At 34.4% G+C, this 72,089-nt stretch overlaps 2 protein-coding genes and 5 non-coding genes across 7 annotated transcripts; all 7 read left to right on the forward strand.

Annotated features, from left to right (window-relative positions):
• The first annotated feature begins 1,170 nt into the window (after positions 1 to 1,170).
• On the forward strand, positions 1,171 to 12,867 carry LOC131072985 (uncharacterized). Its single transcript, XM_058009308.2, has 6 exons — positions 1,171 to 1,424; positions 1,505 to 1,786; positions 10,080 to 11,102; positions 11,328 to 11,407; positions 11,881 to 11,952; positions 12,039 to 12,867. The coding sequence occupies exons 1-6, from the start codon at positions 1,383 to 1,385 to the stop codon at positions 12,355 to 12,357; spliced, it is 1,818 nt and encodes a 605-aa protein (XP_057865291.2). The 5' UTR covers positions 1,171 to 1,382; the 3' UTR covers positions 12,358 to 12,867.
• Positions 12,868 to 24,422: 11,555 nt separating this feature from the next.
• LOC131072969 (transcription initiation factor IIB-1) lies at positions 24,423 to 25,349 on the forward strand. Its single transcript, XM_058009288.2, has one exon. The coding sequence runs from the start codon at positions 24,423 to 24,425 to the stop codon at positions 25,347 to 25,349; it is 927 nt and encodes a 308-aa protein (XP_057865271.1).
• A 3,045-nt stretch (positions 25,350 to 28,394) lies between these two features.
• Positions 28,395 to 28,468, forward strand: TRNAN-GUU (transfer RNA asparagine (anticodon GUU)). The gene has a single exon. It is a non-coding gene; the product is annotated as a tRNA-Asn (tRNA).
• Positions 28,469 to 39,073: 10,605 nt separating this feature from the next.
• On the forward strand, positions 39,074 to 39,145 carry TRNAQ-CUG (transfer RNA glutamine (anticodon CUG)). The gene has a single exon. It is a non-coding gene; the product is annotated as a tRNA-Gln (tRNA).
• A 5,421-nt stretch (positions 39,146 to 44,566) lies between these two features.
• On the forward strand, positions 44,567 to 44,638 carry TRNAQ-CUG (transfer RNA glutamine (anticodon CUG)). The gene has a single exon. It is a non-coding gene; the product is annotated as a tRNA-Gln (tRNA).
• Positions 44,639 to 44,830: 192 nt separating this feature from the next.
• On the forward strand, positions 44,831 to 44,904 carry TRNAN-GUU (transfer RNA asparagine (anticodon GUU)). Its single transcript has one exon. It is a non-coding gene; the product is annotated as a tRNA-Asn (tRNA).
• A 20,968-nt stretch (positions 44,905 to 65,872) lies between these two features.
• TRNAN-GUU (transfer RNA asparagine (anticodon GUU)) lies at positions 65,873 to 65,946 on the forward strand. Its single transcript has one exon. It is a non-coding gene; the product is annotated as a tRNA-Asn (tRNA).
• The last annotated feature ends 6,143 nt before the right edge of the window (positions 65,947 to 72,089 follow it).

Consider the following 72,089-nt stretch of genomic DNA (forward strand, 5'->3'; position numbering starts at 1 on the left):
AAGCATGGATAGGGTGACTAAAATATAACAGAAAATAACTTAAGTTCCCTAATTTTAATCTAGAAAAATGTAATAAGCATACACATAAGCATAAATTAACTTAGAGAGATAAATAATAGTTGTGGGAACTTGATGATTAAATAATTAATGCTAAGCTAAAAAAAATTACATGTTGATGAATGTACTTAGCTCTACGTGCAATAATCATGAATAAATTTGTTGTCATTTTAGAATGTGTTTCAAGGTTTAAACATTTCTTATGTTTGTTCTCTACCTCAAAACCACAATAGTTTATGACCAATTTGGAGGGTTGCATTTATTGTTTTGGGTGATCTCCATGAGCTCAAATTTGAATTGGTACAATGCATATTCTTGTTTTCTAATTCAAAATTAAAGATTTGTGTTGTTTATAAACACCTAAAAGGAGATTACTAGATTACAAGGGTCATGTTCTTGTATGTCAAACTCTTTGATAGGATGAATTTTATGATTATAGAAATGAGTAAGGATAAAGATCTTCAAACATGTAGATCCTTTAGAATGTTGTGATGCAAAATTAGAATCTTTTTAGATGCTCCAATTGAAGTGCTCCTAACATGTTTTTCCTTACAAAAAATTTCAATGATTTTTAGAAATGAGAGGATGATAATGATTGCAATTCAATGCCTTTAAATACAAATATATGTAGTACTAAATCATGCCAAATATGTACTACCAAAAAATTAAATTTTAATTTTAAAATTTTGAGTGTTAGATTAGCAAGTGCAAGAGTGATCTCATGTCTATGGGATTGACTTGGGACTAGAAGCAATAACATTTAAGTGGAGGATGAATGTTTGAACATCAATAGTAATAATAGGCATAATAAATATCAAACATTGGAGAATATGTACAAAAATAGATCAAATAAGATCAAATATACAAAAAGGTGTAAATATAATTAAAAAAAGTCCAAATAAAAATGAAGATAAATCCAACTTTACACAAGAATACCCCACTTATCAATATTAATTATATAAAATCATTGCATTAAAATAGAAACAAAATTAAATGAACAATTGACATTGTAGATTTTACCATTATAGACAGATAAATAATAAATACGATAATTAAGGCATGCTGGCCAGTAAAGCTGGGCTGCCCACTCCCAACGGGTACTTTTTCCACTTTTAGCCGTTAGGAGTATAAAATTTTGAATTTGCCACGTCCTAAAAGGAGCTATGCTCTTTTGCAGACTGAGTGATGTCATGTGCCTTTCGGATCTTCTACATCCAACCTTATTATTTCTCTTTTCTAACAAAGCTACTGTTTGCCTCTTCTCTTCTTAGTCTCTCTGCTATACTCTTGAAAGATTTCAGGGCTACAAGGGTGCTTTGAAAATCATGGCTTTCAGCAGCTTTCCCCTTTCGTACAAATCTCTGCAGGTGACTTTCTTGCGCATTGAACTATCCTGATTCTTAGTAATAACTTAATTTAGTGATTAATGTGGTGATTCCATTTTCAGGAGAACATTTCATCTATGTACAAAAACATGCATACCTTCTCCTTTAGGAAAATTGAAGACGAGACTCCAGAACAGAGACTTGCACATCAGCAGTCTGAGAATCTGAAATGGCAGCAGGACATGTTTCATAGGATCTTAAACAAGATTGGACTTCATAAGGAGGGGATTGTATCAGAAGAGGAAGTGGATGCCACCAGATCTGATTTGTTGTATGCCCTTATTGCCTCCCCTGCAGAAGGAGAGTGGCCTGCAATAACCAGAGACAAGTTACTGTTTCTTCAGGTTAGATACCTAACTCTTATCTTGTGCGCATTTCCTGATTATAAGCAGATCAAAAGATTCATTCTAAGGTTTAGAAGACTTTCTTTTGGAGGGTTTTTAGTTTGCTTATTTACCTGAATAGAATTTCTTGAAAACTCTTCTATTAGGTTTATAGCAAAAAGACTTGACAAATTTTCCTAGTCCATGAACATTTTTAGTTTACGTGATTAGACTAAAGACCCGTTTATTTCATACCTAAAAGTACGTAGGGTTTTGAATCTTAAGTGGATTGGCAAGGGGATGTTCCCTCCTGTCAAAATGAAATGGATGGAAATTAAAAAATACAGAAGGTAAAGTGAGAAAAGGTTCTTCTTCCTACAAAGGGAATCTAGTATACTCTGGTGGACTATTGGGTGGCTGATACCTTAAATATCACCTCGCTTTTACATGGGTGTTTAGCAGAGAGACCAAAGCTCAAAAAATGGTAGCGCTTGTTTGAATTGATAAGTTTGGATACTTTATGATAGGGAGGTCAAATTTCAATACCCACAGGCTGTGCCCCTGTTTTTGAGAATAAAGAGGTCTTGAGTTATAAGAGTTTTACCAGGTGACGCGGGGCATCCACGTGGAGGGAACCCCCAATTTGAAATTCCAACTTTCCCTTCACGTAGGCGTTGAAAGTGTTGAATGTTTATGCAGGAGGGGTGGAGTCCCGTAAAGACCTTAATATTAGCAAATGTGTAAATCGTTTGAAAGTAACGTATGAGAGATGGGTTGGAGTAAATTTAGTAGATACAACTGCACAAAGAAGAGGGGGGGCAATCCGTAGGAAATTGGGGCTGCATAGTAGAGAGACATCAGCCGATAGTAGAGAGAGAGGTGAATGGGTTTGAGGCTGCGTAAGGGAGATAGAAGACAGGGCTGTGTGGGTGGTTTTAAAAAAAAAACAGAGGAGATATGAATACGTAGAAGGAGAGGAACAGGTGAGTGCGTGGAGTAGAGGGGATAAGAAAGCTGCAGAAGCATAAAAAAGGAAGAAAGAATAAGAGTTGTCCAAGAGGGAGACATCGACTGAAAGTTGAAACTTTGTGGGTAGTAATTTGTGTGAGGACTGCGAAAAGAACAAAGAAAATAAAAAGAAAACAGAGTGCATCATGTGTGGGTCGCGGCCTAGCAAATGAGGGTTTTGGTAGAAGACAGAGAGGTGAGATGCAAAGAATTAAGATTAATTTTTAAGATAGATTTGAGGCCAATTTCCAGTTTTGAAATGAAATTCAGAGTTATTTTGTTTTGAGATCTGTGAATGCATTATTCATTAAATTGAAATCCAAGTGTTGAATTGGAGCAGAGTGTCTGCACTTTTGTGGTGTTTTTGTAAGTTCAATTTCAGACCAGAGTGAGTTTGTATTACATCACCGGGTCTTGAGTTTAAGAGTTCTACCGTTAGATTTCTCATAGTGATCTTACCCGTGGAAAAGATGACTTGTGTAGTGTTGGTATCCTATGGTTATTGTGGTGAGGTAGCTAAGGAATGCCAGCTCAGAAGAGCCCTACAGCCTTGAAATACTTATATCCATGTTATCCAGAGAAAGGAGCAGGAGCCCCTAATGCAGACCTGTTTCTGAACCTGCAGATAGCCTACAAAGGAAATAATGCTCTGTTCTGATAACTGAATGCAAATCTATTTCTTGAACCTGCAGATTAGCCTTCAAAGGAAATACCCTGTTCTGATCTAAATCATGAAAGATTAAACTGAAAAAACGATAGAGAATTAAAGCAGGATAACAATCATTCTGTCAATTTATGAAATAGACAATTAGATAGTATATTATATTAATTCAATCCAGTTCTGTTCCCTGTTCTTTGCTTTCCTTCCCTTAATTCCAAATTCTAACTCTTTTCCCCAAGAACTCGCTCTCTATATTAGCTATATGTCTCATACTCTAATCCAAAACAGTTATTCACTCCTACTTGCATTCCTCAAACTAAAAATAGAAAGATGAAAACAGCTGTTAAATAAAAATCTGACAGCAACAAAACTGTCAAACAGTTTAATAAACTTAGTAAAAACAAGGTTCTAGGAAAACTGACTCTTATTCAACTGACAGGATGTAGCAAGGAGAAAATGAAGGAAGATGATCTGCATCATCCTCCCCTACTCTCAGAAAATCTGAACTTCATAATTCTGGTCCAAAAGGTGGAGTTGTTCGGTTGTACTTAAGCATGTCAACTTCTATGATCCAAGAGTTGTAAGAGTTTGGCAGGTCTTCCCATTTAAAAAATATAACTCATACGACCTGGATCGAGTAGCCATCAATTTGGTGTCTAACACTTGTTCCATTTGCTCTCTTTTCTTCTTCGGCAAGTAATGATACACTTCCCTTCTCATTCTGCTCATCTTCCACCTAATCATCATTTGCTCCAACTTATTATGAATATATGCCGTCAGCAACATTAATGATAAGATTGATGTCCAGCTCTTTAGGCAAATCAATTTGGTAGGGATTTTCATTTCTCTTCTTCAGAATTTCGCATGGCCCAATTTTCGTGGGTTTTTTACTTGTAGGCACCTTGGAGATACCATTCCTTGCATAGATGAACCATGATGATGTCTCCTCCTTGAAATATTTTTTTTCTTTATGGCAAATCAACATTCTTCTTATATTTCTCGTTCATGGACTATAATTTTAGCCTAACTTGTTGATGTACCTCTCAAATACTTTCTGCAAAATCAGTAGCTTCTTGGCTAATATGTGGGTTTTTTGGCAGATCAATTATAGGAAAACTTACATGTAGACTTAGGATTCCTTTAGGATTTGTACCATAAAAATTTGAAATGCAGACTTACATGTAAACTTATTTATGCTGGAATTATAGGAAAACTTAGCTTGGGTAGCACCAAATCCCATTGTCTAGGGATGTCACCAACTAAAAAACCTTAATATATTACCTAGATTCCTATTCACCGCCTCAAATTTGACCATTGGTTTGGGGGTGGTATACTGATTGTCCAAAAGTGGCTTAAGAATTTGGTGTTTCTGTCAATAGTTATAGTTTTTGGGATACCATGTAACCTCACAATTTTATTCACCACCTCAATTTGACGTTGGTTTGGGGGTGGTATGCTGAACTTAATTGCAACCTATTGCTCAATTTTTCTACAAGATTCTCCAAAAGTGGCTTAAGAATTTAGTGTTTCTATCAAAAGTTGTAGTTTTTGGGATACCATGTAACCTCACAATTTCCCTAAAGTACAAATGTGCTACTTGACTTGCATCTTCTTACAAAGTATAAAGTGAGCCATTCTAGAAAAACATCCACCACCACAAATACCAAATCATGTTGACCTCTTTGGGTTTGTGGCAGCCCCAAGACAAAATCCACTGAAATATCATTCCATGGTTCCCTTGGCAAGTAAGGGCATATATAGATCCTTATTTTGACGTCCTCCTTTTGCTATTTTGCATACTCTACAAGCAGTAAAAAACTTGTCCACATCCCTCATCATGTTACGCCAAAAGAATTCCTCTCCCATCATGTTTTGTGATAGCCCCAAGACAAAATCCATTGAAATATCATTCCACGGTTCCCTTGGCAAGGGCATATATAGATCCTTATTTTGACGTCCTCCTTTTGCTATTTGGAACACTCTACAAGCAGCCAAAAACTTGTCCACATCCCCCATCATGTTATGCCAAAAGAATTCCTCACTCACTAATCCAAAAGTCTTATCTCTTCCAAAGTGCCCACCCAACCCACTTGAATGCATTTCTCAAGAAGTCTTCAAATGGATACATGGTCTTGACTACTTAGAACTGCATAGAGACTACCTAATTCTAGATCATTTGCATATTCACACACTCCATTTCTTCAAAGCCAGCTAACCCATGGCTCATTACAACCAATAAATGATGTCTTCTGATTAAGGCATCAAACATTGCATTGGTTTTGCCACTCCTATGCTATACAACAAACATGCAAGCTTGTAAGAATGAATCCCATTTGGTGTGTTTATGAGATAGTTTGCCTTGTGAATTTATATATTTCAAGGCTTGATTGTTGGTCATCAAAATGAACTCTCTATGTAGAAGATATGCCTCCAATATTTTAATGCTTGTACCTAAATGTAGAATTCTTTACCATAAGTGGTATAATTATTTCTAGCTTCATTTAATTTTTCATTGAAAAAAGTCATAAGCTTTCTATTTTGGCTCAACACTCCCCCAATAGTGCGTCTTGGAACATCACACTCAAACTATAAAAAGGTTTCCCAAAATCAAGCAAAGAAAGAATAGGTGCTTTAGTAACCTTCCTCTTGAGTTGTTCAAAACTCACATGAGGTGCCCTTGTCCAACTAAAAAAACCTTTTCTTTTGTGTAATCAATCAATGGTGCACTTACATCACTAAAATTTCTAATTAATCTTTTATATAAATTCACCAACCCATGGAAGCACTTCACCTTAGTAATCTTTGAGGAGTATGCCACTCAAGAAAATCCTTAACCTTTTCTAGATCCGTGCTCAATCCATTTGCTAAAAAAACATTAACCAAAAATACCAATTCTACAAAATTCTCTCTTTTCAGGGTTGATAAACAATCTTTCTACTACATGTCAAGCACTATTCTTAAATGTTCTATTGGCTCCTCCATAGTTTTATTAGAAATCAAGATATCATCAAAAAAGACTAATAAACTTTACAATTTGCAATTTAAATACCTAGTTCATTGTTCACATGAAGGTAAGTAGGGCATTGGACTTTCTAATGTGCAATTTAAACACCTAGTTCATTGTTCACATGAAGGTAAGTGGGGCATTGGACAATCCAAAGGGCATCACCACCCTTTCAAATAACCCATCCTTAGTTTTGAAGGCAATCTTCCACTTATCACCTTCATGAATCCGAATCTAATGATATTCACTTTTGAGGATTCTCTTGGAAAAGATCTTGGCACCTAACATGCAATCTAAATAGATCATCCATTCTACGTAGTGGATATTGATACTTAATAGTGATTTTGTTAATGGCTCTAGAATACATAATCTCCATTTTCCTCCTTTCTTAGGGGAAAGTAGAGCAAATATGCCACATGACCTCATGCTTTCTCTTACAAACCCCTTTTCTAATAACTCAATTATTTTCCTCCTCATTTCCTCATTTTCTAAAATAGTCATCCTATAAGCAGATTCATTTGGAAGTTTGGCACTTGAAATTAGATCAATTTGATGAGTAATATTTTTGCAAGGAGGCAAACCAACTAGCTGATCAGATAGCACAAAATCATAATATTTTTGCAATAAATTTTGCGTCTCTAATGGGATTGTGTGCTGAGCTGATTTCTTCTTTTCTTGAGGGTACAAAAGAAAACAAACCTCTCCCTTAGATTCTCTAAAATTCTCTTTCCAACCCATTGTAAATAGAGACAAAGTTGTTATTTCAGTTCTTCCTTTTCCTTTAAAAGGTTTCAAGATATGGATTTTACCCTCATGTTGTATCTCATATGTGTTTTCTATGCCATGGTGAATCACATTTCTATCATTTAGCCAAGGCCTACTAAATAACAAGTGGCAAGCATCCATTGGCATACATATGAACCAATTTTCATGTCAACTAGACAAGATCAATCATAAACACAATGGCATAGAAAACACAATATGAGCCTTTTTCAAACATAAATTTTATAATGATTTGGTTTTGGAATACAAACAATTAATTTTTGCACCATTGCACAATCATCTTGAACACTTTATCTTTACACTTGCATCGTGTCTAAAATACATTCTCTCCATCTATCAAGGTTCTATTCAACATCAAAATCTCATCCATTTCTACTTCAACTTCTTCTATCAAGGGTTCTCCATCTTCTTAGGTCACCATCATTCTCTTGGGGTTTTGGTGGCAATTTATAGCCCTATGGGCCTCGCTATAAATAAAGCACCTCAAAGGCTTCCAACCTCCAGAAGATTAGTATCCTCATCCTCTGCCTCTAAAGCCACCCCTCCCTTTGAAGTTTGAGTTCAAATGATCCTATGGCTCTTCTTCATTGATTGATTTGGTGAACTTCCTCTTCCTCTTTCTGAATTGCTGCCACCTTTTTTGTTAGCCACCCTGCCCAACCTATTCAATTTTTCATCTAGTTTTAAGGCTAATTGATATGCTTCATCCATAGTATTCACTGTGACGGCAGCTAACTCATTTTGGAGTTGAAATCTATGCCCATCAATGTATTGGGCCACTGCATGCATGCTCAACATCTTCTTGCAAATTAATCTTGATTTGCAACGTCAAAAATTCTTCAGCATAGGCTGATACAGAAGACTCGTTTTGTTTCAGATTTTGGAATTCTTAAAAAAGCTTTTGCTGATAATTTAAAGGCAAGGATTTTGTTTTCAAATGTTTTAACTTTTTTGCCATAATCCCTTGTCTTCTTCTAGCATTTTGGAGATTCTCCCACCATAGAGCAGCATGATACTTCATTTTACATGCTGCACCTTTGACCCTTGTGGACTAGTCTCTTCAATTATCTCCATGTCATAGTATTTTTCTAAGACTTGAACCCAATCTATGAACACTTTTAGATTCAACTCACCTTCGAGATCGGGAACTTTAACTTTAACTCTTGTTCCTTGTTTGGTTATAGCTCCAATGAGTCTTTCCATGGGATCTGTGGCTCCCCCTCGACCTGGTCTCAAAGACCTGCAACCTTTTGAGTACTTGCTAAATGTAATGTACCTTTGTTGAAATGCAATTGTAATAATAATAAATTAAAATATAAAATATAAAATTAAAGTTTAATTTTAGCAAAGATTGGGCATGTGAAGAATCATGACTATTGAAGGAAAACAGATATATAAGAGACACCAAACAAGGACAAGGGAAAATCATATGAAGAGTACATCTTTTATTATCTGATTATTACCCCTTCGGAGCATGAAACTGTGGCTCATTTAACCTGAGGAAGAAATCCCTTATGGCATTTAAAGGATGAAAACCCTTTTATTTTCCTTGCCAAGTTTGTGGACGAAAACCCCTGACTCAGGCAGATTAAGAAATTATTTATCAAAGACTTTACTGCTGTAGACTTGAAGAAAATTGACAATACTATAGAAAACAATTCCTGATATGTCTGGGCAGATTTCTGAGTATCCAACTGACAGGACATGGCAAGGAGAAAATTAAGGGAGATGCTCTGCATCACCCTCCTTATAGGATAAAAGAGGCAGATACCTGCTATTTGCAAGATGAATGACTTGAATCTCCTGTTTGGATTTCTCGCAGTACGTTTGGTACTTTCAGTTTAAATTTTAAGCTTTTTATAGGTTTCTTATCTGCTAAGTTTTGTGAATGTTCGTCAGATGCAGGTACAGTACACTCACCATTTGGCTTGCTAAGTTATTTCCACACTGGACTCATACAACTTGATTTAGTACATGTAGGATTTTCTGTTGCCAACTGGGCTGTTGATTGTGAAATTTTAAGCATTCTTTCCGAGTATATGCCAGATGCAGATCCACTCACCATTTGGCTTGCTAAGTCATTTCTACGGTGGACTCATCTAACTTTATGATGTTTGAACCATTGGCAATGTGGAAGATTGAATTCATAAATAATTTATAGATAAATACAATTCCTGTTCTGAAATCTCCTTAAAACTATTTCTCCTCCTGTTGTTGCTACTATGTACCAGTTTTTTGTTTGAGGCAACATCACTATACACTAAGGTGGAAGAAGGGTATGCTATGCTCCAACATAATGTATGTATGGTTGTGGGGGTGTATTTAAAAATACATAAGAAAACATTTGTTTCTTTATGGAGCTCCTTCTTATGTTAAATTTTAACTATTCTTTTTGTTTTCTAGGTTCTCTAGTTAGTTGGTGGTGCGCTCTGCCTAAATTATATTTGGTTGTGGGTATGTGTAACAAATAATTGAAAAATACATAAGAAAACATTGTTTCCTTTATGGAGCTCCTCCTTATGGTAAATTCTAAATATTTCTTTTGTTTTCTAAGTACTCTAGTTTAGTTGATGGTGCACTTTGCCTAATTATATTTATGTAAGCCACACCTTCTTACACCTTCTTAAAATTATATTCTTCAACGTCATGCTTGTTTCTGTTTGAACATTTCTTCCTGGATTTATATTTGTGAAATCCTTTATTCGATCATGCAGTGTGAAGATTTGAGCACTTTCTGAGAACTATCATATGTGCATCCCCTGCTATGAGAAGTAGTTTTGACTGTATTTTCTCCTTTTTTGTCCTATGAAAGTTTTTCTCTTTTTCTCAAAAAATTCCTTGTTTGAATCATGGAGCAGGAACTCTTCTATGCAAATTGCATATCAGAAGAAGATTACAATTTCTCAAAGAGGCCTCTACTTCTTCGTCTGGCAGTACAGGGAGCAGAGATTGATTCCCGAGATGTCTTGTTGAGTAGTGACCTAATCCCCTGTACTCTCAATAATATTATAACTGAGCCTGATAAACAGCAGGTATTACCAGAGTCAGTGAACAGGCAAGAAACAGAGTGGTCAGTGGTGGAGCTGAAAGAGGACCAGAGCATGTTCAAGAATTTTCCAGCCAGAAGGACAGGTGATTGTAGCGAAGAGAAATATTCAATGAAACAAGAAATAATTATGCCTTGTCTTGGCTTAACTCCCTATAAAGGAGCAGAGTCCAAGGAAAAACTCCCATCTATAATTGTTCCCAAGTCTCTAGATTTTAGAACAGCAACTGTCAAGGATTGCTGTCCCGCAAGGAATCCTCCTAGTTTACCAATGCAAAAGGATTATAAAGGAATGGCTATATGTATTAAACCCACCGAATCATTCAAAAATAACCCTTTTTGGCATGTAGCTGGATCATTGGATACTCCTGTACAACCTTTCAACAAAGAATCTCTCAACAAACAATCAGTAAAATCATCTCTTCTAGAGAATACCATGGCGTCATGGGCAGGTCATAAAAGAGGGACTACCAGAGCCAAAGTTAAAAAAGCCTTCAATCAGCTGCTCCTCAAAGTGCATAAAGACCATTCTAAGGAAAGTCAAACAGAGGCTTCATATTCATCTCATATTAGTGATTCTGATTCTGATTCTGAAACTGATGAGCAACAGTTGAAGTTTGGGAATAAATCATGGGGATTAGATCTATTCAAATCCTCGAAGAAGAACAAGAATGAAGAAGACACGGATCACCTTCCTCTAAATGTTGAAATGTCAGAGGAATCTCTTTCACCTTCTAAATTAATACTGAGACCAATTGGACAAGGGCCGAATACAAAGAAGATAAAGAGAAAGATACATTCTGATGGTGCTGCAACAGACTTTTTTGTTGATAAGGTACTGATCAAGTTGCTTGTTCATATGAGGCTTTTAGTTTCTCCAGTTGATAACTATTTAACACAAAATATCTTCTGGTAAAAGCCCATTAACAAAGATCGTCAATGAGATATGTTGATTTTTCTTTCTTTCAACTTCTTGGCATTCAACAGCATTTTGAGCATAAATGAAGCTTGTTTCTTGTATGGTTATAACGAGGAAGAAAATCTTTGCTATTTAACTCAGGTTTTGGGTGAGAATATAAAGATGGAGTTGTCACGCATCCTTGCAGAGATGGGTACCACAAATCCCAATCCAAATTTTACGTAAGTATACGTGTCTGAATTAAGACCTTGAAAGTTGTATTCAGGAAAGATATCAAAGGATGTAGTTTCTTCCATCTAAATGGTTTCAAATAAGTGGCTTTGGTGGTAAATCTTTGAGCAACAATATAGAATTTAGTATAAATGTTTGTCAATTTTGGTGATGTGGTCAGGTTACATGCTATGCAAACCAAGTAAATTTTCTAAGTTCTATATGGATTTGATATATTTGATAGCTGCTGTTTTTTGTGTGTGAGTTTTTTAATCAGTGATCAAAATCATCAGGATTTTAGATAGTTAAGAAACAGAAAAATCTCTCACACAATCAAATCAAACAGCCGCTATCAGCACTATGGATTGTGGAAATCTAATATCATTAATTTGATTTGATAGTTAATTTCAGATGAAAGATCTGCCTCAGCAAGGTAAGATAAATGATAAAATGTTGATTTGTCCTATTTGTGCATTTAAATCAGGGATGAACAGATTGAATCCATTGCAACACAGTTGCCTGTTGACAAAAACGAACTTAAAAAGTTTTTTCCCACGTAAGTTCATATGATCCCTTCCCAATTATATATTGTTAATTTAGAGTGTTCAGAATGCAGTCTTTATTGATTTTGGCTGTGTTCAGGTCTTGGTGTGAAAGGTATGGAGATGTTGTGTTGGATGTGGTTCGGAAAGAATTCAAACATCATATTAGGGAAATGGAAAATCTACGTAGAACTGCACAAGAGAGACGCAGCAAAGCTGCTAAAAGATGGAGTCTGAAAGATCATGATATGAATTGTTCACCCAAGACAGACAAAACTAAAGTTGTGGTTCACAATAGTTTCAACAGATACTTCGCCAGTCAAGATGAGAACTCAGCCCCAAATAACAGCCATCAGAGGCCAACTACAAAAGTCACCTTTTCCCTTCCATCCTCCAAGGCCCAACTCACCTACATTTAAACTCTTCATGAGTACAAATTGCCTGTCCTTCATTCCTAGAAAAGGCCCAAAACCACTATCTTCAGCTTTCAGCTCAGGAGGCCAATGATGACTTCATCGCTCTTAAGAAACCCTTCACGGTGGAAGAGGTCAACCATCTTTACTGTTCCTTCAAACCAGTTGAACAAGAAGCTTGAAGAAGATATTGGAAGAGAAATTCCAGACAGATCATCTGATGGGACTGACTATATGACATCCTAGACCATCTTGATTATAGATGTAAATATGAGCTGATTTGTGAGCTCTGCTGATATCTATTATGTGATATGGTTTGGCTTAGCTTGTTCATATGAAAGTCATATTTTCTTTGTGACTTGTTTAGAAGAAATTATCAGCTCCTTAAGCAGAGAGTCTGAACTTGGTTTTTCAATTGTGGCGCAACAGTTTGGGTTGTATCTGATTGTATCGATAGCTCAAGCAGAGAGGACTTTGTATATATGTAATGTACAAATTGAAAACATTACTCTCTTAGCATCTTCTTACTTGAAAATGTATTTAGCAATCTACTGATTAGTTTTTAGATTGTTCAGAAAGGAAACGAAAGAAAATTCATCTACGTGAAAAGTCATTATTTTTGTCATTAGGAATGCAAGAATCTAAGTTCTCTCTATCATATCTTACAAAAACTAATAAAAGTAGGTAGCTTTCCAAAAACCCAAGTTCATAAATCTTCATCTATTTAGAACAGATTCTGGAACAACTAGCTTTTTCTAGAAACTAGCATTTGAACCCAAACGTGCATCAAGTATTTCGAAAGAGAATCATAGAGTAGAACTAGATGTGATGTCAAAGTCTTGATAATAAAAGTGGTGCATGTGAGTATTTTATTTGGGAAAGTTCTTTTTGTTAAAAATATTAGGTATAATAAAAAGATTGGTTATTACAAAAATTTAATTGTTGCTAAGTAGTATCTGGATTTGACCGTTTGAATTTTTAATATTATCAACGTTTCCGATCAAACTTCATAAGATAGCAAGAGAATAGAGTAGAAAATTTAACTGTTTTCACATTTTGCATGTAGAATCTTATGAGGATCTTCTCCACATATTTCCGTTGTGATAGCCAAAACTTACTACGTTCTTTATCTTTGTGTATTCCTATGCCCAAAATTTGTTGTGCTACTTCTAGATCCTTCATATCAAAAGTCCTAGTCAATTGAGTCTTTAACTTATTAATTTCATCCATGATTTCGCTTGCTACAATCATATCGACAACATATAACACCAACATAATGAATAAACAATTTTTCAAACTTTTGAAGTAAACACAATGATCATACTCACTTCTCGTAAATCTTTGATTCACCATGAAGGAATTAAACTTCTTGTACCATTGCCTCGGTGACTTATTTAAATCATACAATGACTTCCTGAATTTGCAAAAAAAAATTCTATTGGTCCATGTAAAAATGTTGTTTTAACATCTAGTTGCTCTAACTCAAGATCATGTAATATAACTAATGCTCATACGGAAACAAATTTAATAGTTGTCAAAATAATCATCCGCTTTTATTTTTCAGTAGCATTGAGATAATCACACAATAGCTGGGATATGTAGCATCACACAATAGTCTTGACTTTGTGCACATGTAGCAATTGTTGCCTTCTATGCAATTGTCAATTTAGTCAAGTCGCATGCACCAATTGTTGCCTTCTATGCAGTTGTCAATTTAGTCAAGTCACATGAAGTAAAGGGAAACAAGACTTCACACACAGTTGTTTCACATATCAATGCACAAATCACGACACCTTTCTAATCTCAAACATACAATGGTTTCGTTGCTAATTTCAATTTTCTACCATGTGGTGCATCATACAACTCCACTACGCGACCACCATCACATCAATCAATCAAGCATCACTCTTAAGTATTGTATACTCAACTTTCATAAGCTATTTGCATGTCACATATCCACTTCAATCTTCTCAATAGGTACTCATTGTATTTTACTAGATTTATTGCATGATTGATATTATTCTAGTACATAAACTTCTCATGCATTTGTATTTATCATTATTTCATATATCATTACACAATTCCAAAATTCTAATATTTTGTACTCCATACCACTGTCATTAATTTGAGGACAAAATAAACCTTTAGTTGGGGGAGGTAGTCATTATGATAATGTCTTATGCATTGCCGAAAAATGATTATTCAACAAAATTTAAAACTAGATTTTACTTGCAATACTCATTTTACATGAGCGAAAGAAAGCAGAAGCATTATAGTTATTTGATTGTTCTACGGAAAGAAAGAAAGTAGAAAGGAAATTGGGAATTGGGACTTGTAAGCTACTAGTCATTTTTGAAGAGTTGAAGTAAAGTGCAAAAAGAATAATGAATTTCAAAGAGTGGTGCAGATAGTCATTTTTGAAGAGTGGTGCAGATAGTGAGATGAGATAGCAAAATTTGAGACAATTTAATTGTAGTTAGAGACAAGAGAGTTCAAGCAGTGAAAATGGGTGGCAACATTATAAGGAGAGAACCAACGAACCACGCTCTGTTACTAACAACAAACGCACAGGGTTTGCCATTCTTTGAAAGGTCTAGTTTGATTCACTATTGTTTAAGGCCAACAGCGTATAATGACCAATAAATAAGCAATTTGCAGAAACATTCAAGAATAATGAAGTTGTGATTAAAGTAGAAGTATCTAGTCTTCAACAAATAGGAGAAGAATATCCTATGTCTCTAGATGTAATCTTGGCCAAGGCAAAATCCACTAGACCAAGGGAGAGCTTTGACTCCTCATCCCAAGGGATTAAGCACTTCTCCTTGCCACCATGTTATCAGGTATTTTACTTGTGATGTGAGTCACTCCCTTCTTTACATTGTTCATTTCAAATTATTAAGTCATCTATGCCGCAATAGGCTAGTCAGTGTTCCAAATTATTTGCACCATATGCTCACTAGGATGGTCGTAGTGTTTAGAAGAAAAATGGCATATCCATCATTGTCATATTATTGTCTAGTTGTTTTATTGGTTAAAAAAAAGCCTTTATCTACTCAATACCCAAATGTTACATGGGAAGATTTCAAGGGTTGAGATGACATTCATAACAAACTATTTTGACACATTCCAGCTAATAATGAAAATGATAGGGCTAAAGAAGAGAATAATACGACTGAGGAAAATAATAAACAAACTAGGGAGGTAGAATAAATTGAAACCCCTAAAGGAAAGGTGCCAGAAAATATTGGGGATAACTTATCACTTCCTACATCACCTACTCCTAGCCCTAGTGAGCATAGGAGTGAAGAATTGAAACATGAACATAGAAGTGAGGACTTGCAACAAGGTTCACTCGCAACATCTAAATCACTCACAACATCTAAGAAAATGCCCACAATATCTTAGCCTAGAAGCCCCATTCCTCCATCTCCACCAAAAACCAAAAAAAAAGAAAGGAATTTGTTTTATCCTCTTTAGCTAACAAGAAGCATAAAAACAAAACAAAAAACTGAAGAGAAATAAAAGAGACATAGACTTAGGGAGGAATCTAAGAAGCAAAAACGTAAGCAGTCTAGGAAACAAACACTTAGAGAGGAACCCGAGGGACAAAAGCATGAAGAAAAACATGAAGAAGCTAGGATAAAAGGGAAAAGATCAAAGCACTAAAGTAGCCAGAGAGGCATTCACATCACCTCAAAGAAAAAGGGACTAGAGGAGAGAAAAAGCCTTATAAATAGGATGATGTTTCCAAAATTGATGAAACTGATTTTGAAAGAGAATATATGTTTAAATATTGAAGAAATGAACTAGGGGCGAGAAAATACAAAAAGGGGAAACCATAAGTGAGAATACACAAAGGGTTCATATGCAGTCTAGCTCAAAGCGTGAAACACATAATGATGACCCTTACATAGCCAAGAAAAAGGCTAAGGACATATCGGGCTTGGGATAGAAGGAGATAATCTCTCCTATGAGATCTTATAATGATGATGCTTGGATAGATGTTGGACCTAGCATTTTTATTAGACCAAATAATGTTTTCAAGGAAGAAGAAGAGAACAGTGGTTGTGTAAGCAACTCTTAAGAAAATTAAGAACTTGAAAGAGCAATTGAAGGGCTACAAGGAAAGAGAAACTAAATTGCAAGGGAAAGTTAAGGAGCTAGAAACATAGTTGATACTCCATCATCAGGAAGGAGTAGATTTAGAAAAGCTAGCAAAACTAGCTATAATAGAGCTACAAAAGAATGAGCCACCTCTAGCTAAGGTAGCAGATACTCTTGTGCCAACCCCACCACTTACAACATTAACCCTTCGACTTTCTCTATGTTGTGCACACTTAAATTTGATTGGTATAAACAACAATTGGAAAATGAAAACAAAAGCAATCAGAGCCAAATATGAGGCAAAGTTTGAAGAAAGGAACTTGAAGGTAAAAAAGTTGACAATCAACCTAAAAAGGATGGCTCATTTAGCAAACCAACTAAGGAGTTGTAGGCCACTAGCCCAGGCATATGCATTGCATTTGCAAGAAAAGTCTCTCTGTTTTCAAATTAGTCAACTTATTAGTAGTTTACCTATTTCCATCATTACACCTAGATCATTTTTAATTGCTTATTCAAAAGCCACACTAGAAATGTAGGACCAAGTGCATGAATTTTACCTTCACAACTTGGTTGTCCCTTATAATGCCAATTGGAACCCCTTTATATACATGGGAGATGTCCAACTTAAGGCCCTTATATCTCACCTCAGGAATGAACTAGACATCAAGGCTTCATTGGACACTGAGGTCACATGGCTCCCACTCCCTAGGTGTATCTAGTTCCACACTGGTTAGGAAGGAAGTTGGTGGGTATAGTGAAAGAAAGAGAACGATGAGAGAAAATCACAAGACATAAAGGTTTTTATATGACACGGGGTATAGGTGTCAGTGAGTCAACAGACTTTAGATTTGATGTGTTGTAGTTTTATCTTAGGCACTAGTTTGCTTGAGACAAGCAACGGTGTAGTTGGGGGGAGTGATGGGTCTTACAAATGTCGGTATTTTATCTATTTTATTCTTGCTTCACAATACTTTTATATATTTTAATACTACATCTTGAACCATATTTTAATTAATAGATGATATATGACATGTGATGAATGAATATGTCATGTGAATTTTCATGGCTAATATAATATCAATGTTATAAATGGTGTTGATGTGAATGGATGCTTGTATTAAGACAGTAACCTCCAACTTAAGAATTAATGGTTGGCCCACAACCATTGCAAAATGTGCCCTACGACCCGTGTGGAAGAAGTTAGAGGATGTCAACCGATATGTAGTTGTTAGGAAGCTTTATTGACCTTGTCTTTGAAGAATAAATGCATGAATTAAATGGAGGAGTTCACAGGATAATGAAGTTGTGCTTCATTAAGTCATGCATATTGATTCTTGCACATTCCTATCTTTTTGTTTACCATTTGAATAAGAGTCCAAATAGGATTGAGACTCCTATTAAGTTAGTTATCATTTTCTATTTCATAGTAAAATAAGTCATCCTCAAAGTTAAGGAGGATTGATAAGTGTTCATAGCAGTTTATAAGATCTAATTAGCCCACTCTCTCAAAGTGTATATAAAGTCTAATTTTACTAAAGTTTAGGAGATCTTCCATATATGTCATATAAACTAGATTTTGCTTAGATTAATGATTAATTAGAGAAGTTACTACTATATGTTATGTACTATAGATGATTAAAGTGAATGATTGATGACATGTTGAGTTAAGACTACTATGTGATCAGAGGTTGCAACTCTCTTGAGCAAGAACCACTTGAGGTAATGCAATCCTCTTATAGTGAGCTTCATTTATTTAGCATTAGTTAGATTGTTCATTACTTTCATAGATTAGTTGTTATACTTATTCTTCTTGAGCTAGATGCACGTAATTTGTTAATGATGTTAGTATTCAAGCTTGTGAGTTAAAATTACAACATAGTCATAACACTACACTACCCAAAGCCATTGTTGAGTTACTTGCCAGTTACTCGCATCAAATACTATGCAGATGGGTTTATATTCTAGCATTACTTTTGTTTCAATTAACTATTGAATTTATTTAGTTCCCTTTACACAATAGATATATAGCTTAGAGAGTCCTTGGTTGCACATATAGTGCCAGCATCATCTAAGTAGATATGCCCCTAATCGATAATTAAATGAGCCTCTTTAGGACACAATAGGTTACTTTGGGATCTATTGGTCTATTAAGCGTATGCATTGAGTTGTTTACATCAACCTGTTGCACTTAGTAGAGACCAATCATCAAGTTTGCCAACATTATAAGAAAAGTCCTTTTCAATAAATATATATCTAAACTTGAAGTAAAAGAAGAGACACAATGATGAATAGAGGGTTAAATGCACTGTCATTGAAAGAGAAAATTTTGATTTTTCATAGAGCTAGCCAAGCTACTAAATATTTATCGCTAAATATTTTGAAAAAGTGTTATTTTATAAAGCATATTTTTTTAAAAGTTTTTTTTTTCTTTATTTATAGAAAAAGAATTGAGATTTAATGCATTGGAATTTAATTGATGTAATGTTCTATGTCACAATTCACTTCTCTCATTTTCAAATTACATATAAAAATATTTTTCATGTTCTCTTGATTTAAACTTCTCTTAGTTATTTCTAATAATAAATCTCTTCATTTGTTCATACTTATGAATGTTAAATATTTCTAAATTTAATTAGTTTAGGTTTTCTAAAGATATCTCTCAGCATACTCTACATAAAATTTTCAAATACATATATGCTAGTGAATAATCTATTTCAAATTTGAAAGGAAATGAAATAATATTTAAAATTTTAGATTTAAGTAGAAATAAAATAGCATTTAAATATATAATATTAATACTTCATAAAATATAAACTAAATAAAATATAGAATAGTAAACAAAATAAATCAAATGAAATATTCTTAAATAGTTAGTAGCAAATCCAATAATATTTGAAATTTTTAAATCTCTATGGAAAAATATATAAAAAATTCTATTATTTGGCAAACCTTGATTGACAGTAGATTAGTAATACATAAATTTTATATTGAAAACTTTATTATTAAATAAATATAATATATTTGTTCTACTTCGAATGATACTTTCAAAATCTTTGTGTGATTTCCCTATTGCAAGGTGCATGCCCTTGGTCTTCTTGTGTTGTGCAGTGCAACTCTTGGGTGTGTGACATGACTTGACCACCTCCCGTGGATTCTATAAGTCTAGCGGTTGTATCGAGCATTAACAGGTCGATCTTTTGGCGCAACAACAACCGTACTTCTAGCAAGTGGTATGAGAGCCTGGGTCACAGGTTCAAACCCCCTTCCTTGCACTAGGGGGTGGGGGAATGTTGCAAGGTGTGCGCCCTTGGTCTCCTTGTGTTGTGCAACACAATGCTTGGGTTTGTGGCATGGCTTAACCACCTTTTATGGATTCTATAAGTCTAGTGGTTGTATCGAGCATTCACAGGTCGATCTTTTGATGCAATGACAACCATACTTCTAACATTTCCTACTCTCCCCCTCACTTCACATCCTTCAGGCACTAGCAACAACTCCCTCTACAATAGAAAATTTAGTGCCCCTGCTTCCATAAGTGTGGTCTCATGCTTGAATCCTCCACAAAGACTAAATTTTAAAGGTGTGTTGGTGCCCAATGATAGGGCATGGACCGCAATGCCCTCTCCATCACTCATAAATCCTAGTTGGTGATAATTTTCTAATGATGCACACTTGGCATCCAGGGTTTTAAATTCTGTGTGGGCTGCCAACACTATTTGGTATAGAGAGGTGAGATCTACTACTTCTAGGCATGATACTAATCACTCCCCATTTTATCTGCACCATTCAAAACAAATATAAGAGATTTGAGTAGATGGTCTTGTTCACAATAGGGCCACATCATCACCCGCGCTTCCCAAATTTAGAATGTAATCTAGGGCCAATTATAAAACAAGGTCAACCATGAACATGACCCAATCCCAATCACCACCATTCGCAAGAAGTCTTTCATTGCACTTGCACCAACTACTTCTTTAGGAGTTTCGTCATGGCTTTATCCTCCTTGAGCTATGCGAAAAACATGGAAGAAACATCAAATTGATCTTGTATCAGTAAGATGAGGGGAGATAAGGCTCTCCAAGCACTAGCTTAATCACTTGGAGTAGTTTAGAGTCATCAATATTGAAAATCTTCCTTGGCCTCATGTTAATGATCTATCCTCTAAATGCCATCTATTTGTTTGCATTGTCAAGACAAATGGTAGTATCATGTTTGTTGGTGGAATACCAAAAAATCCCATTCCCACCATATAAATCCATCTCTCCACCAGAGCTCGCATAAGGGGGGCACCAAATGAAGTTTTGTCATTAATGCAACTACCTTCGATCACCATTAATGCAACATCCTATACCATCCTAGCTGACCAGTCTTAAACCACACACATTAAGCAACATATTAAGTCTAGAGAATGTTAGTCAAGTTTGAGTTTTTAACACTTTTAAGCCTAGAAGTGTGTTCTTAGTGTGACCACACACATTAAGCAACATATTAAGCCTAGAAAACATTAGCCAACTCTGAGTGTTTAACAATTTTTAAGCCTAGAAGTGTACGCTTAGTGTGTGTGGTTTAAGTCATTCCATCCCAGCCAACTCATTCCAATTGATCTCTTGCCAATGTTAAAAAACCACTAGACCAAGAGACATCAAGCATATCTATTACACGATGTACTAGCTTGTCTGCCTCTCGATTTCTTCTTAATATGTATGTGAAATTCTCACATCTCTAAAACCTAAGAGCATGTCCCAAATCTGAGTCACCCATTTTCATTTTCCAATTAGGAATATCTTTTCGCCTAAGAGCATTGATGACCAACTATGAGTCACCTTCAAGGTGAACCTTCTCATAAGCATTGGTTTTACATGTTTGCACACTAGAAGCCAGTGAGATTGGAACTCAACTACAATGTATGTGGCCTCTGCTAATTTCTTTGCCTCCATACTTAAGATCTCCCCCTTCCAATCCCAAAGAATGCAATTTTCCTCTGATGGGCTACGATGGCCACATGAGGCGCCATCAAAATTGACTTTGATCCATCCCTCATTGAGTGGAACTCATCATGTTTTCTCTTAAACAGAGCTTGGATCAACCTAACAAACCCCACAAATGGGGGAATAATATATAATTATACTGAATGGTTTTTTTTTCTTTTTCATATACATTATAGATAATATATTTTTAAGTTACATTTTTTTAACAATATGTGGACTCTATAAATGTTTTAAGATAAGATATACACTATTTTAGAAAAAGAAAGAAAAAGTAAATTTACACAATTACAATATCACTTTTTAAAAATAAAATTGAAGTAAAAAAATACACAAAGCGAAATAATTCTTAAAAAAAAATAGATAAATAAAATAATTGTTTTTTTTTAAGGGCAAGCGCTTTTGACTGGAGCTATGAACCAGTGAGATCACATGGGAGGACCTCATCTCCATGTCGTGAGCCAAGGCATTCTCAATGAAGCACCTGTATGGCTTGAGAGCACCAATCGTCATTTCCATTGGCCAATGAACAGAGACAAACCATCAATCGAGCCGCTAACAGTGAGAGTCGACATCAAACTTTACCCTACATCTGTGCTAGGCCTTCCTCGTGGTACGCACTACTAGATTGGTCTGTCGGCACTAGCGGGGCAGAGCAGATGTTTTTCTAGGATGGGGGATCTACGAATAGTCACAGTCAGTGGGGGGCAGGATAAACCTCCACCTCACCATACCGCCCAGCTTGGATGACACGGACCTCAAGACCTCCACCTGGAGGTGCGCAACCTACAACCGCTACGATACGAGGACAACCCCATAAATAAAATAATTGTTGAGTAGCATATCTATATTTTAAAATAATTATGTGAAAGACGTCCAAATATATTATATTTTTCATTAATGCAGTCAAAATATAACACTTCGTTGGTGAAGTAGCCACCAAGGTTCAAACCCCTGTTGGGCCATTGTGCTCGTAGGCCTTGTGCCTTCGCTTGGTCATTGTGCTCGCGGGTTTGAACAAGTGAAGTGTAAGGATGAGGTCCCCCGTTTGTAGCCTCGTCGATTCATAGCTCTAGACGCTCGATCACGTTAAAAAGTTTACCAAGCATTAATTTTTTTTTTAAAAAAATTATTTATATTATAAAATATTAAAATAATTTTAAAATAAAATAAAATAACTCTTAAGTAAATAAAGAAAATAAATCTTAGATAAACTAAAATATTATATATATATATATATATGAAGAGGGGAAACACAACAAAACAAGATTCAATGGTTATATTCCAATGGATCATTCAAAATATAAAACAAAACCACTTATACCTTGCTATTTTTACATTCTCCTTCGAATTGGGCTTGATAAAGTGAAGATGCGTCCTTGTGCTCCACTTGTTTGGATTTACCCTTCTTGATTGATGTGGATTGCTCTCCAAGATTGCACAACAAAGAGGGATGGAGTGGATAGTGGATGCTCAAAGGATGGATATGGATGCCATGGATGCTAAGTGGATATTTGACTATAGTGGTGATGCTCTTGATGGATTGCTAAAGCTATGTGGGTAGCATAAGATTGCAAAAATTGGAGATAGAAAACAAAGGGAAGGAGACCCCAATTTATAGAATTGAGAGAGGAGAAATGGACAGTTGAGATTGAATAGAAATGGAGAATTGAGATTGAATGAGAGGGAGCACATGGATTGAGGAGACAATGCCATGACCGGTGTGGAGGCCAAGAGATTTGACATAAAGACATTTCTTGTCTCCACACTCCACAATATACATGGGGAAGATATCCCAAGTACATTGGAAAGACAAGAAGGAATTAAAAATTCCTTGGGGGATGCACAAGAGAATGAAAAATTCTCAAATAATGAAGTGTGTGGGGAAAGGGAATTAAAAAAGGAATTTAAAATTCTTTGGGAAGATGAGAGACATGGGAGGATGTGGGATTTTCAATTTCTTGAAATTATGACCCAATCAGGTGTATTTAAGGTTGGAAGGTGAGGAGGGGACAAATGGATTTAGCCATTTATGGCTATTGGTTGACTTGGTGGCTAATCATGGGGATTAGCCATTAGCAAATGATTGGGGGAGATGATGAGGTGGGATGATGAGAGATTAGAAGACAAGTGAGATTTGTCGGAGGATTTGACAAGAGGAGAGAAAATGAGTGGAGGAATTAAAAATTAGGAAATAATGTTGATCATGATTATGAGGGATTCTAGAAGAATTAATTAAGCTAATGAAGGATTAGAGGAAGTGATTTGTAGGAATCCCATGACTAAGTTAATTAATTGTCATTAATTAGCTAAGAGGGGATTTTGGAAGAATTAATTGATTTTAGGAACTTTAAAAGACGAGGAAATAATTTATTTATTTAATAAATCAATAATTGAACTATAGTGACAGGATTAATTTAATTTAATTTAATTAATTCTGAGAAGAATAAAGAGTAACATAGTTAAATTGACTAATTATGTAAAAAGGATAAAATTAATTAAATATTTAATTTAATTAATTTTAGACGTCTACAATATTTATATATATTTTAAATTAAATAAATAAATAAAATAACTCAAATTTGAATAACAGTTTTGAAACATGTAAATTTAATATTTGCATATCAATTTATAAATAAAAACGTATTTATTTTTTATATAGTTATTAATCTAAAATATTTAGATATATAAGTTAAAATTATATATTCTAAACACATACACATAAATATGGACACAAACAGATACATGTATTTATATGCAGATTCATACACACATAAAAATGCATAAATTATATATATAATTATGTCTATACTAATTTGTTTTTAAATTAGTAAGCAAGGGGCGCACCTCTTCCGAAACAGCAGCTAAAAATGCATAAATACCCTGCGCAGTGGAAATAAAAATGCATCCCACCATACATTAAAAACATATTCTTACGTCCATTTAAATCGCTACACTTGGAAATATTAAAAATTGCGTGATATGGGAGGTCACCAAGTGCGCAAATACTGCGCAACATGCCAGGCTGACGTGGAAGCTGAGGTGGACCGATCACAAGGCCTAGTTGTCTGTACAGAATGCGCAACCGTTCTCGAAGACCAATACATAGACGACACGCAGGACGTAAGAATCTTCGAAGACAACCAGGATGCCCAGCGTGTCGAGCCAGCAAGCGGGTCCCACAACCCCTTCAGCGAAGTAACCAATCCGAAAGAGACAGCTCACCTCGAAGAAATCGCCCGAATAGCATCAGCGGTGGGGCCCTCCTGCACAGCACCTGTAATAACACAAGCGCAAAGTATTTTCACGGCGTTATTAAGAAGCCGGCCGGCGGCTCTCAGAGGAAAATACGGCGTCCACCTCAGCGCGATCTACGTGGCATGCCTTTACATTTCAGGGAGACAGCTCAACAAGCTCGTAACAATGGCGGAATTCACTTCAAAGTTTTCCGATCTGCGACAGTCCGACGTAAATAAAGCGTGGAAATTTCTCAGACAGAAGATCCCTAAGGCCTGCGGCGTTTTTCTTCCGGACGATCCTCCGCCGGAAAAAATTGACATGAATAAATTTATAGATCCGCATGTTAGGGCTTCTGTTACGCGCCTGTGTAAAGCTCTGAGATTTGATCACAGGCAGCGCAGATGTGCAGAGGAAATGAGTAATGATATGGTGAAAAATCTTCATATAAGGAAGAAGCCTGCTTCTATTGCGGCCGCCGTCGCCTGGATCTGTTCTCTGTTATTTGTCAGGAATTCAAATGATGATGTGGAGCTTATTGTGAAGAATTCTGTCGGCAGGGGTACTCTGCGTCAGACTTATAAGCTTTTGCTGCCTCATCTTCCTCGGTTTGTTAACAGAGATATGTTTGGAGATCCTCATGTTTGGCAGAAATTGATGAAAACGCCATGAAACCCTAACAGAGGCAGTTTTCAGTGAACAGCCAAAATTAATTATTGTATTTTTAGAAAAAAAAATTAAAATTTCGCAATGATTTTTGATTAGGTTGAGTTGAGTTATTTAAAATTATTAAGAGGGAAAATTCTTATAATTGTGTATCATATAAATGAGAAAAATGTAAGATATATATTCAAACAATTTTTTTTTTTTAAATTGAAATTAAAAAATATATTTTTTATATTGAAGACAAATGTATTGCAGAACACCAATATATATTGGGAGACATCTCTATTTGACATTTCATCCTTATGTGTAGAGTCCCACATTGTAGACTTGGAGGACACCATTGAGGACATTCATATCCTCTTTCATGATAGGTCCTATGGATATGCATCATCTTCCAATGTTATAGGTACATCTTCTAACCTTCTTGTTCTTTCTTTGCCTATAGTTTCTTCTATCGTGGCAACATTAGATTCTCATTGGTCCAACTATCACCATACATCCATGGCCACTATACCTCAATATTTTATGGTACCTAATTCATCTTATTAACATTTTTCACACTTCACTGATAATCCTTTGTAATCACTTGTTGTAATCACTTGTTCAGAATATCTAAATATATGTAAATATTAGGGACGATGCTGGGTTTTCTTCACTGATTCTTTCCCAGTTGACCTCATTGAATCAGATTAATAAATAATATAGTGGCTTGCCACTTTTGCCAAAAAAAAAACAAACATTTTTCACACTTCAAAATTGGCTTAGAGATATTTGAGCAACATTTGGAGGGATTATATTTGTCTTTGGACTCTGAATTGGTTTTCATCATATTCTAGATTGCCATCTTCATCATTATGGCCTAGAACGGTTGATTTTACTATGGTACCTTTCAACATTGACATGGAGACATAAAAGCAAGGTTCAGAGGATTCCTTCATCTTGAGTTTTCTTCATTTGAGCAGGGTTCAGAGGATTCCTTCATCTTGAGTTTTCTTTCCTCATTCTTTTCAAGAACGAAAAGATAACTTGCACACTTATGTGGTTTTATTTCTTCCTAAGGGGAGGAATGGTGTTCACCAATCTTGGATCATCTTTAGCATTCATTGTTTGACATCTACCACCATTGTTGGAGATTCTTTATTGAGGGGGGGTTGCATGATATCTCTCATTTTTCTCTCTTATGGGGAGGATTTTTCTCTCATATGAGATTTTATACTTCTCATACATTAGAGAGCTTATTTTCTCTTTTTTAGGGGGGAGTTTTTCCTCAATGGGTTTTCTCTTGTTCTTTATGAGGTGCATTGTACTTAGGCATTTTACTTGGGTACCTTATTAGGCTTTGATGTTGGGACCCACTCTTTTGCCCCACCTAAGCTATGGTTAAGGGGTGGCGTTGGTGTATAACCATGCATAGATGACTTGTCTATGTGGCATCTTGCCCATGCGGCAAGTTATGTAGGGTGATAGGTAAGATACTTGTCCTTTATATACCTCCACTCCATCTTATGTAATCACTCACTCATTCTATGCAATCATCTTCATTTGTTTTCAATTCTCTCACTTTTTTTTAATTCTATTTACCTAGTGTTCCTTGCTAAATCTCACAAATATTACTAGAATGGTTGATGAACTATGGGACTAGAATAAAACTGTTCAAAATTATAGAGGACAAATGCAAGATTTTAGTTCTAAACTAGCCAAAATGAATATAAAGAGGCTTCCAAGGGTGGTTCCCAAGAAAATAATCTATCGAAGTTCACAAGTATGGAGCTATAATGAATTGTACAAATATATGAAGCAACTAAATATTATATGATGCTATTCTATATTTCTTGAATAAATAAAGGTCATGTTGTAGGAAAATATAGAGGTTATTTTGTCTATTTTCATTGTTGAGATCACAACTATGGAAATTTTGAGTGGAAAAGGGAAAATGACGTGGATTTGGAAAGAGGAGTTTAATGGTTTAGTATACAACTTTGTTAATCCACTATTACAAGATGAAATAGTGGATCTAGTTTTATCTAGTCATCAAATATATAAGTTTTTAGCCTTCTTGATGCCCAAATTTGTAGGCCCCAAAATGTACAAAAAATGATCCATATCCCCACCTTTCTTGTGCCCTTTGTCCTAGATTTGGTCTATCAATTATACCCAATCCAAGAGATCTTCTACGGTTTCTATGTTCAAGTGTCTCTTTGTTTATGTTATTTCTCCCCATATACTGTTTTCACTCATCTAAGTTGTCATTTGAATTGTTTACTTTTGATATAGGACTACTTGTCAAGGTCTAATCTTATATCTACCATTTTCTATATAAGCAAGACCTTTTGTACATTTACATCATCGTAAGAGTATGTAATATCTTTGATTCAATATTGATCATTGCATCCATAATCAAATAAACTATTTTATTGCCATACTCTCTTGTTTGTTTATCTACTCCTATATATAAATATGTCTATTACAAAATCTCTTTTAAATTCAATTTTCTCACATATTATCCACACCCTTATTCCAAGTACAAGTGTATTGTTTCCACGATAATATTTTGAAAAAAATTGCAAATTTTATTTAGAATTCCATTGGAAAGTAATTTATGGTCTACTTCATACGACACACATACATATTATATCAATTTTAATTGATAAAAATTGCTAAGTGTATAAACTAATATTTGAAAAAATGTGATGTAAAGAATTTTGGATTAGAATGTCAAGGTTCTATGGTCCAGCGGTGAGGACATTGAACTCCGAATCCAATAGCCCGAGTTCATCTCTCCGTGGGACCTTTGTAAGGGATGGAGGCCGCATCTTTGTAGCTTACTGACAAATAATTCACTTTTTTAATCTTTACTGACAAACATATATTTTACCTCCTTTTTTTTTCTTAGTACAAACATATATTTTAAGGGCATTAAGTGAATATGGCTCTTCTTTCTATATTTAATTTCAATCCTTGATAATCAAACTTGCAAATTCTAGAAGGGAAACAATGTCTTTGTATTTTTATGTTTTTTGATATTTCATCTATTTTACTATTAAGATGTAAGCTGGAATAGCTCAATTGGTCAGAGCGTGTGGCTGTTAACCACAAGGTCGGTGGTTCAAGCCCTCCTTCTAGCGTCTTTAAACATGTTGAAGAGGTATGGAAGATTGATCTGATAAGATTTTTGGTATTTTCTCATTCATAGCTTGATCACATAAGATTTTGGTTTAACATAAGTGAAAGAAACCTTTTCAATCGAGAAGATAATTGGACTCCATTACCAATAGGCTCATGTTATGTTATCTCATCCTAAAGTCCATACATCCTTGCACCCTTCTAATGACATGTTTGTTGATAATCACATTCTAAAGTGAATTAACATTAGCTTGGATTTTATGTCCAACAACCATTATGTTTCAGTTAATCTAGATTATTCTATGCATTGATACATTATTCATAAATTTAATGTTATCTCTAATAATATAATTGAATGTTTTTGTCTTTTGTAAATAATCCAAAAGGTAGACTATTCATGAATTCAAAAACCATTTGTTAAGAAAAGTACGTATATGAATTTGCATGCATTCCTTTAGACAAATCACAAATTATTCTTATTTTAAATTCCTTGGAATAACTCGATATTGTTGATAGAGTTGTTTAGACTATAAGATCAATCGCACATTCAACAATTTATATTTTATAATTTTGTGCACTTTAATATGAGCATATGATAATAATTATACTTATTTGGAAGGGCGAGCTCGGTTCTGTGAAGGAATACGACTTCTCCGAGATCTAGGGGTCTACATTTGATAGCGATTTGAAAAATGACCAAACAACCATTTATCTTTTATGCACAACTTTATTTCGCTGATGTTTAAAATTTCAACGAACAACTTTTCAAGTGTGAGTGTATGTTGTCTTATGGACACAAGAGGTACTTTTGAATTGAATTAATTCTTGAATAGAGCACGATGGAGGAGAAAAATGCACGGGCAAGATTATTTCAATCGTCTTGCTAGGCTTGAAAAGCATTTTCAACCATCAATCATTCAAACTAGGTCGTCCATTTCAAATAAGAGATGCCTTTGGCATTAAAAAATGCATATTTAGCCAAAATGTTGGTGGTTAAAAATGAGTAAATTTTTTTTATAATTTTAAAAGTAAATAGATAATATATGTAACATTCTACTAATTACTCCATATTAATAAGGGTTGCAACATATATAAGAGTAGCAACACATGATACTAAGTTTTAGTAAAGAACAACAATTTATAGGATTTTTAAATGTTGATTCCTCTTAAAGGCATCTTTATTGCATTGGATATGACTTTTGTATAGTTATCCATTAATTATTTGCTATAAATAATAAAAATAACATTTTGAAAGAGCTAGAATCTCGTAAGAAAATAATTTATAAAATTGAAACGCAAAACACAAACTTCAGCTTCAAACATACAAAATTAAAAGTTTGCAGATTATTCAATCCTACAGATCTAAGATTGTAAAACATCCCAAATTTAAACTATATACTTTTGAAGATAAATATTTCAGAGATAATTATTGATCCTATATTTCTCATGCTATAATGTGTTAAGACATATTGATTTTAAACTATCCACATTTCAAGATGCACGAGTCACAATTATTTATCAGTCCTATAGTTTTCAAATATAGTTTTGTTGTAGAAGCAAACACAATATAGCATTAAGTGTAAAGATCTAGAATTGAATGATTTTGAGCCATATGCAAAACCAAAAATGGAAGGATTAGTCATTCTTTTGTTCATTCAAACCACCTTCTTGTGTAGAGTAATAAACTAATGCAATCTTCAATACTAATTGATTCTAGAATATCTCGTTTGAGAGTTTCAATTAGAAGAGGTATAATGAATTGGATTGCTCTCCTCTTTTTGCCAATTTGCTTTATTTAATTGAACTGGATTGCTCTCCCTATTGATTTAGAGGTAAGTTTTTGGTAGGAAGCAATTGGCGGTTCTTGTTGAGTGTGAAACCATTCAATATGAAGGAACATGTGTTCTCGTTGAGTGTGAAACCATTCAATATGAAGTAACATGTGCTTAGTACAATTTCCATATTGGAGTCATTTTATATGAAATTAATTTTTCCTCTATGTAGACTATAGCGTAACTTGTTTTGAGTAATGCAAATATGACTTTTTGCAAATATAAAAAACCAATATTTCTTCCACAATGCAATACTTATGAAACAAATTTAAGAATTTTAATTGCATGAGACAAACTAAAGAGATTTCAGTTAGAATGATATAACTAATTTTTGTTGTGAACAAGTGGATTAAAAAATGGTCAAAACAAGTTTAAAAACCACCCTCGATACAATTCACTTTCTGAATGTTTAATTACATAAGAAAACTTTTATATATAAGCTAAAAATCTTACAACGACATTTTATGTTTCTAGTCAACTACCTAATTTTATTTTTTCCCAATCTTTTTAGTTGTTCAACAGTCAACCTACATTTAATGTATTTCTATAGTTAATTTTAAAACACAATAGAATGAAATTGTTCAAAGCACAGTTGAGGATGACTTTACCTACGAATTAGACCAAGGAATGCAATTTTAAAGAATGCAAACCACTAAAATTCTTGAAAATAAAAATATAAACATTAAGAGCATTCAAATAGATATCAACAAAAGAAAAAAATTAAATTAGACTATTAGTATATTTCTTTTAGCTTTTATCAATTAGATATCAACACTTCAGAAAAAAACCAACATAATTTATATGTTATATTTATAAAAACTTCTATGACTACTTTTAATTTTCAACTAACAATTTTAAGAGATATATAGAAATGCAAAGAAACTTCATTTGAGATATCTTAATGTCCAAATACATCAACATGTAAATATCCAAAATAGAAATGCATTATGAGACAAAAACACATTTCCAATACAACAAACAAGTATTAAGAATTAAGATACAAGTCTGCTAGAAACTCTAATTCAAATAGTCTATGTTATTAGAATGTTTTATTTAATTTGAAGGTCAATGATAAATTACAACTTATTTATTGCAGGCGACTAATAGCAAAGCAACATTAGTTAATTTTATTTATTTTTTGGTCCCTTTAAAGTTAGTAATTGGGGAATTGGGTGTGCAAGGAGTGAACGGTTATGGGAACATGGGTAGTAACCGGTGCTCTTCCCCTATATGTTTCTTAATAGAAGTAGAAACTAAATCCAACTTTTATGCCACATTTTGTACGTAACATGCTTTTTCATTTTAATTTACCTACTTTGATATTTTCGTCAACGATCAGGCTTAGACCATGTTAATGCCTTACACTACATATGACGCGAAACAATTTTCCAAATCAAGGTTGAAATGCCCACCTTAGATTTAGAGGATAAATGAGGATTTCCCACCTACCTATCCATCCATCCCATGAAAAAGACATTCCAATGAACACTTATTAATTAAGGACAAAATTACACGAAGAAAAAAATACTTCTTTAGTTGGGAAGATTCGATAACATTCTTTTTTAAATTAAGCATTCTAAATGACTAAAAATTAAGACAAAACAAACATCTAAAAATATCTTACAAGTAATTTAAATAAGTAAAGACGAAATAAATAAATTTATCTAATAGACATTGGAATATTAAAATCCATCTTTTATTTTAGTGGTCATCTTTCATGTTCGATCGATTGGAGTTGATAACACACTATTGTTATAAAGTGCCCTTTTTTGTTCAAATCGGCCATGCTTATGCACTACAATTGTAAAGTGCCTATTGTAAGGTGAGTCTTATTATTGAATCAAGTGTTCTTCTTTTTGAGACAAAAATTGAGATAATATGGGGATTACACATGTAATCATGAAATGAGATAAATTTTCACTTTTGGGGGCTACATCATGTCAAAATCGTAATTGATCATCTTTTCACTATTAGGATTAATTTAGAGAACTATTTATTCTGAAAACAGGGAATACTAAATCATTGTAGTGAGCATGGTCTACTACCCTATCTCCTTGAACTTGTTCTTAAACAATATGATGAATATTAGAAAAATAAATGATATAACAAAAATGACAAAATTTATAAAGGATATATTCATCACATTGTACACATTGAATACCCTTGCAAAATGGAAAGATTAGCCATTCTTTTGTTCATTTGAACCACCTTCTTGTCTAGAGTAACAAGAGACGCATAGCGTCAAGTTCCTGCCTATAGTTATTATTATAGGATAGAGTAGTTGTTAATAGTTATTTATCGGATATGAATATTACAATTGATTTAACTATAACTATCAAGATTGAAGACCAAAAATTGATGTTATTATAGAAAGGTTTAATGTTAAGATAATAATTGAGAGTAATGGCATAGGAAGTAGAAAGTCTACAAATTTATTATTTGATAGAGAAAAAAGCTTAATATTTACTTGTTGGTAGATAAGATTTCTACCAATTTTTGGATTTTGTCAAATTATTATTTACACATAAATTAATATTTACATATTTATAGTGGATAAGATTTTTGTAGATTTTTTTCTCTAAATTTTCTGATTTTGTCAAATTATTATTTGCACATAAATTAATATTTACATATTTATAGTTGATGAGATAAGATTTTTGTAGATTTTTTTCTAAATTTTCTAACTTTTATATCTTGTCAGATTAAACACCACATTTAATGTTTAGGTAAAATAATTGCTATAGAAAATTGTAGGAACTTTTATTGACATACTATAAAACTAAAAAGATAAGGAAAAACACTATAAATATGAATTATTACATTCATTAGTAAGATAATAGTTGCATTTTAAGTGTTGTGAAATTTCCACATTTTGAACATTTGCAATACAAAACATTTTAACTGTTGGATGGAAAACCTTGATATATACTATAGTAGATGTGGATGTTCTTGCACTTGTAAAATAATTGAGGAAAATAGATTTTTTGCAATGACTATTTCCATAATACACCAATAAGAGAGTAACACACCAATAAGAGAGTAGATAAATAGTATTATTTGAATTCTAAAAAAATATACAAAAAATAAAACTATAGAAATATGGATAAATTTTAAAAAATAGTTTCAAATGATTTGCCTTAAAAAAAGAATGCACCAAATAGATGCATTAGTAATCCCGCCTATGGATAGAAACTAAAAAATGAGAATTAAAAGATTGGAAAAAATATCATGAATAATTTTCTATTACACCATTTGTTATGTAATTTCATAGTAATTCTGGGCCTCACAGAAATTAGGGTAAATATTAATCAAATTGTGCAATTACATTCAGCAAGCACATGATTATATCAAACTACACTTTGAAAGCTACACTTTGCAAGCTAACTGTCCAACTATCTAGCACATTAGATACAGTACTTGAAAGTGGAATTAATTAAATTTTCAAGCAATAACAAGAGCATAACAGAGAGAAGGGAACGGGACTCAAATAGTTATCATTTATTACCAAATAAAAAGAGCATAACAGAGAGAAGGGAAAAGTGTTTCACTTTGAAAATTGTGAACGAGCATTGAATTGGCATTGCTATTCTTAGAAAGGCAGCTTCCCATGCTCATTAATTCTTGATCCTTAACCACATTAAGCAAAACTAATAAGCATGTAATTATGAAAGAAAATTCAAGATGAAGCTTGTAGCTCGTCTTCTTCTCCTCGAAAATACCCTTGAAAGATTTGCCTCCAAATTAAGTCCCACTTTGGCTCTGGAGTGATATGCTGTTAGAGCTCTGTAATGAATTAGTGGTCAATTAAAATGAGGTACAAACACAAACAATTATACAAATATATCAATAAACCCGACAAATTAAGTATGTGGGTTAAAAAGGAGAAAACTTATCTTGCTTGTAATCCAGACAGATAGTCAAAATAAAAAGTTGTAGATTGTCCTTTTTGCACTATCAAAGATAAGAAGATAGTTGGTTGAAGAATTTGTCCATTAAGAAGCTAAAAAATTGGTGTGACTATCTATTCTGTTGTGAGGTTCTATAACTGAAAATTTGTAACTATTTTGTTTTATTGAAATAAGTAAAATAATTATGAATTCCAAGAGCCCAGAAGATCATGAGCAGTAGACAGTGCTGCCATCTCAAAGATCTTTCAAACTTACAATTAAAAATGAACAATAATCTTACACAAACCCTGTTGTTGCATAACAATAATCTAATAAGTGGTGCATTAAGAATAAATTACAACTAGCATATGATTTGCAAGCACAAGGTGATATCAAATACTCCGCTGCCAATAAACCAACTTCACCCAACATAAAAATTGGAGCTGATTCCAAGCAAATTCCGCAAATTGGATCAAACTGCTCACCCCCTGTCATTTTATTTGGATACAGTTGCACCTAAAATAGATTGCTAACCTTATAATACATGGATAATTTTAAAATTTAAAGGTTAATATAAATAAAATTTTAATTTTCTCCAAATACATTCACCGTTTGAAATAAAAATTTCAGCTGTTGCAAAACTCTTTGTAGGATTGATGCATGTGCCTGTGATTCAAACTATTGCACCATGAACACAACAAAACTAATTGGTAATAGAGCTAGAAGAGGGACATGGGAGTCAGGAGCACTGTGGCAAAAAAACACATTAGCTTATTAAATAAATTGACAAATTTTTAGATAAACTATTTAGAAAGGGTTGTTGCAAAGAACTGGTGGCACCAATTTATAGAGACAACACCCAAAATTCCTCTTTGAATTTCCAACTGAGTCTTTGTCCTTACAAATTATATAAAAACTTTTCTATAAAGCACATTAAAAATACTACAATATTTCATATTAATAAACCTTTGAGACATATCTGTAGAAGTTGAGAAAGCCAACTTCATTGACCCCGAAGATCACCTGCATGCAAATAACCTGTCACAGAAAGAAGAGATGGAGACAAACAAGCAAGGGTGCTCTGAAAGCTGAAAAATGTATTCATCCAAGAGAGAGATAAATTACAATGATGAATCCTTATAAAAGGATATTGTGCAACCCTAAAAGAAACCCTAATAGGTAGATAATTATTAAATGTCACAAATGCAAACTAAAGTGAAATCTTAAGAGAGGAATAAAGGTAATTTAATCAACATGATTAAATTAAAACCTTTACTCTAACACCCCCCCTTAAGATGAGCAAAAGTGCAGTTACAAACATGTGCAAGAAAGCAAAGGTAACTACAATGCAAGAAAATAAACTTGGGTCCCGGCAACAAGGCCTGATCAGGTACCCAATTACAACCAAATCTCTGTAAAGTGGAGAAATAGAGAAAACCTCCTGGGAAAAAATCTACTCCAAAAAGAGATGAAAGAAATAAATGCACTAATAACAGAAGGATAGGAGGTGGATAACATGATACCCCCCATAGACAACTTCTATCATATAAGTACATATACAATGGTCTCCATAGGAGAAAAAGAAAGAGACTAGAAGCCCCCCCAACAATGAAGAAACTCCTGTCGCACATATGGATGCCTGAGGTAGAATCCAGAAAGAGATCTTGAAGCGGCATATAATATTCCTCCCCTTGGGAAGAAATAGATCTAAAGGACGAAGATGAAGAAACCCTGTGAAGAGAGAAGAATCAATCTGTCTCAAGATGTGTGCCATAATAGGATGCTGAAGAATCCCTCTATCTGAACTAAAACAAAAGATGTCAAATCCAAACTGAACTGAAGACTCAAAAACTGCAACCTCTGAATGCACAGATGATGGTGGGCTAACAGCTGGAATATGGTTGTCAACAAAGAGGAGCTGAAAATCCTCAAAGTAATCCTTCAAGTCTGCAATATAGGACTCTACAAACAAAGACGAAATGCCTGCAAGATAAGAATCCCAAGTAGCCATGTCTGAAAGATGTATGATGTCCTGCTTAGCTGAATCAATAGGAGCCAAAGAAGAGGCAATATCAAACTAATCAGGAACAAAAGGAGATGATGTTGATACATGTATAATCTCAGTTTGAAGAGTAGGAACTGTGAGACAATCCTCTGATTCATCGGAATATGTAAGGGTGTCTAAATATTGAAGTTCTTTTAAAGTATCATGATCAAAAGGTGTGTTATCTCTCCAACCAATGGGTACAAGACAATCTGAAGCAGGATCCTTTGGGAATGGTGAAAGACTGGGCTCTCCATAGATCTCCCAAAGATGTGTCCAAAGTGAGTGAGGACAATCAATGCCCGATATAGCCCACACAGTGTCAGAATCAACACTAGAAAAAATAACTCCTACTATGTGAATTCTAATGATATCCCAAGCTAGTTTTCCCTCTAAAGTTGCTGGTTTAGGTATGAGATCATACAAATAAGGCAAAATATTAAGCCACCTACAGTGTGTAAGTATGCCCTTTGCCCATGACTCATAATTACCCCGTTCTAGAAATACAACTGAAGGGTGAGTAGAAAAACCCATGATAACTCTTCAAATTAACAAATCTGAGACTAAATGACTTTAATACTGATAAAGCAGATCAAATAAATCCATCCCACGCAAACAAATCATTTCCAAGTCATGAAACGTCCAAGTAATTGACAGATGTGTGAAAACACAAAGTACTGAATAGAATGTACCTAGTGTAGATTCTGGAAAAATAAATGACAGATCTGGAAAGAGCACATAAACCCCTTTCCAACGCCTATTCGTTTGTGAAAAACGGAGTCCATATGCAAAAGATATGGCTCCTGGAGTGCAAAAAACTTGTTCTGACTTTGACTGGCAAAAAACACTGCAAAACGGCAAAATTAGAGAAAAAGACCTGCATCAATTAGATCGGGCTCGGAACCAGCTTTCCAACGCCTATTTCCATTCGAAAATCCGAGCTAAAATGCCCAAGTTATGCCTGATTTCGTGAAAGAGCTCCAAAAGACCCAAATAGACCCTATAGCCCTCAAGGGCTAAAAAAAATAAGCCCCTGGTCCGCAGGGCGACCAGGGGCTAGCGCTCTGTTGGCGGCACGGTGGCGGCCGCGCTTGGGCGGTCGGGCGGGCGGCAGGCGGCGCGCAAGCGGTAGGCAGCGCGCGGGCGACGCTGGGCGGGTTACCGCCGACGGCGGTGGCTGCCGGGCTGGGCGGTGGCGGCGCTGGCCGTAACACTGGCTGCGCCCAAAAACTTTAAAAAACTGCGTTTTTTAAATATTTTTTTGATTTTTTTAGAATTTTCGCCTTGGTTTTCGTGGCAAAAAAAATTTGCCTTCTGGAGCAACTGTGTCCAAATCGGACAAATTATATATGGTAATAGGGATTTTTGGGCGCTACGAGCTCAATGGTGAGGTGGGCTCAAAGTGCACCGAAAAAAAAAACCCCTATTCCAAAATAAAATAGAAGACAAACACATATCTGATGCAACCAAAACCTAAAAGTCAGATCTAACCCTCGTAGCTCCAAATTCTTCAGAAGACGAACAGGAAGCAGCAGATCTGGAGCTCTGATACCATGTAGAAGTTGAGAAAGCCAACTTCACAGACCCCGAAGATCACCTGCATGCAAATAACCTGTCATAGAAAGAAGAGATGGAGACAAACAAGCAAGGGTGCTCTGAAAGCTGAAAAATGTATTCATCCAAGAGAGAGATAAATTACAATGATGAATCCTTATAAAAGGATATTGTGCAACCCTAAAAAAAAACCTAATAGGTAGACATTTAATAATTATTAAATGTCACAAATGCAAACTAAAGTGAAATCTTAAGAGAGGAATAAAGGTAATTTAATCAACATGATTAAATTAAAACCTTTACTCTAACAATATCTCTTAAATAAACTAGAAAACCGAAATATAAACCAGATCTCCAAATTCCTTCCATATAACAGAAGTCCTACAAATGATTAAACTATTATGATTTTTTTTTGACATGTCAAAGGACAAATGACAAGCGTTGGTTATTCAATGCAATGCCAATACTTATTAGCAACAAGAAGTGGAAGCACCAACATAGAGCCAACAAAAAAGGAAATATTCCCATACCTCTTTTCTCTTTCTCTCTGAGCGTAGTCTTGTTGCAAAAAAGTGTCTGCAGTGATGGTCAAATAGAGAGGCGACATAAAGTAATGAAGGCAAAAGAAATAGAGAGGCTAATTAATACACTGAACAACTGCACAAAATTTGATGTGCATGCATTAAGCAAGAGAGGATGTTTCTAGACATTTACAGTAGCATTCATATTTTAAAATTAAATGTGGGAAGTGCATATATAGTAAAATGTACAATTAAAATAGTTCTATGTATTTAATAGATATCCAACTGTCAAAAAAGTATATTAATATGCATTGAAAATACATCCTAACAAACAATATTTTATTTAGATTTTTTTGATCTTATTGAATGAGATAAGATTTTGGTACATATCATCTATCATAATCAGAATTTATTGACACTTTGGATCACTTGGGATGGTTCTAAAAAATATTGAATAAATAATTGAAAAAAATAGATTTTTTGCAATGAATGTTTCCAAAATACACCAATAAGAAAGCAGATAAATAATATTATTTGAATTCTAAAAAATATACAAAAATTAAAACTATAAAAATATGAATAAATTTTAAAAAATAGTTTCAAATGATTGACTGCCTTCAAAAAAAGAATGCACCAAATGGATGCATTAATAATCCTGCAGGTAATGAATTACTGCAATCTTTAGTGCTAGTTGATTCGAGAATATCATGTTTAAGAGTTTCAATTAAAAACAATACAGAAAAGAAAAAATATCTTGATAAAATAGATTGGTCCCATGGTCTAGTGGTGAGGACATTGGACTCTGAATCCAGTAACCCGAGTTCAAATCTCGGTGGGACCTGTAGAAAAAGGGAAGGAGTCTAAAAAAATTCAATTTTTTATTGTTAGTACAAATATATATTTTTAAGGGCATTTGCAGTAGTTAGATTTTGGAGTTAAATGATTACATATATGGCTCTTCGTTATATATTATTTTCAATCCTTGAAAATCGAATTTCAAAGCTTTAGAAGGAAAACAATGTCTCTGTGTTTTGATGTTGCTTCATAGCGTATCTATTTTACTGAAAAAACGAAAGCTGGAATAGCTCAGTTGGCTGTTAACCACAAGGTCGGAGGTTCAAGGCCCTCCTTCTAGCGTATGATTGACTTCATTGTCTGGTTGTATTTCTTTCTTTTATGCTATTAAAACTTTACTAAAGCAGATTAAAAAATTCTTAATCTGTACCAAAATAATCCAAATTTTGTTGGTGAAACCTTCAAATTTTCAGGGCAAACAGATCCTTTTTGTGAAATTTAGTCTCTGCTAAAGAATATTTATATAACAACACCAAAACCCTTCTCTGATGCAATCACTGGAAAAAACCTCTTATAATACTCTATTTTTTCTGCGATTGAGCTCAGTTACTGCAGTCAAATACTTTGCGTACTGAGTTTTTCTAAACTAGAGCTATTTAGTTTGGCAGAGCCTTTGTTATTTTGCAGAATTTCAACAAAGACCAGAAAAACCTAATTTTTTTGCTTAAAAACACCATCCTTCTATTTTAAAAAATACCCAAAGACCAGAAAAACCTAATTTTTTTGCTTAAAAACACCATCCTTCTATTTTAAAAAATACCCAAAGACCAGAAAAACCTAATTTTTTTGCTTAAAAACACCATCCTTCTATTTTAAAAAATACCCACGTTGCAGGTTCGAATCTCCGAGGCGAAAAATCTATATCAAGTGAGAAGAACTTCTTCTTCCCTTGTATATATTTGTTCAAATTTAGAAAACAACATAGAATCATGTTATTGATGTTCCTATTGATACAACAAAAAGGAGACTGTCTTTTTATTTTTTCACTGTTGTACATTACTATGACAAAGAGGTAAAGTCATTATTTGGTTGTTTATGTAGTGATCATTATCTCTATGTAAAAGAGGTTGATGAAAGAGGTTTGAGTTTATATTTGAACGCATTTCTTCACTTTCACTCTCTAAATTATACATGTTATTGTGAAACCTAGTTCATCTCCTCACTTTCAAAACAGGAAAGACAATCCTTAAACCCTTACTTCAAACCTTTTGCAACTATCCATTTTCATCTTTTTATTCTCCCATAAAGATCACACCTATTTTGGTCATAAATCCATCTCTTAGGATTTGTTGAAGATTTGTTGTTAACACTAATTTGTACATATCATATTTATTTACAACAGGTCTCAAAAGTTTTTCTATATCTTCTCTAATTCCATTTTCAATATCCCTTTCATCTCATCATCATCACTCCCCACTTTTGTCAGAAATCCATCACTTGAAAGTTTGTTGTTTCCACATTCACCTCTTCTCCTTTGGCATTTGTCTATAATGGCAGACATTAGATCTCATGTCGTTGGTGTCAGTTATGTTTTGGACCCTTGTGTTTCTTGTAAATTCTCTGCGTTCTGTAGTATATATATATATATTGGTTGTAGGTGTTTTTTGGTGCAGGGGCATGTCAATTGTGGTCGCAGGAGTTCTTTGTTGTAGGGCCTTCAAGATATCCTATGAAGATGGATCTGTCCTTTGATGTTGGTTTAGTCCTTTTGCTTTTTGGAGCTCTCTTCTTCATTCACTGGGCAGCCTATGTTATTTCTTTTTCATGTCCTTATTTTGTAAATAAGCTTGCATGCTCCTATTCTGTAAAATGAGCTTGCATGCTCCTATTTGTAAATAAGCCTGCATGCTCCTTTGTTGATCTCTATTTTGTAACTAGCTCCGGCTAGAGGATTGTTCACTACTTCTCTTCTATAGGCATGTTGATGAGCAATGACCAGAGTTTTTCTTCCTGGTTCTTTTCTCTGGGAGCTCAGTTTGAACCAGTTTTTAAATATATTGTAAAAATTATATATTATTAATAAAATATATCAAGTGGCATTGCCACCTTGCCAAAAGAAATATATATATATATAACTAAAATATATTTTATATTTTAGTTATATTATTATAGATAATATTAAATTAATAAATAAATAATAAATACAAAATATTGATAAAACTAATTTTTTATATAATTTTGTATTTATATTTAATAGTTTTTATTATAAAATATAATATATAATTATATAGTTTAATGTTTTGTCGTTTGTAAATAATCCAATAGGTAGACTATTCATGAATTCAAAAATCATTTGTTAAGAAAAGTACGTATATGAATTTGCATGCATTCCTTTAGACAAATCACAAATCATTCTTATTTTAAATTCCTTGGAAGAACTTGATATTGTTGATAGAGTTGTTTAGACAATAAGTTCAATCATACATTTAACAATTTATATTTAATAATTTTGTGCACTTTAATACGAGCATATGATAATAATTATACTTATTTGGAAGGGCGAGCCCGAATCTATGAAGGAATGCGGCTTCTCCGAGATCTGGGGGTCTACATGTGATAGTGATTTGAAAACTGATGTGACAACCATTTATCTTTATGCACAACTTTATTTCACTAATGTCTAAAATTTAAACGAACAACTTTTCAAGTGTGTGTGTATGTTGTCTCATGGACACGGGAGGTACTTTTGAATTGAATTAATTCTTGAATAGTGCACAATGGAAGAGAAAAATGCACACTCAAGATTATTTCAATCGTCTTGTTGGGCTTGAAGAACATTTTCAACCATCAATCATTCAAACTAGGTCGCCCATTTCAAATAAGAGATGTCTTTGGCATAAAATGCATATTTAGCCAAAATGTTGGTGGTTAAAAATGAGTAAAGATTTTTTATAATTTTGAAAGTAAATAGATAATATATGTAACATTCTACTAATTACTCCATATTAATAAGGGTTGCAATATATATAAGAGTAGCAGCACATGATAATAAATTTTAGTAAAGAACAACAATTTATAGGATTTTTAAATGTTGATTCCTCTTCAAAGCATATTTATTGCATTGGATATGACTTTTGTATAGATGTCCATTAATTATTTTCTATAAATAATAAAAATAACATTTTGAAAGAGCTAAAATCTTGTAAGAAAACAATTTATAAAATTGAAACGCAAAACAAAAACTTCAGCTTCAAACATACAAAATTAAAAGTTTACAGATTATTCAATCATATAGATCTAAGATCGTAAAACATCCCAAATTTAAACTATATACTTTTGAAGATAAATATTCTAGAGATAATTATTGATCCTTTAGTTCTTAAGCTATAATTTGTTAAGACATGTTGATTTTAAACTATCCACATTTCAAGATGCACAAATCACAATTATTTATCAGTCCTATAGTTCTCAATCATAGTTTTGTTGCAGAAGCAAACACAATATAACATTAAGTTTAAAGATCTAGAATTGAATGATTTTGAGTCATATGCAAAACCAAAAATGGAAGGGTTAGCCATTCTTTTGTTCATTCAGACCACCTTCTTGTGTAGAGTAATAAACTAATGCAATCTTCGGTATTAATTGATTCTAGAATATCTTGTTTGAGAGTTTCAATTAGAAGAGGTATAACCTGAATTGGATTGCTCTCCTCTTTTTGCCAATTTGCTTGTTTAATTGAATGGGATTGCTCTCCCTATTGATTTAAAGGTAAGTTTTTGGTAGGAAGCAATTGGGGGTTCTCATTGAGTGTGAAACCATTCAATATGAAGGAACATGTGCTTATTACAATTTCCATATTGGAGTCATTTTATATGAAATTAAATTTTCCTCTCTATAGACTATAGTGTAACTTGTTGTTTTGAGTAATGTAAATATGACTTTTTGCAAATATGAAAACCAATATTTCTTCCACAATGCAATCCTTATGAAACAAATTTAAGAATTTTAATTGCATGAGACAAACTATAGAGATTTCAGTTAGAATGATATAACTAATTTTTGTTGTGAACAAGTGGATTAAAAAATGGTCAAAACAAGTTTAAAAACCACCCCCGATACAATTCACTTTTTGAATGTTTAATTACATAAGAGAAACTTTTATATATATGCTAAAAATATTACAATGACATTTTATGTTTCTAGTCAACTACCTAATTTTAATTTCTCCCAATATTTTTAGTTGTTCAATTGTCAACCTACATTTAATGTATTTCTATAGTTAATTTTAAAACACAATAGAATGAAATTGTTCAAAGCATAGTTGAGGATGACTTTACCTAAGAACTAGGCCAAGGAATGCAATTTTAAAGAATGTAAAACACTAAAATGCTTGAAAATAAAAATATTAACATTAAGAGCATTCAAATAGATATCAACAAAAGAAAAAAAAATTAGATTATTACTATATTTCTTTTAGCTTTTATCAATCACATATCAACACTTTAGAAAAAACCAACATAATTTCTATGTTATATTTAAAAAAAACTTCTATGACTATTTTTAATTTTCAACTAACAATTTTAAGAGATATATAGAAATGCAAAGAAACCTCCTCTGAGATATCTTAATGTCCAAATACGTCAACATGTAAATATCCAAAATAGAAATGCATTTTGAGACAAAAGCACATTTCCAATACAACAAACAAGTATTAAGAATTAAGATACAAGTTTGCTAGAAACTATAATTCAAATAGTCTATGTTATTAGAATTTTTCCTTTAATTTGAAGGTCAATGACAAATTACAACTTATTGCAGGCAACTAATAGCAAAACAACATTAGTTAATTATGTTTGTTTTTTGTCTCTTTAAAGTTAGTAATTGGGGAATTGGGTGTGCAAGGAGTGAACGGTTATGGGAACATGGGCAGTGACTGGTGCTCTTCCCCTATATGTTTCTTGATAGAAGTAGAAACTAAATCCAACTTTTATGCCACATTTTGTACGTAACATGCTTTTTCATTTCAAATTCCCTACTTTGACATTTTCACCGATGATCAGACTTAGACCATGTTAATGCCTTACACTACATATGACGCAAAACAATTTCCCAAATCAAGATTAAAATACCCACCTTAGATTTAGAGGATAACTGAAGATTTCCCACCTACCTATCCATCCATCCCATGAAAAAGACATTCCAACGAACACTTATTAATAGACATACTTTTGTCACAAATCCATCACATTAAAATTTATAAAAGATATATTCATCACATTGAATACCTTGCAAAATGGAAAGATTAGCCATTCTTTTGTTCATTTGAACCACCTTCTTGTCTAGAGTAATAATAAATTACTGCAATCTTTACTACTAGTTGATTCCAGAATATCATGTTCGAGAGTTTCAATTAGAAAAAATATGCATGAGAAAAAGTATTTTGATAAAATATATTTAACAACAGTGCGGTCCCATGGTCTAGTGGTGAGGACATTGGACTCTGAATCCAGTAACCCGAGTTCAAATCTCGGTGGGACCTATGAGAGGGAAAATAGGTTTTCATCTTTGCAGCTTACTGACAAATATAATACTTCCTTTTTTCTTAGAACATAGGTATATTTTAAGGGCATTTAGTGTAGTTAGATTTTTGAGGTAGATGATTACATATAAGGCTCATGTCTTTGCGTTCGTAAGAAACTTGATAATTATCTATGTTCTCAGACTAACGTAAGCTGGAATAGCTCAGTTGGCCAGAGCGTGTGGCTGTTAACCACAAGGTCGGAGGTTCAAGCCCTCCTTCTAGCGTTTGATTGACCTCATTAGTTGTATTTCCTTGTTTGTGCTAAAAAATTTACTGAAGCAGATTAAAAACACTATACTTCTATCTTAAAAAAACCCACGTTGCAGGTTCGAATCTCCGAGGCGAAATACCTATATCGAGTAAGAAGAATTTCTTCTTCCCTTGTATATATTTGTTCAAATTTAGAAAACAATATAGAGACTGTCTTTTTATTTTTTCACTGTATGTTTACTGTTATACATTACTACGACAATGATATTGTCATTCATTTATACTGTCCTCAAGTTCATTTTATTATGAACAAACACTATTACTGTCCCTCACACACTAAACTGTATTTCTCGTTCAATCAACTGCACTATGATTTATCCCATATTCTTGATTTCACCAACCTATACAAACTGTCTTTTTCTTAATTCAAATACTGATACTTCAACTCTACATTTTTTAATAAGATTTTTTTATTTTATTTTTTATAACGATTAAATAAATAAAAAAGAAAGATAAAGTCATTATTTGGTTGTTTATGTAATGACCATTATCTCCACGTAAAAGAGGTAGATGAAAGAGGTTTGAGTTTAAATTTGAATGCATTTCTCCCACTTTCACTCTCTAAATTATACATGTTATTGTGAAACCTAGTTCATCTCCTCACTTTCAAAACAGGAAAGACAATCCTTAAACCCTTACTTCAAATCTTTTGCAACTATCCATTTTCATCTTTTTATTCTCCCATAAAGATCACACCTATTTTGGTCATAAATCCATCTCTTAGGATTTGTTGAAGATTTGTTGTTAACACTAATTTGTACATATCATATTTATTTACAACAGGTCTCAAAAGTTTTTCTATATCTTCTCTAATTCCATTTTCAATATCCCTTTCATCTCATCATCATCACTCCCCACTTTTGTCAGAAATCCATCACTTAAAGGTTTGTTGTTTATGTTACTCGGTAAACTTTATATTCATTTTTAAACTTTTCTATATCTTCTATAATTGTTTCAATTACTCGATAAAATTTATTTTCATTTTTAAAATTTTCTATATCTTCTCTAATTCCATTTTCAATACTCTTTCCATCTTATCATCATCACACCCCACTTTTGTCACAAATCCATCACTTAAAGGTTTGTTGTTTATGTTACTTGGTAAACTTTATATTCATTTTTAAACTTTTCTAGAAGCTAGACTAAATCTTTTTTCATGCCTCATCCCTCATAAAGTTTTATTCATCCTCACCTTAAATCTAAGCAAAGATTTAAATCGACACCGTTGGACGGGAATATTACCTTGTGATCATGCCAAGAGCAATGCAATTTGTATTTGACTGTACACGTGACCTCTTTGAAATGGAAAAAGATTATTATGGTAGACGATTATTCTAACTGTAGAAGCTTCATTTATTTGTGTTATGATTTCTTTCTATTAATAAATATGAAAAGTTCTTGTCAAATTGTTTCCTCCATGCCTCAAAAAGGTGCATTTAAATGGGAGGCTTTAGTACAGGTTATGGAGATTTTTGTCAAACGTTATGGTTAGAAACACTCTGCTATGAATCATAGACAACACACCTGAAATTGTTTGACAAAATGCCTCAAAAAGGTGTCATCTCATGGAGTGAGGTGGAGGTAGGAAACCGATTTGTTGAACATGTTTCAGAGAATCTCAAGCAAATATAGTTTTCTCTTGAAGACATACATACAATATCGACTATAGGGCCTCAAAAGAGATGTTATTTCATAAAAAGCAAGCACAAATGGATATGCTCAAAAAGCTTTAGAAACCTTTAAGCAATGCAAGTAGGACCGTAAATCCATGCCTCACGACATGCACCAATCCTATCCCATCTTTATTATTATGTCGAGAGGCGTCCTATACAATGTCAACACATCCGTGAAACAAAAAAGAAAGGGCAGTTACAATTGCAGCATATGGAATTCCAAGAGTCTTGCATATTCTGTCCATTAACAGGAATGGTAGTGAAAGGCCAGATTCGTAACTGCAGCTGAGTCATGGCACCAAAAGGCCAGCTATTTTAGCTTTCATAGTTGTAGCGACAACGGAAGACCAATTGTTTCATTTGTAACTGGAGCAGTGGTGGAAGACCAATTGTTTCATCTTTTAAAATGAAATTGCATTCTCTTTGCCAGTCATTGGTTTCAAAGATATTTGGCATTCTTTTACCAGTGATTAGGTTATAGTCCATAAGCTGGGCATCTTGCTTGAGAAGACTGCGTTATTGGCAAGTTGGATTTAGAAAAATATTTGTTTTAAATTAGTTTTTCCTTTCTTGTAGAGGAATTGAGTGTATCTTTCTTACAGTTTTCAGCACATCATAGACTGGGGTTTCCACTCTTTCCTCTACATTTTTTGTTTAGAATATTTGTTGGGTGTCTACTATACACCTTGGAGTTTAGCCAAAATCAGGTATGCATCCTTCAACTGCTATAACTTAGTCTGTTTAATCATTTTGTTGACTAAAAATTTCCAATTTTTTTTATTAGTTGTACATTTACCGGATTGTTTCATTTGTCGTTTCAATAAAAGGATATACAATAGCTCAAAGTGCACTTTTTTTGTCGTAATCAATTCAGGCATCGATATCACTTAACATCAATATCTATATAATCAACTTGGTATTCATATTAGTTTTGCACCATATCTTTGTAATCAACACCATATCTTTGTAATCAACCTTTGAGGCATCCTGTGCAATGTATATTTTAAGTAACAATGGAAATGTAGTAAAAAAAACTCTTTTAGTTCTTAGGTTGTAAAAATTTCTGAAGTTGTAAGTTTTTGTTTAAGGAAAAAGCAGGTTTTGAAGGGGCCCCGAAACCCTTTACAAGCAGAACTTAAACAGCAAAGCTACAAGAAACAGAAAAGAACATAATCCATAAAAAACCAGCGGAAAACCGAAGAAAACCCAAAAAAGCCCCATAAAGCCAGCAGGCCTTCCAGCATTCAAATTTTTTCCAGGGCTTTAGCCAGGGTGTTGCTGATTTCATATAGCTCTTTGATGTTGTCTTTGAAGTTAGGGGGATCCTTTGCTGAAGCAGCCACAACTTTCTTGATATTGGCCCTGGTTCTCTTCGCAGTACCACCCACCGGAGTAGCATCACCGCTTCCAGTCTAGATGGTCTCTTCCTCCAGGTCAAGATCCACGACCGGTTTAGGAGTGCAGGTATGATCAACGACCTTGGTGATGTCCTCCAGGTTTTTAGTGACAACATTCTAAAGTTGTAAGTTGCAAATAATTCTAAATTCGAGTATTTCTAATAGTACAAATGAAAGGACAAATGGCTTAAAGTTTACCATGTTATATACTATATATATGTTACCTAATATTAGAAATTCAATATTTAGAAAATAGTTTGTCACCGTTTGGTAATTGTCTATAGTCTATTATTTGTGCATAAATCTTGAAATATAGGGTCATAAATATAGCCAAAGAGAGCTCTATGAAAAACTAGAAATTATACCAAAAAAAACCAGAAATTATACATAGGTTTTGTCATGGGTATTTATGATAACATATTTTTTTTTCATAAACCGTAGGTTTCTATGAGAATTTTTTTGTGATGATAAAGGTAGCTAAAGAGAGCTCTATTTTTAACTGCAGATTTTGAGGGTTTACAATACCATGTTCCATGTTACCTGCCGATGTGAACTGGTAAGCTACATATGATAACTTTGTACTCCTTAATTTTTGGGTTCTGGTTTTCAAATTTATTGGATTTTTTATATTCCTCTTTAGCGTGGGATTCATATTCAAGCACTGGTCTTCCTATACGATATTTTGATTTAATTTATATTTGTCTTCAGCATGGGAGTGGATATTCAATGCAAGTTTTAGTGGCTTGTCTGTCGATATCTCCAACAAGAACTTTCCTTTGTTTGTTTGAATGCAGATTCAAACACAGGTAACAAACCTATCTTAAGTGATCTACCCTACTCCTCTAAAGGTTGTTGATTTGCATTTCCCTGTAATTTGTGAAGAATTTATATGGAATTTGAATGAACTTGAACAAGACGATGATAAAAATTGATGGAATGTAGAGCTATGAGAAACTTGCCTTCACTTAACAAACAAATGATTGGGAAAAGAAAGAGCGAAACCTGTATCCGAATCACGAAGAATATGGGACTCGTAGTGATGAACGCTAATGCAACCCTCAGAGACTCAATTCTTTTACTTTTCATTTGTTTTAATCAAATAATTTTATGTAGATTTATATTTAATAAAACAAATTAATATTAATGAATTTAGTTAAATAAATGTTTATTATTTAGATTTTAATATTAATGAATTTAGTTAAATAAATGTTTATTATTTTGATTTTAATAACAAATTAGAACATGTGATCTGTAGAAAGTTTATAATACAGTCAAAAGATATTTTATTAAGTATTTTGGATTTTGGGACTATTAAATTAGCCCCATCAATCTATCAATATTATGAAAAAATACATTTGTGCACTTTTACTTAAAAAAATAATTTATCATTATTAGAGTGCATAAATAACAATATGACATTTGTTACATAGAATCATTATCTCTTATATTTTCATGCCTTAGCCTTAAATATGGAGTCATTCATTTTAACTAATAATAAAATAATATCATTTGACCAATATAATATAATAATATATTATTCGAATATAAATATTATATAATTAGTAATATATTTTGATAAAAATAAAAATATATAAATATCAATATAACAATAATATGTTATAATATATTATATTTGAATGTTGTTATTCTTAATTTGTTAAGATATTGATGTCATGGAATGTTGTTATAAAAAGATTAAAAAGGAAGGAAAGAATCTAATTTTCAAATTAGAAAGATTAATATTGAAAATAGAAGCAATAACTTTACCAAAAAAAGGAATGAAAGAATCTTAATTTTCAATTTAAAAAGATTAAAAAAAAATTATAATATTTAAGATATACAAATATTTAGTATTAAAAGTTTCTAATTTATCATTTAGATGTGATTTTTCTATTTTAGTTGAGTTATAATAACATTTGAAAAATAACATATGATTATTAATTTAGAAAGGTCACAAATAATGTTTTAAACACTACCTAGAACTTGAACCCTATTTTAACCCTAAGCCTAAAGTAATTGAATCATACTCACAATTCTAACCCCAATTGAAATCTAATACTAATCATAACTATGATCAACCACTTATCATAATTAAACCCTAACCTTGGCAATATCCCTAATCTAGACCCAATTGAACCCTAACCATAACCTAACCCCAAACTTAGCTAAAACCCTTGAATTAGGCCCCAATTACAAGTTAAACTATAGTCTAGCAATAATTGAACCACAACCCTAGATTTAAACCTAACTCTAATTGAACTCTAGCCCTAAACCCCTAACTGGACTTTAATCATAATTGGACATTAATCCTTATTAAATCCTAACCCTATTCTACCTCATACCTTGATCCTTATTAAGCCCTTACCATAATAAAATAGTAAACATAATTGAACCCTAACTCTTACTTAACCATAACCCAAAAATCTAACCCTAATAATAATCCATAGTCCTAACCCTAACCATAACTCAAACTATATATCTAACCTTAACCCTATTCCTAACTGTATGTGGGAAAAGCGAGGCGATGAAACTTAAAATGTGAAAAATGAAGCTCAAAGAGGCTTGTCCACACACCCATAGGACTTCTTGGTGCAAGTTATGGAGTCATGAAGAATGACTCAACTTCCCAAGGTTGGTTCCTTGGTTCTCTATCTCACAAGGTCCCTCAAGACAATGCCTTTGCTCTCATATCACTGAGCAAAGTGACTAAGGGATGACTAATGCAAGAACGAGGGATGCTTTTGATTGATTTTAACATGAATGCATCCTATTTATGCATGATTCTACAAATGAGCTAAAGTAGATTATAAGATGACAAGGTTAGTATAAATACTATCCTAACATGATACACTAGTTAATGATTTAAGCTAATGATAAAGGAAATATTCTAAAATGTTATATTAGATTAATTCCTATTGCAAAGAGAGACTAGATGTATTGATAAAATTGAGTGTAAATGAGATACTAAAAGCTTGCATGGATCCTTAAAATGGAGGAAGGAGAGCTCTATTTATAGTGAAAATAGGGCAATGGATGTTTAGCATTGAAAGAGTTAATCAAGGGTCAAGTTTGAAAGTTGTCAATCCATGTTTTCAATTTTCACCAATGAAATGGTGACAATTGTCAACATAAGGCTGGTTGAGAGGAGAGGTAAAAAGCATTAAATGCTTGAGAAGACCTCATAGTTACCCTAGGAGGTAAGGGTTAAGGTTAGGTTATGGTTATCCAATGGATAAAGAGTTTACCCAAAGGATAAACTCTTGTGCAAAGGTTAAAGGAATAACCAAGGTCAAAGTAATAAATGCTTGATGAGACCCTTGGGTTAGATGGAGGTTAAGTTAGTCAAAAAGTCTCTAACCATGCCACTAAGGGTTAGTTAACCATTAATGGTTTGAAGACTTTGGGGAAAAATTTGTAAGAGTCCTTCCAAATTTGGGGGTATTCAACAAGTTAGCTTGTTGAATGGATAAAGGCTTTAATGCCTTTTGAAGACTTTACTCCAAATTTGAGAAGTGACCTCCTCAAATTTAGGGAAAGGGGATAATTGAAGGGTTTAGGCTAATTGATTAGGATTAGATGGATTCTAGAAGAAATTAGGAAGGTGATTTAGGAGGCAAGTGGGAGATGTAGGAAAATGCAAGTGGGTGAGGAAAATAGAATTTAATTAAAATAAAATTAATTTATTTCAATTGTGGTTGCAATTTGGGAAATTGAATAAATTAGATTTATTCAATTTGGGGTGGACTATTAATTAAAAGTAGATAGAAAAGGGGTTAATTAAATAAAATGATTTATTCAATTAAATGATGTAAAAGGTTCTAGTGAATTTAATTAAATAAATTGAATAATTTACTTAATTAAATAGAGGAATGTGGGTGATTTAGTTAAATTAGATTTAACTAAAATAGAGGAATGAACATAAAATATTCATTTAGGAAAATGGTCATTTTTATACGTCTACATTTTGCCCCTCTTTGAAGTGACGTGTGTGCACATGTTGATTCAAAGAAAATGATGTGTTGTTTTGATTTAGTTATGATCAATTTTTATGTTGTTTTGAGATTTTCATGTCGTGCCCTAGATTTGATAAAATGATATCGATAATGCCCCCTCGGGAGATGAATCAATTTTTTTTGAAAATTTGATTTGATTTGGATAAATTTAATGGCATTTGAAATTTTGGTCTATGTTGAATGCGATAAATTGATTCATCTCCTGATAATGATGTTTGGTCGAGTTGTACGAGACACCACGAGCAATTTTTGCATTCCTCCACGTAACCCTAATTTTGATTTACCCTATAAAAGGGAAAATGTGATTCCTTTTTGTCTCATTTGTGCTTGTTCAATTTGGAGAAAGTGACACGTGGAAAAAAAAAAGTCAACATGCCGATTTCGTATTCTTCTCATCGATTCGAGCGTGTGCGGAGGTATCAAAGGCCTGTTGCATATTGAAAGGAAATACAAGAGCAAGGAAAGAAAAATGAAATCCAAGTAAGTTTATTGATGAAGTAAATGTTATCAAGAGAAATGCAAAAACCTTGGAGCAATCACCCAAATGTGAAGAAGGAGGCACAAGAACTTTTGAAAGGGGAAAAACAAAGAAAAACCCCTTGTGATATTATGAATGAGGCAATGCCTAAAATGAGAGAATGAGAGAGAGAGAGAGAGAGAGAGAGAGAGAGAGAGAGAGAAGCTCTTTACAATATTGTCATTAAGAAGAAAAGAGAGAGGAGACATCTCTTAAATAGAGATGAGGAGAGGAGTTACAAAGTAACTCCCAAATCTATGAATGCCACCATTCATAAAATGTGTGTGCCATGTGTCCACATCCTCTTATGGAGGAAATCTAATATTCCTTAATAAAGGAAAATAAAAGAAATGACTTGTCCTCACACATGTACTAGAGGACAAATTACATGTAGGAATTCCAAAGGAACATCCTAAACTAAATACAAATAAACCTAAGCTAAGTAAAGATTAAATATTCTAACACGTATGGACCACCAGTAAGCCAACCCTTTTGATCCCTTTTTTATTTTTTATTGTCATTTTTAGTCATGTTTTCAATTTGTCATGCAGATTTTACGTTTTAGCACATCGAGGTCAACAAATAGCGCATACGATAGGCATCGTAGCACGTTGGGTTAAATAAAATAGGGTAGCATCCAAAATTTTTAGGGTAGTGCATAGGTAGACTAGGTTAGTGCATAGGATTAGGTTAGTGCACCGGGGTCACAGGGCAGCGCAGAGGGTAAAACAGGAAGCGCATAGGAGATACCTAGCGCATAAGGTTTTTAGGGGGTCAGATGGGTAGGTCCAGATAGCACGTAGGTATGACCTAGCACATAAGGTTAGATACGTAGCGCAAGAGTGGTATAGGTTAGCGCATGGGGTAGCTTTAGCACTTAGGGTAGATTGGATGGCGCATTGGAAGAAAAGGGTAGCGCATAGGTTCTAGCTAGCGCATAAGGTAGATTGGGTAGCACGTGGAGAGGACAGGTTAGCGCATGATAAACAATTTAGTGTGTAGACAAGATGGTTTAGCGCATAGGGAAATTTTTTTGGTATAGTGTGATTTGTGAATGAAGAAAATTGGTAGGTTGATGCTGATTCTGTCGGGTAGGTGCAATTTGTCAATCTGCATGGTTGCTGTCATTATTTTGATGAGTTTGTCCAATATGAATTCCGATATAACTTGATTTGATGTGCAATTTTTCAAGTTGATATAGATTTGATGCGATTTTGATATGATGTGTTTGATATGAATTGTGGAGCTTGAGTTGTTTTAAAAGCTACATTGATTGTGGAACTTGAGTTGTTTTACAAGTTGATATGGATGTGAAACTTGAGTTGTGTTACAAGTTGATATGAAACTTGAGTTTTGTTACAAGTTGATATGATTGTGAAAATTGAGTTGTGTTACAAGTTGATATGATTTGATGGATTGATATGATGTGGAACTTGATTTAAATTGTTCAAAATTTTTAAGTTTTTAAGAGGAATTTGATTTTGATATCCATGTGTTGATGAGGAAACTGATATTGGACTTGCTTTGCTTTTTGACAGAGGGTCTTGGAGTGGTTCAGTCGCGTGAGCGATTTTCGAGACCATGGTCCTTGATACCACAATTGGCATAGGCAGATAGAGACATTATTGAGAGGTGTGGCTTGACCTTGTTGTTAGATATGCCTCAGTTTATCGTAAACCAAGGTTTATTGACAGCATTGGCTGAGAGGTGGCATAATGATACAAACACCTTCCATTTGGCGACAAGCGAGATGACAGTGACGCCTGAGGATTGTTATCGGATTCTACGGATTCCTGTGGTAGGTGCATTGCTACCCTATGAGCAAACCGAGGAGGGGGGAACTGAGGCACTTTGTCGGATCTTGCAGGATGATACTGTTTACGGGTATGAGATCCCCTGGCAGGAGTTTTTGGATTTAGATTATGCTCCTCTACCATCAGTTTTAGCAGGTTTCATAGGTGGGTTCTTATGTCTCGACCGTAGATCAAAGGGACTAGCAGTGGGGTGGGGATTGGTTTTGGAGGATATGGTGACGCAGGGTCGCCAATTTGTGTGGGGGTCGGCTATGCTGGCCTACTTATACACGGATTTACATCAGGTGGTATACTTGGGTTACGACAGTTTATCAGCTGGAGTGACACTGCTCCAGGTATGGGCGTGGGAGCATATTCCCGCAGCTAGGCCATTGGTGGACAGAGATAGGCCTGTTGGGTGTGCGTATGCATATGGATACAGAGGGATAGTTGTCAAGCGTAAGTTGGGCAAACTAGAGCACTGGAGGAGAGTGTTGGATGATATTGATACGGTCGTCTAACAACCATATATAGGTTGTGAGGTATGGGCAGAGGATGGGATGGAGATGCCCTATGTGTACATGATGAAATATTTGATAGGGCAGACGCCCTTTGTGATTGAGAGGTTTCTACATAGCCGAGTGTTGCGGCAATATGGTCGACAGCAGGGGATTCCATAGGGAGCATGTTTTTATGCTTGAAGGAGACAGGACATTCCAAATTGGGGACCTACGATTGATAGCACGGCGGCAGTGGAGGAGTTTTTTCATTTAGCCGACCAGATTTGGGATCATGCCCCTGAGATAGTGGATGCAGGGATGACTGACAATTTTGCAGCGCGTGCAGTGGCCCAGATATCAGATCCAATGAAGATGATTCCTTCTTTTGATGATGATGAGGATGATCAGTGAGGAGAGGCTAGGAGGAGATAGAGGATGGAGGTGGTGACGGAGGGGGTGATGATGGAGGAGGTGGTGATAGAGGAGGTGGTCGAGGTCGGCGAGGGGAGAGGGGGAGATTGGATCAAGGGAGATTTGATCGGGGGAGGAGAGGAGAGAGAGGTGGAGATGGTGGTGCTAGAGTGGTACGGGGGGAGAGGGTAGGGGAGCGGGTGGCAGTGGATAGAGGGAGAGGAGGTTTGGCTATCAGAGCTGGAGGGGAGGAGCGGGTTGGCGAGGTGATAGCGGTAGTGGGAGGGTATGATGATTTCAGACGACCATCCCAGAGGAGGAGGTCAGATGTTTTACCTCCACCAGTACCGAGGACAGGTAGAGGGACAGGGGTACCCCTATAGATGCGGGTTCCGACGCATGCGGAGGATGCGCAAATTAGATCGCTGCAATTGTTAGTGCAGCATTTGTAGACACAGTTGTTGGCGCATCAACGTCAGATTACTCAGTTGACCACAAAGCGTGATATTGAGATGGAGCGGCGGGGTCGAGCAGAGGAGCTCACGACGAGTGTGTAAAGAGCGGCAGTAGTGGTCCGATGAGAGACACCTTGAGAGAGCTGGCTTTGAGAGCCAAGGAGGTGGAGTATTATCGGCAATATTATGAGGATGCAGTGCCTAGGGAGCACCGAGTGGAGAGTTTTACATAGTCGAGATCTAATCGATCCCGAGAGACTGGGTCGAGGACGGAGAGCAGAGGCGTGACAGGGCCTCCTAGACAGGATCCACCTGGAGATCCAGGTGCTGGGACATCTGCAGTGAGACCATCGCCTTCAAGAGATAGTCATACCTGAGAGACGTTGTCTCTATTGTATTTTGATCATTTTTTTGTATGGACACAGACATGACATATTTTGTATATTGATAATTTTTTGATATATGTATATGACACCATTTTCTTTGATCCTCATGTGATGTGTTATGGATTATACTTTCTATATGCTTTTGATTATTCTATGATGATGCAATGCTTAGATAAATGTATGTGATGTGATATTTGATGAATATGATGCATGATGATGTGAGATGTATCTTGAAAATGAGATATATGATATGATATGTTGAGATGTAAAATGATATGCAACTAATTATTTTTGAGCATCCTCATTCTGCATTTGTCATCCATGTACAGCCACATGTTGTTTCCTTTCTTTGTATGTATCATCATTGAGCATCAATTTGTTTTGGGATATGTTAAAAATTTATACAAGCATAATGGTATAATTGAACCATAATGACCTGAGAAAAGTTTATATGATTTTTGATTTTGCAAGATAGCACAAGCGTCAAGGTATAATTGAACCAGGACGACCTAAGTGCGGATTGCATAGAAACAGACAAGATTAAACCATTTGTATGCGTAAAGTGGAATCATGTCTTCAGTGATGTGTTGTGAATCACGTCTTGAGACAAGTATTTACATAGTACAGATGATCGCCTCACAGACAGAAAACTAAGAAAATATTGGAGTCCCCACGACGTTCTCTAGCTTTGAAGCATTGTTGAGAAAATATAGAGGATCCAATAATTCAAAAAGTTCAAGTGCAAAAAATAGTCAAAACTTTATGCAAGATGCAACATTTGATGCTTTAGAAAATCATCCATCATATTTTGTGAATCCTTTCAAACGATCAATGTTTTGCTTTGCAATCGTGTTGTTTTGCTGGATATGATGTTCTGAGTTTGCGACTAGTTTTGACGGCTTGAACGTGCTGCAAGTTTTGATCAATGTTTCCCCTACCCAAGTGTGCCTCTAAATGTGGATATGTACAGTGATTACCAAACCATGGTGAGATGTGGTGAAAGGATATGCAGATGAACCAGGATAGTGACTACGCTAAGTATGGTCTGGATGGATATTGTGATAGAACTGTCGGGTGATGGCCGATAGTGTTTGACTATGGATATAATGATATGGATATAGATAGAGGATTTGTCCTCTCACAAATAGCGCATGTTGCCAGGTTTTCACTAGTTGCTTTTATTGTACCTTTTTATTTGCTTTTTCTTGATTTTTTGATTTTTTTTATTTTTTTATTTTTCCGTGCATTTAGACTACTCAAGTGTAGTATTTCTTCAAATGGATGTTGTTAGCTGGTTCATCGAGCACATCTCCTTCTGAAGTTGTTAGTTGATAGGCGCCTGATCCGTAAGCTAATATAATGACATAGGGACCTAACTAGTTAGGTCCAAATTTCCCTTTCTTTTCCCGATCTTGCTGATTTCTAGGATTTTCTTTGAGTACTAGGTCTCCAGTTTTAAAAATTATGGGAATGACCTTGTGGTTGTAGCTCCTGCACATGCATTGCTGATATGCTTTGAGATGAGTGTAGGCATATTGGCATCGTTCATCTAGAAGGTCAAGCTCTTGTAGTCGGTTAACTCGATACTCTTCATCTAGGATTAAGCCTTTCAAAGAGACTCTGAGAGATGGAATTTCTACCTCCAAGGGTAAAATTGCTTTTGATCCATATACCAATGAATATGGTGTAGCTTTTGTAGGTGTGCGGATGCTAGTTCTGTATACCCAAAGTGTTGGATTGAGTTGTATATGTCAATCTTTGCCTGCATCATTCACTGTTTTCTTTAGGATTTTCAATATTGTTTTGTTGGATGCTTCTACCTAACCATTCCCCTGTGGGTAGTAAGGTGTAGAAAAACGATGTTGGATTTTAAAATTTTCACATAGTTCTCCTACATCTTGGTTTTTGAAAGGTCGTCCATTATTTGTGATGATGGAACTGGGAATGTCATATCTCCAGATTAGATAATTAAGGATAAACGAGGCAATTTGTTTCCCAGTCACTGTGGTCATGGGGACTGCTTCAATCCATTTGGTAAAGTATTTCGTTGTAGTTATAATGAACTTGTGTCCATTTGAAGATGAAGGATGAATTTTGCCGACTAAGTCTAGTCCCCATTGACAAAAGGGCCAGGATGTTGTGAATGGTTGCAGTTCCTGTGCTAGTGCATGTATAAGATTGCCATGGATTTGGCATTTAGGACACTTCTTGGCAAAGTGGTAAGAGTCTTTTTCCATTGTCGGCCAATAATATCCCATTCTTAGAAGTTTTTTAGCAAGAGTAGTACCACTTGAATGTGTGCCACAGATACCTTCGTGAAGCTCGTGTAAAGCAGAGTCAGATTCATTAAAATCAAGGCAACGAAGAAGAGTACCATCTAGACCTCGACGGTACAAAGTATCAGCGGTAAGAGTATAACGGGCGACTTGTCGGATAAAGTTACATTTTTGGTTTCAGGATAGGTCAATGGGTAGGATATTGTTCTTAAGATATTTGTATATTGGTCCATATAAAGGAGAGTCAGAACCGGTCAAGACATAGATAACATGGGATGTCGAATGATCATAGGCTGGGGAGAACAGTTGCTCTACCAGAAACTCGTAATGACTCTGTTGCTCTGGAATTTGTAGTAGTGAAGCGATAGTAGCCATTGCATCGGCTGCTCTATTGTCCAGCCTTGGTATTTTCTCAAAGGTGATGTGTACAAAATATTGTTTGAAATCATCCACCATTCGCTTGTATGGTAGCAGCTTGTCGTCCTTTGTCTGATAGTTATTGTTGATTTGATTGATGACTAGTTGTGAATCTCCATAGACTTTCAACTATGTTATTCTCCATTCTACGACCATTTTGATGCCTATAACCAATGCCTCATATTCAACAATGTTATTTGTGCATGGAAACATAAGCCTATATGATCTTGGTATAGTGTGTCCTTCAGGGGTGATGAACAGAATGCCAGCACCTGAGCCATGTTGTGTGTAGGATCCATCAAAATATAAGGTCCATTGTTTGGTGGAGATAGCAAGAACGTCTCTGTCTGGAAATTCGATCTCCATAGTTTGTTTTCCAGGTGGTGGTGCTTCAGCCAGTTGATCTGCAATTGCTTGTCCTTTGATAGCTCGTCGCTCGGTGTAGTGGATATCAAATTCACTGAGGATCATGACCCACTTAACCAATCCGCCTGTAAGAGATGCCTTGTTGAGTAGATATTTGAGAGGATCAATTTTTGCAACTAGCCTAATTGTGTGAGCTAGCATGTAGTGCCAGAATTTTTGGGAGGCAAATACCACTGTTAGACAAGCCTTCTCAATGAATGTATAGTTTAATCATATCTATTCAATGTCCTGCTGATATAATATATAGCTCATTCATTTCCTTGTTGATCTTCTTGTGCTAACAATGCCCCCAGTGATATGTTTGTTGTTGAAATGTAGAGAATGAGTGGCTTCCCCACTATTGGTGGTACTAGAACTGGCGGGTTCATCAGGTATTGCTTGATTTGATAGAATGATTCTGCACATTTGGTTTCCCATCTGAACGGTACATTTTTATGTAGCAAATGATTGAACGAGAGACTTTTATATGCTAATTGAGCAATGAATCGCTTGATTGATTGGAGTCATCCTTGTAGAGATCTAAGCTGGCTGATGTTCTTTGGTGGTGGCATCTCCATAATGGCTTGTACCTTTGCTGGATCCACTTCAATACCTTTAGCTGAAACTATGTAGCCTAGTAACTTGCCTGATGTAACCCTGAAGACACACTTCTTAGGGTTGAGCCTGACTTGGAATTTCTCCAATCTATCAAAAATGTTTTCTAAGATGCTTAGATGTTCTGCTTTGGTGAAGGATTTAGCTAGTAAATCATCCACATAGTCTTCCATGAAGGTATGCATCATGTCATGAAAGATTATCGTCATTGCTCATTGATAAGTTTCTCATGCATTCTTTAAGCCAAAAGGCATGACATTCCAATAGTACGTTCCCCACAGATAAGTAAACATTGTTCTATCTTGATCCTCTGGGGCTATCTTGATTTGATTATAAACTTAAAATGTGAAAAATGAAGCTCAAAGAGGCTTGTCCACACACCCACAGGACTTCTTGGTGCAAGTTATGGAGTCATGAAGAATGATTCAACTTCCCAAGGTTGGTTCCATGGTTCTCTATCTCACAAGGTCCCTCAAGCCAATGCCTTTGCTCTCAAATCACTGAGCAAAGTGACTTAGGGATGACTAATGCAAGAACAAGGGATGCTTTTGATTGATTTTAACATGAATGCATCCTATTTATGCATGATTCTACAAATGAGCTAAACTAGATTATAATATGACAAGGTTAGTATAAATACTATCCTAACATGATATACTAGTTAATGATTTAAGCTAATGATAAAGGAACTATTCTAAAATGCTATATTAGATTAATTCCTATTGCAAAGAGAGACTTGATGTATTGATAAAATTGAGCATAAATGAGATACTAAAATCTTGCATGGATCCTTAAAATGGAGGAAGGAGAGCTCTATTTATAGTGAAAATAGGGCAATGGATGGTCAGGATTGAAAGAGTTAACCAAGGGTCAAGTTTGAAAGTTGTCAATCCATGTTTTCAATTTTCACCAATGAAATGGTGACAATTGTCAACATACGGCTGGTTGAGAGGAGAGGTAAGAAGCATTAAATGCTTGAGAAGACCTCATGGTTACCCTAGGAGGTAAGGGTTAAGGTTAGGTTAGGGTTATCCAATGGATAAAGAGTTTACCCAAAGGATTAACTCTTGTGCAAAGGTTAAAGGAATAAAGAGTTTACCCAAAGGATAAAGAGTTTATCTCATTTGTAGAATCATGCATAAATAGGATGCATTCATGTTAAAATCAATCAAAAGCATCCCTCGATCTTGCATTAGTCATCCCTAAGTCACTTTGCTCAGTGATATGAGGGCAAAGGCATTGGCTTGAGGGACCTTGTGAGATAGAGAACCATGGAACCAACCTTGGGAAGTTGAGTCATTCTTCATGACTCCATAAATTAGATTGGATAGCATGTGGGGTAGCTTTAGCGCTTAAAATAAAATTAATTTATTTCAATTGTGGTTGCAATTTGGGAAATTGAATAAATTAGATTTATTCAATTTGGGGTGGACTATTAATTAAATGTAAATTTAATTAAAAGTAGATAGAAAAGGGGTTAATTAAATAAAATGATTTATTCAATTAAATGATGTAAAAGGTTCTAGTGAATTTAATTAAATAAATTGAATAATTCACTTAATTAAATAGAGGAATGTGGGTGATTTAGTTAAATTATATTTAACTAAAATAGAGGAATGAACATAAAATATTCATCTAGGAAAATGGTCATTTTTATACGTCTACACTAACCTTATCCATGATGTCGACTGTATCATTAACTATAATCCTAACACTAACCCTACACCCTAATGCTAACTCTAGCCTAACTTAAACATAACCATTATTTAAACCCTAACCCTAACCCTAAATCTAACCCTAACTATTATTTAAGCTTATATGTTGATCCTAATTAAGCCCTTACCATAATAAAACATTAAGCATAATTGAACCCTAACTCTTACTTAACCATAACCCAAAACCCTAACCCTAATAATAATCCTTAGTCATAACCCCAATACCTAACCCTAACCATAACTCAAAATGTATCTCTAACCCTAATCCCATTCCTAACCTTAACCATGATGTTGATTGTATCCCTATCTATAATCCTACCTAACTATAATCCTAACACTAACCCTACACCCTAACACTAACCTTAACCTAACCTAAACATAACCATTATTTAAACCCTAACCCTAACCATTATTTAAACCCTTGTCATTAAACTAAACCTTAACCCTAACCTAACCATAATTCTAACCCTAAACATGATGTAAACCCAAACAACGATCCTAATCCTAACACTAACCCCTAACCCAAACCATAACCCTAAACCATTACCTAACACTAAACTTAAATATAACCCTAATTGAATTCCAACCATTACCTAACCCTAAGCATAACTCTAACTATAGAATGAAACCCTACCTACAACTTCAACCTTGATCTAACCCTAATTAAACCCTAACCTAATCCAAACCCTAACAATTATTGAACCCTAATCCTAATTGAATTCTAGCCCAAACCCTAACCCTAATTAAACTTTAATCCTAATTTAACTGTAACCCTAATGTAATTGAATCATAAAGCTAATTCTAACCCTAATTGAACTCTTATACGAACCCTAACGATAATGAAAACCTTACCATAATCAAACCCTAACCTTGACAATATCCCTAATCTAGACCCAATTGAACCCTAAACCATGTGACCTAATCCTAAACTTCAACCTTCATTTAACCATAATTGAAATCTAACCATAACCTAACCCTAAATTTAAATATAACCCTACAATTATGCCCTAACTACAACTTGAACCCTAACCTAACCATAACTAAATCCTAGCCTAAACTTGATCCTAACCCTAATTACACTCTAATCCTAATTGAATTCTTATCTTAATTTAACCCTTACCATAAACAAACCCTACTCATATTTGAACCCTAACTCTAATTAACTATAACATTATCTGTTAACTCTAATCCCTCTAATTGAATGTTAACTCTAACCTAACCCTAAAGTTAACTCTAACCATAGAAATAGACCCTACCTACAACTTCGACCTTAATCTGACCCTAACCCTTATTGAATTCTTATCCTAATTTAATACTAACCCTCACAATCACCATGCCTTATCCTAACCATAACCCTAATTAAACTTTAACTTTGACCTTAAAATCAAGCTTTCCTATATAATCATAACCCTCGCACCATGCTTTATCCTTGAACCCTAAGCCTATTTGAATACTAATGTTAAATCTAATTGTAATTAAACCCTAAATAAATTATAATACTAACCCTAACCCTAATCAAGATGTAAATCCTAACTCTAACAATTACCATAATTATAACCTTAAACCTATCTATAACCCAAACAGTAAAACTAACCCTAATCCTAACAATGATATAAACCCTAACTATCATTCTAATCCTAATCCTAAACCCTATCCCATTCGAACCCTAAAGCTAACCATAATCCTAGGCCCTAACCCTATCCATGATCCTAATAATAACCCTAATCATGGTGTAGATCCTAACCATAATGTTAACCCTAAACCTAACCCTAACCATGATGTAATCACTAACATTAATCCTAACACTAACCCTTAACCCTAACCCTAACCATGATATTAACCATAACCTATCTATAATAATAATGTTAACCCTAACCCTAACCTAACCTAATCATAACCCTAAACCCCAACTCTAAAAATAGGGAATGGTTGTACAACTCTTAGGATGCACCATTCATCTATTAGAAAGTATTAATAATGGCTCTACAGCCCTTAGGATAAACCCTAACCCTAAAAATAACCCTAAACCTAACCCTAACCATGATGTACACCCTAACCCTATTCATAATTCTAAACATGATGTAAACCCTAATCCTAACCATGATGTAAATCCTACACATAACCATAAACCATAATTATAACCCTAAACCTAACTATAACCCAAACCCTATACCGTAACCCAAGCAATAACCATAACCCTAACCATGATGCAAATCCTAACCCTAAACATGATCATGATATAAACACTAACATTAATCCTAACACTAACCCTAACCATGATGTAAACCCCAACCCTAGCCATAATCCTAGCCATAAATGTAACCCTAAGCCTAACCATAAACCTAACCCTAACTCCAACCCCAACCATGATGTAAACCATAACCCTAACCATTATCGTAACCATAACTCTAAACCTTAACCCTAAACTAACCATAACCATAAACCCTAACCCTAACAATAATCCTTATCCCTACCCTAAAACAACATAACCCTAACCATAACCATAACTCAAAACCTATCCCTAATCTTAAGTTTAAATCCTATCCATAATCCTAAACCTAACCCAAACCATAACCTTGTCCCTAACCTTAATCTTAAACCCTAATCACAACCATAATCCTCACCCTAACCCTAACCATGATGTAAACCCTAACACTAAGCCTAACCCTAACCCTAACCATGATGTTAATCACTACCCTAACCCTAACCCTAACCCTAACCCTAACCCTAACCCTAACCCTAACCCTGATGTAAACCCTATCCCTAGACATAATCCTAACTATGACCCTAACCATAATCCCTAACCCAACCTTAACCCCAACCATGATGTAAATAATAAACCTAACCATAACCCTAATCATAATACTTACCCTAACCCTAATCATAATGCTAACCTAAACATAATCCTAAACCCTAACCCTAACAATAATCCTATCCTAAAATTAACCCTAACCCAAATTGTACTTTAATTCTAATCTATTCCTAAAATTTGTCAAGCCCAAACCCTAATCCTTATTGAACTTTAATACTAATTTAACCCTAACTTTAATGAAATTGAACCATAACCCTAATTCTAACCCTAACTTATGTTAACGGGCTAAACATAATTGTATCCCTAACAATAAAGTTAACCTTAACACTGAACCCTAACCCTAACCATAATCCTAACCATAATCGTAAACCCTAACCCGAACCATAATCCTAAACCAAAACCAAACCCTAACCATGATATACATTGTAACCATTATCATAACCCTAACCATGATGTAAACCTTAACCTTGACCATAATACTAACCTTAACTCTGATCCAAAACATAACCATAAATCATATCTTACAAGTAATTTAAATAAGTAAAGACGAAATAAATAAATTTATCTAATAGACATTGGAATATTAAAATCCATCTTTTATTTTAGTGGTCATTTTTCATGTTCGATCGATTGGAGTTGATACCACACTATCATTATAAAGTGCCCTTTTTTGTTCAAATTGGCCATGCTTATGCACTACAATTGTAAAGTGCCTATTGTAAGGTGAGTCTTATCATTGAATCAAGTGTTCTTCTTTTTGAGACAAAAATTGAGATAGGGGATTGCACATGTAATCATGAAATGAGATAAATTTTCACTTTTGGGGGCTACATCATGTCAAAATCGTAATTGATCATGTTTTCATTGTTAGGATTAATTTAGAGAACTATTTATCCTGAAAATAGGGAATACTAAATCATTGTAGTGTGCATGCTCTACTACCCTATCTCCTTAAACTTGTTCTTAAACAATATGATGAATATCAGAAAAATAAATGATTTAACAAAAATGACAAGATTTATAGATTATTAAACATTAAAATTTATAAAAGATATATTCATCACATTGAATACCTTGCAAAATGGAAAGATTAGCCATTCTTTTGTTTATTTGAACCACCTTCTTGTCTAGAGTAATAAATTACTGGAATCTTTAGTACTAGTTGATTCCAGAATATCATGTTTAAGAGTTTCAATTAGAAAAAATATGCATGACAAAAAATATTTTAATAAAATAGAATAATAATTGTATGGTCCTATGGTCTAGTTGTGAGGAGATTGGACTCTGAATCCAGCAACCCGAGTTCAAATCTCGGTGGGACCTGTAGGAGGGAAATTAAGTTTCATCTTTGCAGCTTCCTGACAAATGTAATTCTCCCTTTTTTCTTAGAACAAACATATATTTTAAGGGCATTTAGTGTAGGAGGGAAATTAAGTTTCATCTTTTTTGTATATTATTTTAAAATTTTTTGGGGGAAATAATGTCTTTTCGTTTGTAAACAGATTCATAAAATATCTATTTTCTCAGGTCAACGTAAGCTGGAATAGCTCAGTTGGCCGGAGCGTGTGGCTGTTAACCACAAGGTCGGAGGTTCAAGCCCTCCTTCTAGCGTCTAATTGACTCCATAATCTAATTTTATTTCTTTCTTTGTGCTAATGAAATTTTTACTAAAGCAGATTAAAAAATTCTTAAACTGTAACAAAATAAATAATCCAAATTTTGTTTGTGAAACCTTCAAATTTTCAGGGCAAAGAGACCCTTTTTGTGAAATTTAGTTTCTGCTAAAGAATATTTATATAACAACACAAAACCGTTAGAAAACTTTGAATAAATATAATATGAAATATACAATAAATAATTAAACTAGAAAAATTTAAATAGTTAAATAATTAAATTAGAAAAATTTAAATAATTAAATAAGTTCAATTAGAAAACTTTGAATAAATATAATATGAAATATAGAATAATATATTAAATAATAAAATAAATTCAATTAGAAAACTTTGAATAAATATAATATGAAATATACAATATTATATTAAATAATAAAATAAATTCAAATACAAGCTTATCACCTAAGAGTGATGCGACTCTTAAGTATGAGAAAAGGGTAGTGATGAATAATGATCATTAGGCTTACAATTTAAATGAGTTAGGGTGATATACTTTTAAACATCTCACATGGCCACAATTGGAACTTTTTGATGAAAGATTTCACAAGTAACGACTCTTTCAAACTATGTCAACTTAAGACCAATAATTGTAAAATGAGAAAAGTAGGTCATACTACACTTATAATCCTAAACAATATTAATATCACACTTATAATTGTCATTGTTATAAGAAATATAATCTAATACTCTTATAGATACAAATTAGTCCACTTGTCAACTGTACATGACATTAATTATACTTTAATCTATCTTTTATAGATTTTATACTTCGAACAAATTATCAAAGTTGATTATAATATAAATATAAATAAACAAGAGGTCAACATTCATATAACAGTGGTGGTAACAATAGGATTTTTATTAAAAAAATTAACATAAGCATCACTAAATTAAGAGCATTTACCTTTATGATGTTGAATTTAATATAAAAAAACATCAGTATTGAAATAAATAGAATTACACCAACATTGAAATCATGCTATAGACAAAAACATTATTTTAAAAAAAATACTATTACATAATACAAAAACTTTAAAATCAAAAGACAATGAAAATATGAACATTTAGCTTTCCGATGTGATGTCTAACAGTTAAAAAATGAATGGTGGTGTAGACACCCAAAATTGTCTAGTCTAATTAAATAAATATTTTATTTATTTAATTATCTAAGCTTAATTCTTCTATTAATTAAATAAATCTTTATTTATTTAATTAATTCATTTATCCTCTTCTAGCCTTATTTCTCATTTAAATAGATACATTTATTTATTTAAATTATCCTTTTCCTAAATTAAATAAATATCTTATTTATTTAATTGATCTCACTTCATCTATTAATTAAATAAATCTTTATTTATTTAATTAATTCATCAACCTTTTCTACCCATGACACGTGTCATTCATCTCTTAATTCCTACACTACTTACCCCTTTCATTATTTTATTATTTCTTTTACCTACCCTCTAATCATAGCCGACCTCCTTTTACACCTCTCAATCTTATCCCTCCATTTCATATAGTGTCTTCTATATAAGAGGATACTTCCTTCATTATCAACCCTGGCTAATTAATTTATGCACTTGACTACACTACGCTTTTGACATATACGATCCTACTTGCAACCACATTCCGTTCTTTGTTGAGCTCTTGTGCACATAAAATCTGAGAACAAATATATCAAGCAAGATCAATGGAGATAGGAAGAATGGAGATTCAAACCCTATTAGACATGTGATGGTATAATCTTTGTGATTTCGTTTGATTTGCTTTGTCTTAGGTAATCTTCATATGTTATGGTGGATCTTTGTTGTTGTTAGGCTAGGGTTTTGTGGTTGAATTCATTTAGACTTTCAATATTGTTATTATTGTATCCATTTTCACCATATACATTTTGGCACGCCCGGTGGGACTCTTGTCACTTTTGCATTTAACATCTTTGTTACAGATTTTGTGTCTTGAAGTTACAGATCTGACATTTTCGACAGCATTTTGACATTTTCGCATCTGCGTACCTTCGGATCGTGTTTCTGATTTTCTGGCGCGTCTGCGACATCTGGAACCGCGTCTATGTTATCGATAGTATTTTATTTTGCAGAATCTGGAAACCACGTTTATGTTCCTAAGGCGCGTCTGTAGTATTTTTAGACGCGTCTGTGTCCAGAAGTCGCGTCTGGGTTCTGGAGCCGTGTCTGTGTCTCACAGAACCGCGTCTACATCATAAAGTTGCGTCTGTGTCTAAGGTAATCACGTCTGTGTGCACCTGTTTCACATTTTGAGTTATTGATTTAGTTTTGGGTTTTACATTTAAGGTTTCGGATCTAGTTTATTTTGAGCTAACATTTTCAGATCTAGCTAATGAAATTGGTGCAACTTGTCTTGAAAGCAAAATCGTTTGGTTGAAGGCCCCTATGTTCACAAAGTCTTTTGGATTTAAAATTTACCCAACTTGTGTGCTTGCAGGAAGGGGTGATTATTTGAAACAATCCAAACTACTGATAAATCTTTGTTGTAGGTCCTTGGCAAGGGTTTTTGGATTTTTATTGTGTGGCTTGTTTTCATAGACTAGCAAACACTTCAATTGGTGCACTAAAATTGAATCATTGTCTTTTGTGTCTTGAGCAATAGGCTCTTTTTGTTTAATCTTTAGAGGGCATGTCTTCCCGTGTGGTCATTAGGACTACTAGTGAGAAGAGAATGACCCAAGTGGTAGCGAGGAAAACCCACCTCTTCCAAACCACTATAAACAACTGTATTCATGGTGAAAACTATGGATAATGTGTGCTGATTAGTTCATACCGACACTATGTCTCCCCATAAACCCGTTTGATCAAATTTATTTGATCAGTTGTAGGGCATAACCCCTACCGGCTGGGAGCCTTCTGTATTTACAGAGCTGAAAGTGCCGCATGTATGACCACACGAGCGGATGCCCTTACTAGCACCTTTTTGTTTTAGAAGCCAAAATCCTTCTAGTTGTTGAGGCAGGAGGTCGGACCTCTGGTAGCGGCCCACACACATACGGTTCTTAGTAGAGATACAAAGTTCACCACGGGGAGTTTTCATGGGGACTGATGCTTGGTTGACTCGAGAAGTGAGTGCCGAGGGTGGAGCTAGTGAGGTCAAGCATCTAAGTATCCGCTCTGAATAGCGTAGCCTCGGGGGTAAAACCCCATGTGGGATCAACAACTATTGTCTTGGCCAGCTATAAGAATTGTGCTTGACTTATTTTAAACATTCAGAACATTCAAGACCAAATAGCAAAACATTGTGTCTTCTGTGTCTTCAAGTGTATGCAAAACATTTTTACATCAAACAACACACTTTTCTTGGAGTCATTTTGAGTCTAGACACTTGCAAACATTGGGTCTTCATCAACACTGTGTCCTCTTGTCACGAAAAATAGTCAAACAGTCAGATTTGGTCACAACAAAAACAACTTCACAGATTGGAAAAAAATTGCACAAATTTTGCAGAAACGCGTCTATGTCTGACATAATAGCGTCTGTGTTGTGTAACCACGTCTGTGTCTGACATAATAGCGTCTGTGTTTTCAGAATCAACTGTGCATTTTACAAAAATATCAGAAGTGCATCTGTGTTGTATAACTGCAACTGTGAAGGGCAGAAACGCGTCTGTGTTTCCAGAATCAACAATGCATTTTACAAAAATATCAGAAGCACGTCTGTGTTAAACAGAACCATGTCTGTGTCAGGAAATCGCGTCTGTGAAGTATATAGGCGCGTCTGTGTTCAGAATTGAAAAAATTTTACAGTCCAGCAAACAAGAGCAATCAATTTCGGAATTCTTGAGCTTCCTAGGTCATTTCTCTAGGGTTTCATTTAGCATTCAACCTGTCTTTGGGTCTCACAAAGTCCATCATTGCTTTACACCTCACATTGCATTCACATTTGTCTAAACTTGAGTCAAAAGGTCACTTGCTTGTCCTCATCATACTTTGTCAACACACTACATACAACAACACTTTTCTAAGTGGTCCCTCATCAAGGTCCATCACCTTTGGGTCTCATTTGGTCTTACTTAGAGTCAAGGTCAACTTACCTCATCAAGAGAAACTATCCTCTCTTTGGAAGTCACACCTACTCTACTACATACATACTTGATCTTACACTTTGGACATTGCAAGTACACTTCAGATTCATTTACATTCCATCCAACTCTTAGTCTTCCATACTTTTTCCATTTTCATCTAATCTCACACATCTCGATCAATACCTAGTTCATGGTTGAAACCCGTCTTCAAAAATCTAGGAGAGAAACTAAAGAGGCTCAAGAGTCCGCAAACATGAGTTCTTACGAGTATGACAATGATATCTTTTTCAATTCTGATCATACTACATTACCTGACATGGATGCCTATAGAAACATTCCAAATGTTGAGAAAATGGACACTACAAACAACAAGGATACACACAATGATGGTATGGACAACTTTTTAGTACATTCAGCAGATGTGGAAGAATCCATTATGGATCCTCGTTTCAATCGATTGGTTGAGGAAATAATGAGGAGGGATAGACAATACTTCTTACAAATGATGGCACAAAGTGGAGCCAAGATACCTCGTGATTTTGACATGTCTCAAATAATGGAAAATCGACCTTTGCAACAACCTCACTCCAACATGGATCAAAGGAGGCCTAATAGTGGAGGCAATAGAGGACCACATATGGTACCATAATCACCATCATCTTTGTTTCAAAAACCAGAGGTCCCATACACACATGGTCAAGCATATGATACTCACTTTTGCAGACCATTATGGAAGTCTTATGCAGAAAAATATGCTCAATCACATACCAATGCTAAGGATCAACCACCAAAGCAATTGGATATTCAAAGACATGCTCAAAATTTGGACATGAGGAAACCCTGTGTCAAATTTGGGGGCAACACATTAGAACATGACATGCTTGCAGAGTATGGTATACATGGACAAAGCAAATATTTCGTTCCTCAACATGAATCTATACCAAATGGTCCATATACACAGCATCATTATAGACCTCCTCCATATGAACATGTGTATGATCAATATCATCCATATATGCAACATGCTTCTCCTCCAATTGGTGCCTCAAGCATGGGGTATGGTCCAAAAAGTCGATCTCCACCTAAGAACAATTTGGAGCAACAAATCAGGGACTTACAAAAGAAAATGGAGGACATAAATACACCAAAGCCAATATACACAATGAGAGACATATGTCCTTATCCATTTGACAAGAGCATTCCAATGCCTCCTTTTCCTACACACTTTGTGACGCCTAAATTTGATAATTATAGACGAAAAGGGGATCCTAAGGCACACATAAGACAGTTTTTCACGGCTTGCATTGAAATAGCAGCAGAAGAGACATATTTGATGAGATTATTCCCACAGAGCTTAGGTGATCAAGCTATGGAATGGTTCTCCTAACTTCCACTTGGTATTAAGTCATGGGGTGACTTAGCAGAGGCATTTATTCAACATTTCTCCTACAATATAGAGACAGACATATCAGTCACTACTTTGTGCAACACCAAGCAAAAAGAGGGAGAGTCTTTTGCATCATTTTTACAAAGATGGAGGAATCTAGCCAGCAGATGCTCTTGTGAAATTCCACAAAAACAAATGGTAGAAATGTTCACACAAAATGTTAACAAAGAGATTGGTTGTGACTTAAGGAAAGCTTGTTTGTCCACCTTCAAGGATGTCATTGAAAAAGGCTTACCAACAGAGAAGGTTCTAATTGAACAAGGAGTCATTAAGATATTCAAGGAAAACAAAGATGACTTTAAAGGAAAAGATAAGCCAAGATTTTGGAATAAAAACAAGAACACAGTCAATGATGGTGTTGTTGATGCCAATACAGTGCGACCCAAATTCATTTTTTTGGGATCAAATCAGGTGAATACTCAAACAACTTCTAAATCACGAAGGAAGTACACTCCATTGGGAGAACCACTTGAGTCAGTTTTCAAAAAGCTAGTGGCAAACAAGGTAATCACTATTCCAGATTTTCCTCCATATGAGTCAAAGGTCAAACCAAATTGGTGGAATGATGACGAATATTGTGAATT

Source organism: Cryptomeria japonica, chromosome 9, assembly GCF_030272615.1.
Source record: "Cryptomeria japonica chromosome 9, Sugi_1.0, whole genome shotgun sequence".
In the NCBI taxonomy this organism is placed as follows: domain Eukaryota; kingdom Viridiplantae; phylum Streptophyta; class Pinopsida; order Cupressales; family Cupressaceae; genus Cryptomeria; species Cryptomeria japonica.

Bases quoted from the DNA above. Each gene is read 5' to 3' on its own strand.
- LOC131072985 (XM_058009308.2), top strand. From the start codon at position 1,383: ATGGCTTTCAGCAGCTTTCCCCTTTCGTACAAATCTCTGCAG. The intron at 1,425-1,504 runs GTGACTTTCTTG...TTCCATTTTCAG, and splicing joins TTTCGTACAAATCTCTGCAG to GAGAACATTTCATCTATGTA. The intron at 11,953-12,038 runs GTAAGTTCATAT...GGCTGTGTTCAG, and splicing joins CTTAAAAAGTTTTTTCCCAC to GTCTTGGTGTGAAAGGTATG.
- LOC131072969 (XM_058009288.2), top strand. From the start codon at position 24,423: ATGGGAGGTCACCAAGTGCGCAAATACTGCGCAACATGCCAGGCTGAC.